At 40.3% G+C, this 60,948-nt stretch overlaps 2 protein-coding genes across 2 annotated transcripts; one reads left to right on the forward strand and one right to left on the reverse strand.

The window, feature by feature from the left end:
• Positions 1-31,583: 31,583 nt before the first annotated feature.
• On the reverse strand, positions 31,584-33,620 carry LOC148873596 (uncharacterized). The gene is made up of 2 exons (XM_088966415.1): positions 33,464-33,620; positions 31,584-33,270 (listed from the first exon to the last, which is right to left on the reverse strand). Exon 2 carries the CDS (start codon positions 33,201-33,203, stop codon positions 31,722-31,724), a length of 1,482 nt encoding a protein of 493 aa, XP_088822541.1. The 5' UTR covers positions 33,204-33,270; positions 33,464-33,620; the 3' UTR covers positions 31,584-31,721.
• Positions 33,621-43,902: 10,282 nt separating this feature from the next.
• On the forward strand, positions 43,903-59,303 carry LOC148873597 (uncharacterized). The gene is made up of 5 exons (XM_088964464.1): positions 43,903-44,531; positions 44,627-44,704; positions 56,686-56,767; positions 58,354-58,496; positions 59,068-59,303. The coding sequence occupies exons 1-5, from the start codon at positions 44,271-44,273 to the stop codon at positions 59,281-59,283; spliced, it is 780 nt and encodes a 259-aa protein (XP_088820590.1). The 5' UTR covers positions 43,903-44,270; the 3' UTR covers positions 59,284-59,303.
• The last annotated feature ends 1,645 nt before the right edge of the window (positions 59,304-60,948 follow it).

Below are 60,948 nucleotides of genomic sequence, written 5' to 3' on the forward strand. Positions count from 1 at the left end.
GCACCCACTTGACAGAACGAGATGGAATTATAAAATTGTTGAACACTTAAGACGGGCTTAGTCTTAGATGAAACACTACTATGCCAGAAGGCATAAGGAAGTGCAATTCCAAGTAGGCGACCTTGTTTATTTGAAACTCCAACCCTATCGCTAACTAACAGTGGTGAGGAGAGCAAACCAGAAACTATCTCCCCGTTACCATGGGCCATTCAAGTGACAGCTCGGATCAGAGAAGCAGCTTACTGGCTGGCCCTTCCCCCCACTTCTAAGTTGCATCCTATATTCCACGTATCCCTCCTAAAGAGGTGCCTCAACCCAAACACTCAAGCCTGCAATACTCTACTGAATTTCTTAGAAGATGGCACACCCAGTTGATTCCCATTCAGACACTGGATTATTGTTGGATCAAAAGGGGTAAGAAACGTGTGCAGGAGGTTCTAATTGCATGGGTCGGGCTCCCTTTAGATGGTGCAACTTGGGAATCCTGTTCGCATATCAAGCAATAGTATCCCGGTTTCAACCTTGAGGACAAGGTTGCTGTTAAGGGGGAGGCAATTGATGGGAGCCCACAAGGCCCACAACACCCTATACAGATCTAGGCCCATGAGGAGGCCCAGGCAAACAACAGACCAGCAGCAGGAGAAGTCACCCAGGTCCGCTGCCCAGTTAACTTCGTGTACACCAGGAGGCTGAAGGCCACGTCAGACTAAGCGGTTAGAATTTGCACATGGGATTCCAAAATCTATCAAGGTCTCAATAGTGAGTAATGATTGTAATAAGATATTATAAATAGTAATTCAAAGAATGAGAGAGGCATGCCGAGAGATATTTTGTCTATCTTCTTTCTCTTCTTTTGGAGGTGAACCCCCTCGAAGTGGTTCCTGTATTGGGCAATAACCCAACAAAAGAACTTGTTGACAAAGTATTTGTTCGAGAAAACACCAGCCCTTGACTCCTTATGTAGTTCCAGCACTATTAGTCCCAAAGAAAGATGATACTTGGTGCTTGTGTATTGATAGTAGAACCATTAATAAAATCACTATCAAATCGATTCCCAATTTCAGGGCTAGATGATATGTTGGATCCAGTGTTTTAAAACGCGGAGGCGTGACGTGAGGCGTTCCACTACCTAGAGGCGTGAGGCGTAATTCATAACGCAAGAGGCGTAAGCCTCCCGAACACAAGGAGGCATAAGCCCCCTTAAGAGGAGGGGGGTTATGAAGAGGATGAAAAGGAAGGAGGATCTCATTTTTTCTTTATTTTTAATAAAAATCTTTTATATTAAGAAGAATAAAGATGCATAACAGCAGTTCAAAGGAAGGGAGGGGGGGGATACTCTACCTATTATCTTGAGTTTTATGACATAGTGCAAGGCTTGCAGTTTTGGAAACACTATTTGCTAAGTAAGGAGTTTGTGCTATTTTCAGATCATGAAGTGAAATTACCTTGGTGGGCAAAATAAATTGCACCCTAGGCATGTTAAATGGGTTAATTTCCTCCAAGAATATACTTTTATGCTTAAGCACAAATCCAGGACTTTAAATAAGGTGGCTGATGCCTTGAACCGAAGACATTGTCTTCTAAACTCTAAGCCAGTTGATGTATTTGGGATGGAATTATTGAAGCAAAAAATGGAGGATGAGTTCTTTAAGAAAAATAATGGCTGATATTGAAGGAGAAGATCAAGATTATTTTCTGGTTCAAGGTTTTCTTCTTAAAGGAAACTACTTAATGCATTCCTAACACCTCTCTACAACAGATCATTAATTATGAAGGAGGTTCATGAAGCTCGGCATTTAAGGATAAGGCCTATGCACTAATTCGGGAGCGTTTCTTTTGGCCGTTTCTTTTGGCCAAGCCTTGAGAGGGATGCCTATTACTATGTGCGAACTGCAAAGGTGTCTCATCTACCAAATAGCCTAAAGGAAAATGCTTCTAATGCTGGCTTGTACGCACCTTTACCTACTCCTTCTTGTTGGGTTGATATTGTTATGGACTTTGTTTTTGACCTACCTAAGACTACCAGCAGATGGGAAAGCAGTTTTGTAGCTGTGAACAGATTTTCAAAGATGCCTCACTCTTTTTCTTTTTTTTTTTTTTTTTGAAGAAGGTAAAGTATTGAATTGTATTGAAGTAAAGTGTAGCAGCCCATGTACAATGAAAGCATGTACAATGGGAATATACAGTGTGTCAACAAAAGAAAGGTCCAGCTTGCAAAAAAGAGTAAAGCTGGACACCCCTGAATGCCCCTTGTACACTTAACCAAGAACACAAAAAGCCTATAACCTTGTTTTTCACTGAAACTACATCAGAAAAAGAGGGGTCAAAAATTCGACTGTTCTTTTCCTTCCAGAGGGCCCAAATGATAGCTGAAAGAAAAGTTTATAGCTTTATGGAATTGGATCTTTGTTTTGTTTGGATGTAGGTGGAACCTGCCATCTGATGTAAGTATGTTGTTCAATCTGGCACTTTTGGGTGCCACAAGAGGAGAGGGAGAATTATATGAAATGTATTAGAGTAGCTCTTTTGTGGACTATTTGGGAAGAGTGGAATGCCAAAATTTTCCTAGGAAAGGAAAGAACTTTTTTCTTTAGTAAAGGAATGTATTTGGACAAGGACAAGAGTGACCCTAAATCTCGATGAGATGAAGTAGAGGAGAAACTTCATTCAAAAGGCTATTAGAGGCCCAAATCAACACCTCAAAGACAAATAGCAAACTGAACAGGGAAGAATCCTCCTCATTCAGACCCAAGAAAATAAGTGGGGAAGGTTCATCCGCTTGAGCAGTTCGGAAAAAAAAAAAAATACTATAAATGGAAAAACATTTGCTTACCTGAAGATCCTTCTAGCAGAGGTTGGAAGAGATTTGAGAGTGTTCTGAACTTCCTCTCCCCCCCCCCCCAAGAGAAAATCTCGCCCCTCCCGACCCCTCTGTAAGATTTTTCCCTCAGCTTGAGAAAAAAAGCAAAGTTGTAAAGGCAGGAGGGTCTGCTTTTATTTCAGTGATCTTTGGTTTGTGGAAGAAGGCTTCTGTTACCACCAAACATGAAGCTCTTTCCTAGAGGGAAGTGAAACTAGGACTCTCAGCCAACCTCCACTCTCAGGAGGTAGTAAGTCTCCACCCAATTGATGATGATAGAGCGGTGGGTTTTGCTCCATCTGAGGAGCTAGTGCTAAGGTGGGTTAGCCTAAAGATAATCCAGCTATATGGAAAACCAGTTTCTCTGGATCAATGGGTTCCTATGAGCAACGCCTCTCCAGATTCTCTAGTCTTTAACGGTTGGCGAAAAATCCATAGTCTGCCCTACCACCTCTGGACTGAGGAGCTCTTCACCCTAATCGGAAGCTTGTGCAGCGGCTTAGAGGAAATCGACAGAAAAACTAAAGACCTTTCAGCCTTGAGTTTTGCTCGTATAAAGGTTAGAAGCCATGGTGTTCATGTGATTCCCCGATCCATTCCTCTGTTAGAGCGCAGAGTCTGGTTCTACCTCTCTGTCGAATTGGAGAAGACGACCGAGTCTCCTCCCCAACCCGCCAAGTCAACTCACCTCCCCCTTCCCAAAATAGGAACTGAAGCCCCTACAGGAACAAAAGCTACTTCTGGACTCTTTTGTAATCATGAAGGAAGGAAACTAGTAGAAAAAGTCCTATTGGAGAAACCTAAAGAGTTACCTAAAAGTCTCTTCTAGGCCTTTTAAAAAGAGGAGCCGAAAAAGCAAGGCGGGCCAACCCCCTCTCGAAAATCATTTTCAAAATTCAAACCTTAGTCAGAAAATGGGCCGACCCCCAAAAAGTCCTCACAAATTAATGGACCCACTTCATATTCAAGTGTTGGGCCGAATCTCCCCTAAAGCCCATCTGATAGACTCGAAAGAAGTCCTTCCAGGCCCAAGCCCACCTGAGACCCCATCTTCTCTAAGTGAGTCGATGGCTAAAACTCCCCCAAGTTCGGGAAAACACAATAGGACGATTTTCAGGCCTCCTTCATCTCCAGAAGAAGAGCCAAGCTCAGCCTCTCCCTTCGAGTCAAACGACTCTGAAACAGAAGAAGAGGTAAGTTCCTTCGAAACAGAGACCGAACCAGATCCCAAGGAGGTTGCGTTCTCAAGGGCAAAAGACCTATTCTTTGGAAAGGAAGCATGGGGCAGTCTGGAAATAATCGAACAGACACTTCTCGTACACCCTGAGTATGGAACAGACTGTGAACCAGCAAGTCTAGAGAGAGACAGAAAACGAGAACCTAGCCTTCGAACCAGAGTTTCCCTTTCTCCCTCCTATACTTTGCCTGTATTTCGTTCTTTGCCTTATCCAAATCTTGGATCTCACCTCACTTCTCTCTGTCTTCCAGGTTTGAACGGAGATCTCTCTCAACCATGCATTAACCCAAGTATCCATAAAAAGTCAGAGGAAGGGCAGCTTAATTCCAATAAACACAGAAGGGACAATAATCCGAGAAGAGATGTTATTGAAATAGCTAGGAAATTGGGGATAAGTAAACGACCTACTCTCATTCAAGATTCAAAAAAGGGGGAAGAAGCAGTCCAGAAGGCTAAAATTGTGAAAATTGGTAAGAAGACCTCTAAAAGGGAGCTAAGGAGACTTCAATGGGGAATGTAAGATCGAAAAACAACAAGGTCTAGGGCGGTCAAGGGAAAATCAGCGATCGGAGTTCAATGAAATTATTAGGTTGGAATGTTAGAGGGTTGGGAGGCCAACTAAAAAAAGTTTGGTAAAAGAAACTCTGAGAAGAGAAAAACTAGATATAGTCATCCTCCAAGAAACAAAAAAAGAAGTGGACAAGAAGCTTCTAAGAGCAATTTGGGGAATTTGGGGAAAGAAATGGGTTTTTCTTCCTGCTTTAGGGGCCTCAGGGAGAATTATCCTAGCTTGGAGTGAAGAGGAGGTTTCGAGTACTGAAATAGATAGTGGAGAGTACTCAATCTCTGTCCTTTTTACCCGTAAGTCTGATGGCTTTAGTTGGATTTTGACTGGAGTATACAGACCTAATGCACCTTCAGACAGGCAAAGTTTTTGGGAAGAATTGGATGCTCTTCATGAGTTTGACGAAGTCCCTTGGATCCTAGGAGGTAACTTTAATGTAACAAGGTTTCCTCAAGAAAACTCCAACAGAAGAACAACAACCAGGAGCATGAGAGGATTCTCCAGTTTTATCTCGAGGCACAATCCTTGTGACCTTCCTCTCCATAACGGCCAGTTCACTTGGTCAAACCTTCAAGAGAATCCAATAAGCTACAAACTAGATAGGTTTCTGGTATCTTCAGATTGGGCAGAAAAGTTTCCAAATCTCCTCCAAGAAATCAGACCTCGCTGCACTTCAGACCACTGGCCTTTAGTTTTGATAACAGACCCGTTTTTGAAAGGCAAACACCCATTTATGGTGGAAGGAATGCAAAGTCGAAGGCTGGGCAGGGTACAAACCGATGCAAAAGCTGAAATTCCTAAAAAGAAAACTGAAGTCCTAAGGGAGAGAAGAGTTTAAATCATTCACAGAGGAAAGAAATGCCATCCTCATGGAGCTGGAAGAGTTAGACAAAAAAGAGCAATTAGGAGATCTGGACGAAGAAGGAAGAAGTAGGAGAGATGTCCTAAGGAGTTGGCAAAAAGACTCAGAGAAGTCCTAAAAGAGTTGGTTTCTTAAAGCCAGTTTGCTTTTGTGAAAGGAAGACAGGTTGTAGATAGCATCCTAATTGCGAATGAAGTTGTTGAAGATAGAAGGAAGAGTGGAAGGAAGGGCCTTCTTGTGAAACTAGACCTTGAAAAAGCTTATGATAAAGTTGATTCGGACTGCCTACTCCAGATTCTAAATTTGAGGGGTTTCAGTACAAAATGGCTGCAGTGGATGAAAGGTTGTATTAGTTCTACCTGGTTCTCGATCATGATCAATGGAGAGCCCAAAGGTTATTTTAAAGCTAGTAGGGGTCTAAGGCAAGGATGCCCCCTCTCCCCCCTCCTCTTCACAATGGTAATGGATGTTTTCAGCCAGCTTATGGAGACCAGAAACCTTAATTTAATCAAAGGTTTTGAGGTAGGAAGGGATGCCATAAATGTCCCCCACCTCCTCTTTGCTTATGATGTCATCTTGTTCCTGGAAGCCAATTCGGAGAACATATCAAATGTGAAAAGAGTGCTTCAGTGTTTTGAATTAGTATCGAGGCTGAAGGTAAATTACTCAAAGAGTAGCCTAGCAGCAATAAACCAGATTGAAGGGTCCCTGATGGACATTTTCAAGGAAACTCTGAATTGTAGAGTGGAAAATCTCCCCCTTTCTTATTTGGGCATGCCACTAGGAGGGAACCCAAAAAATCCAAGTTTTTGGGAGCCTGTGATGGAAAAGTGTGAAAAGAAGTTAGATACTTGGAAAAGCTACTACCTATCAAAAGGGGTAGAATTACACTCATTAAGGCTTCCCTTGCAAACATGCTTGTCTTCCTACCAATGTTTCAGATCCCTACAAGAGTCAGTGAAAGAATGGTAGGATCCATCTAATGGACGCCATGAAGGGTGCAGAATGGGTGGGCAAATTTCAAAAAATATTTCCTACCTTCTTCCTACTAGGAATCATATTCCCTAAATTTAGAATACATTATTCAAGGATTCTACTTAAACCATAATCAAACCAGATCTAAACAAAAGGAAACAGGAAAGATTATATATGATCCGGAGAAACAATATCTCCCAAAATTGGTGTTCACGCCCAAAGAAGAAACCAAGATCCGCTCCTGCTGAAGATGACACAGCTGTGGATGGAACGGAACCAGTAGGGTGCGTCCTACACATTGGATTCTTCACAAGAATCCTCTAGAAACCTTGAACACCGAATCTTTTTGTCTTTCTTGCAAGACAATTGTCAAGAACTGATTTCTTGACTTTCTATTGCTGCAAAGATCCAATCTTCCAACAGGAAATGGCAGCTACTGGAGGAGGAGAAATCCAGAAACGAAGAGGGCAAAACTGTCTCTTCTCTCTGGAGTCTGTGAGAGATCAAATCTCAATTCGCAGGAGGTGTCTCTTGCATCCACAAAACCCTAGTTCGAAATCTGATATTTCTGTTAGGGTTTTCTCCTCTTTCTTCTTGATTAAGAAACCTCCCAATATTTTGGGAGTTATCCCAATCCAAATCAGTATTTGGATAGGGGATAATCTTAATCCTATCTGCAGATTAAGTTAGTTAACTCCTGATCTTATCAGGAGGTTACCAGATTCAAATCTAATTTGAATTTGGTCTCTTAGAGTGGATAAGGTTAAAGACCCAATCATTTTACTAACACTAATCTCAGATTCGCCCCATGAACAGGTGATCATATCAGCCCAGTTCGAAATGGGCTTTTGGCCCATTAAGTGTTTAGTGTTTAACCAGTTTCCAATCTGCTGCCCAGTTGGGCTTCTTTGTATGGCTGGGACCCAAGCATTGATCTACACACCAGCCACATGGGTTCGGCCCAGCCTTTATTACAAGGCCCAGCCGAATTCACTGAAAAACTCGGTGACCCCCTTGAGCCCATCACATGGACCCTATGGGCCCAACACTTACATTAAGTGGTCCCTGGGCCAAGCCATCTTATAAAAACCCAGGGACTGTGGGCAGGTGCAAGATTAGTCCATCAGGTATTATCCTAAATAGTCTTACACTTAACCTCTCAGCCCTTAATGATCAAGCACTGCCAGACAAGAGAAGACCTCTCTCTCGGTTGCAAGGAACAATGCCGCACTCTCTACTCACATGGATCCCGGGAATTAAAGCCTTTTGCAAATCTTTTGAAACCGTACATATACATATTATATTAATTTTGCAAAACAAAATTCCAACGATTGAAATCAACTGCTGGTAGTTTGGTTTCCATCAGAGAGAGTGCATTCCCGATCATTACCATTGTCCGACAAAGGGGTTGATCCTGTCACTATGACCACTCACTCAGATGAATTCTCAGACTGCCCCAACATGTCCAGGTTTTGACCCCCACTAAGGATCTCACTGATTGACACATCAAAGACAGCTCGATCCGACACCTAGTGATGTGTCATAATCGAGTCTAGGGGTCAGGTGTAACTTTCCAGTTTTACCCATCTGTCTCCAAGGTCTAGGGCAACATTGGAAATCTGGTCCGGTTCAAGGGTTCAAGCAATCACATACTGCATGTGCCTTGGGTCTTACCCTAATGGCCGAAACAAGCCATCCCAACACTTGGTGGCACATCAATATCAGCCTTGGCAGGATAAATCTCCCCAGACTTATCCAATGGCTGCGAACATTTAAAAATAACACAAGTTTCTATAAGTGTCCAGTTTTAGGGTCTTACGCAGAATTATACCAAACAACATGAATCAAACATGCACTTTAATTTATTTCCACTAAATAACAAAAGTACATCAAATCCGATTGAAGCTAAGGGCATACAAGATTGTCTAATAGTCAGATCATAGATCGAAAAAATCCAAAGAGATTTCCTTTGGGAAGGCGGAGGTGTCAGAAAAGGGCATCTAGTAAATTGGAATCAGGTCTATAAACCAAAAGAGGCTGGAGGATTGAGAATCGGGCATCTAAAAGAGAAAAACAATGCCCTACTTGGAAAATGGCTATGGAGATTCCCCAGTGAATCGAATTATCTATGGGCAGCTATCATCACCAGCAAGTACGGGTTAAATGTAAACAGTTGGGACTGCAATCTCCGCTCAAACCGATCAGCTTTCCCAAATCCCTGGAAAGGGATCTCTGCCATTCACAACCTCTTTATTTCTTTCACTAGATATAAGGTGGGTAACAGTACAAGAATAAAGCTCTGGACGGATCTGTGGTGGAGCAACTCCACATTAGCAGAATTGTATCCTAGGCTTTACAACCTTACTCTAAATAAAGGTGCAACCATCTCCTAGTGCCTTCCCTTTCCACCAATGAAAGAACTTAAACTTGAACCACCTCAGAAGACCCTTAAGGGATCCAGAGATCAGTGAGCTTACTGACCTCCTTCTTTCTCTTAGTGAAGCCTACATCTCCCCAAATTCCCAAGACTCCCGAGTTTGGAAACCCAACCCTAGAGGTGAGTTCTCGTCCAAGTCCTTCTAAGCTCTGGTTGTAGGTAATCGAAACAGTGACTTCCCTTACAAGAAGATCTGGTGCAAGTTTATACCCTTAAGAGTGTGTTTCTTTGTTTGGGAGGCTTGCCTGCAGTGAGTGAACACTTGTGAGGTATTGTAGAAGAAAAATCTCAGAAGGCTTTATATCTCCCCTCACGCCTGTACCCTATTCTTACGTGAGGGAGAGACAACAAACCATCTCTTCATACATTGCCAGGTAGCCAGCAGTATCTAGAACTTCTTTCCACATTTAGTTGACTTTAGTTGGGTAGCTCCTAATCACCTTCAGGAACTGATTTTTCAGTGGCAAGGAAGAGGTCTGAGCCAAAGACGTAAGACCTATTGGCTGATAATACTGCACACCGTTCTTTGGGGAATTTGGGAAGAAAGAAACAATCGGCTATTTGAAAACAGGTCAAGATCTAAGGGTGAGCTGATCAACCACATCACTTACTACTGCAATTTGTGGGCCTCCAGTTCAGAGGAGTTCACAGGAGTCAGTATTAATGATCTCAGCAGAAACGTGTATAACTTCTTGGTTTCCTCCCCTCCAACCCCACCCCCTCCCAGATCTCTCTTAGTAAGAAAGGAAGGAACCTAGTCTCTTAGCTTTGATGGAAGTGCTTTTGGTAACCCTGGAGCCGCCGACATAGGGGAAACTCTAAGAGATGAGAATGGCCACACCTGCTGGGTTTACAGTGGTTCAGTTGGGATAGCTGACTCCACAAAGGCAGAAGTGTTAGCAGCTCTCACAGGGATTCACCTAGTCAGCAAACTGGGCATTCAAAACTTCTCAATTGAAGGTGATTCAGCAAATACCATAAGATGGTTGGAACAACAAGAAGCTGGACCTTGGAGACTTAGTCACTTCCTATCAGAGGCAAGGGACCTCCTGGCTCACATGAATGTTTCTCTAACCTGGATCCCAAGGGAACTAAATGCAATTGCAGATGGCCTAGCAAAATTAGGAGTCATTCTACAGACATTGTATTGTGATTCTTGTCCTCCTGTGTAATTCTCAGGGGTCTGGCCCCTCTTTTGTACTTGTACACCCTCTTGTGTGCCTCTCCTTTATCTAATAAAATTAGTTAACGTTTTTCAAAAAAAAAATGTATTTGGACAAGGGCAGTCCATTGGCTAAAAAACTTAAACCTCTTTGATGACTATTCCTTTTATTATTTTTCGAGAAGTTGGCTAGTAGTAGCTAATACCTTTACTAGGAAGAATAGAAGTTCGGTAGACTGGACACATCCTCCAAAGGGTGTTATTAAGCTGAACTTTGACGGGAGTAGCAAGGGTAATCCAGGACCTTCGGGTATAGGAGGTGTTCTAAGAAATAAGGACAGCAGCATTATTTCCTTATTTTCAGGCCCAGTGGGAAAGAAAGACTCAACAAGAGCAGAGATACTAGCTGTTGTACAAGGGATCTAGATTGTGAAATAGCTTGGAGTGGAGAATTTATTAATTGAAGGTGATTGTCAAGTGGTGGTGGGGTGGCTCTTAAACCCGGATTCTGTAGTTTGGGACTATAGAGACCTCAAAAGAGTGAAATGGCTAACAAGCAATATGATAGTGTTCAATGGGTGAGCAGATCAGCAAATGCCATGGCTGATTCTTTAGCCAAACAAAGGGGCTTCTCAGGACTGTCTTTATTGGGCTTTTCTGTAACTTGTTTTAGTTGAGTTTGAGAAGATATACTTAGTTTTATAGGAGAGGTCACATCTCATGCCTCCACTTCTAGTTTTGGGTGGAACCTAGGCCTGAGAAGGGCAATTAGGGATACAGACTTGGGCTGCATTTTGTTTCTGTTAGCCATCCTTGAAAATGTTTTCTTGGACCCTAATAAGGAGGACACCAAAATAGAGAGGACTGAGGACTGCAGTATGCTGGTTTACAGCATACCGGTAAAGCAGGGGAAAAGCTTCTGCAAGAGGGATATCTAGGTTTACAGCAATGAGATGGAGCCACCACTCAGATCATAGGATTCAACAACTGAGATTTCTAGGTTTACAGCACACCGGTAAAGCAGGGGAAAAGCTTCTGCAAGAGGGATACCCATGCGCCATGGGTCCTTCTAGAACTTCAGTCCGTTTCCTCTTCCAATTTTAAAACCTAACCCAGTTGAGAACACCTGGAGGGATTTAATGATTCCTTTCCATAGAGGGCAACCCTAATTCTGCAGAGGGCCCAAAGACCTCCAATCTCCCCAATCCACCCCAAATTTAGCTACAATTAGACTCCGCCACCAAGCATTCCTCTTAGTTCCAAATCTCCACAACCATTTACTTAGGAGGGCAGTGCTAAAAGTTTTTAATTTTCTTAAACCCAAACCTCCTTCCTCTAGAGACAAGCACACCTGGTCCCGCTTAACAAGATGAATTTTCTTTTCGTCCTCCCCCTCCCCTCCAAAGGAAATTCCTCTGAAGAGCTTCCAATTTTTTAGCCACCTTGGCAGGGATAGGAATGAGAGAGAAAATAAGTGGGGAGATTTGAGAGAGTACTCTTCAAAAGTGTCACTCTTCCTCCAGCCGAGAGGTATTTGGCCTTCCAAGAAGCCAACTTCCTTTCCATCCTTTCAATTACAGATTCCTAGATCAAAACAGAATTACTTTTAACTCCAAGGGGGATCCCCAAGTATTTTCTTGGGAGATAATTAACCTGACAAGCCAACACTTCAGTCAAGGTTTCTATGTTATCAACCTGGCCGACAGGGAAGACAACACTCTTCCCCAGATTAGCGTTCAGCCCAGTCACAACTTCAAACCAGCAAAGAATTCCAAGCATCACTTCCAACTGATCAGGAGCAGCATCAATAAAACAAAGAGTGTCATCAGCAAACTGGAGCATGTGAACTCCCCCCCCCCCCCGGGACAGATTTCAATACTGTTGAAGATTAATTAGTTTTATGATGTTTTTCTGAGTAGATGTTTATGTTAGTTGTTAGATGGGAGGTGGGGACCACAGTAATTATGTGAGTCCAAATTTTATTATGTTTTTTGAGTGTTATATATGCTGTTTTATGTTGTGCCGCCCTATTAGGGCATAGTTGTCTTTGTACTGTTCTATTATTTTAGTATAAATAATAAGTGAAGGGGGCGGCCAGAATTATTGCTCTCTTTTCTTTCAACTTCTCTTCTCTTCTTCTCCTCCTCTCTTCCTTCTCTCTTCAAGAAACTACTTTCTTTCATATTTTTTAATTCAGAAGATTTCTACTAAAACCATCCCAAAAACATTCAGAGGCAGCTAGCTTACTGAATTGAGTGAGCACTTCCATCAGACAAATGAAAAGTAAAGGGGAGAGAGGGTCCCCCTGTCTAATTCCTCTAGAACTTTCAAAGAAACCCGCCACTTGTTCATCAATGAGGACAGAAAATTTTGGAGAGGTGACATACCTTTACCCAGTTCCTCCACCTCAGACCAAAATTCATCTTTGCCAAGACAAAATCCAAACATCTCCAGTTGATATGATCATATGCCTTCTCTCTACATCCAATTTGCAGATCAGACCAAGTTTTCAATCCCTCCTTTTAGAGTCAATCAGCTCATTTGCATCAAGACAATATCCAACATTTGTCTACCAAGGACAAATGCACACTGATTGTCAGAAATTACATTTGATAGAACTTTCTTCATCCTCTCAGCCAACACCTTTAAAATAATCTTATAGAAGCTATTTAGGAGACTAATGGGCCTGAAGTCTTTAAGTTTGTAGCTCCAACAATCTTAGGAATGAGAGAAATAAAAGTATTATTCAGGCTTCTCTATACGGATGATGAACTATGGAAGTTCTGAAATACAGTCAGAAGGTCTTGCTTGATAAAGTCCCATTTTAAATAGAATAGATTAGTCAAACCATCTGGTCTAGGGCACTTCTCAGACTCCAGATTTCTGATGCATCCTTAATCTCCTCCTCAGTGAAAGGCCTTTCTAAGAGGGAACTCTGCTCATCTGACAATCTCTTAAAAGGAGTATTCAAAGGAAGAGGTCTAAAAGTCCATGGCTGTTTACATAAATTTTTATAAAAAGTTGTAGCAATGGCCTTGATTTCCGCATCCATTTCTCCTACTCTTCCTTCACAACACAGTTTGCTGATTGCCTTGAATCTTGTTTGGGCATTTGCCATTTTATGAAAAAAACTTGTGTTCCGGCCCCCTACCTTCAACTAGGAGATGGCCCTCTGCCTCCAACTTATCTCAACCTTGTGGGTAATCTCATCATAAACTGCCTTAGCGAGATCTCTCTTCAACCTTTGATCTTGAGAAATAGGGCCCACCTCTTCTGCTCTATCACTTTCCTCAATTAAGCTCAAGCAAGCCTTTTTTCTCTGTTTCCAGAGACAACTTGTTTTCCAACTTCAATACTTCAGCCTTCTCTTTAATCACCCCCAATTTTTTTGCCAGTCTATGGAAGCTTGACCCAATCACTTGACACTCATTCCAAGACCCGTTTAACAAGTGGATGAAAGTCTCTTATTCAAACCAGGCTTTTTCAAATTTAAAGGGAACCTTTTTCCTTTCTCGAGGGCCACAGATCAGTTGTATAGGACAATAGTCTGAAACAGGCCTTGCAAGAGCAACTTGTCTGAATTTTGGAAAAATGTCATCCCACCCTGATGACACAAGAAACCTGTCAAGTCTGACCAGAACAGGATCTCCTGATTATTAGTCCAAGTAAACTAGGCACCAACCAAAGGTAAGTCCATCGGATCAAAACTGCTAATGAACTCAGGGAACATATTCATCGATTTGGATCTTCTTCCCCTTGTGTTCTTTTCTTCAGCTGAAAGTGTCACGTTGAAATCACCCCCTATCGCCACGGACAATCAAGCACTCCTCTAGCTCTAGCTAAGTCCTCCCAAAGCTCACACTCCTCTAACTGTTGTCAGTTGGGCCATACACAATTGTGGTTTGGCATTACTCTCCACCTTCCAAGTCCACCACTATTGAAATTGAGAAAATTCCAATCTTCCGAGAGGTAACATTGCACTTCGTCGGATCCCACCATCAGGCCCCCAGCACCACCCACTGCCGGCTTCTAGAGCCATTTCACCTGACCATCCCCCCATAAACTTCTGATTATGGTGGCATCTATCAACTCCAACTTAGTTTCTTGTAAGAGAATTATTTGAGATCTTGACCTTTCCAGAACATCACACAACACCACCCTACTTCCTGAAACTATGCCCCAAACATTCCAAGAGTGTAAATTCAACTCCATTTAAAACAAAACTAAGGTAAACCACAACACACACACCCCTACTTGTGCACTTTTTACCCCCTCTTGAAGATCCTTCCCCACTTCTTGCCTTATCATTCAGCCCACACGTTAGTCGTAGGATTTCCCGGCTCTTTTTTAAAGTGGTTCCCCCTTCTTAGCTGCAAGCTTTCCACTCTCCAATAAAACTCTTTGTTCAATTCCCTCTAGATATTTTGTTGTCTCTTCTTCCAGACCTTCCATCGAAACCCACAAGATTTTTCCCAGCCCCAAGAGTTTGGAGTTTACCTAAGAAGACGAAGAGGAAGCACAGTTTTTTGTGGCCTTACCTCTTCTAGTTACATCTACAACTATCTTTCCATTCCCTTTCTCCACTATAACAGCATCCCCCGCCGTTGATAAGTCCCCTACCTCTATCATTTTGTCTCCGTCTTCGAACTCCCCTTGAAGAGTCTTAAACTGATTCTCAATGCTTGCCTAACTAGCTACCACCGCAAGCAGCACAGCATTCATAACAATTTCCACTAGCTCTAGGTTGATAGAGGGAGTCGAAACATCCAATGGGTGACCGACAACCAGAGACTGCACTTGGAAAGGGGCACGGGAGGCTTCCCACTCTCCTCCCTACAATACTCCTTGATTCACTTGGAATGAGAGAACGCTGGAATTCAATCCAACGCTTTTCTTCTGAGGTCGAGGACCAGGTTGGCTGAGCCAGTTAGGTCCAGCAAGAATCGGGGTAGAGGAGCTTTTTTTTATCAGTAACAAAATGCTTTATTGAATAATAAAATTGTGAAATTATCAAAAAATATAATAATAATAATAATAAAAATTTGTGAAACTTTAAGTACAAGATCGGGGTGGAGGAGCTTGAAAAGTGGGTCTGTGGTCTAGGTACGGTACTCGCCTTTTTAGTTTGGTCTGAGCAGAGCTCATGTTTTGGAGTCAGGTTTGGAGTCTTTAAGGTTAAGGGCGACCTTATACATGTCTAAGTGGTCCATCCCAAAATATTCGGGTCTTTGGGAGAACCAGATAAGTAACCCAAACTATGGTCCACCCTTGTACATGCCTCCCTCTCTACATTTTACACCACGTGGAACTCTAACATGCACTCTTTGATTAACTCTTTCAAATTTTCAATACTAAGAGGATTAGTATCTTGATTTAAAATTGGAGTTCAAGATCCCACCGTCGACTTCCCCTTAAGTCCCACATCTTGACCGTCCAAAAACAAAGAGATCGAACGGTCTCCCCTTTCCCTCCCTTTTTCTCCACCCTCACCTCTTCTGGTAACCCTAGCCACCATCTCCCCCACCACCCTCCCCTGGGAAACCTGTCAAACCAACAATGGACTACCCTCATTGTTTCTCGAGCAATTACTCTCCCCTTCCTCCTCTAGGATTAAAATTGTTTTCGACAAAGTTGAATACTGCTCTTGCTCTATTTGGCTTTTTTTCACTCATCTTTTCTCGTGTCCCTTCTTTCGACTGATGGAATTTTTTCAGGCCACACCCACACCATGAAGATGGATTCACCAACAACGATTTCTACCTTCTCAAGGAAGCTATCTGCACATCTCACTTTCATTCATACCCACTCACAAGTCGCTAGTTCCTAAGGAGAATCATTAGTTTCGATGAACCCCCCACACACATCTCCGATCACCTTCATTACACTTGGACACCAGAGCACTAGCGGAAGCCCAAAGATACGAATCCAAGACGTTTCACCAGGTTCCTGATCACCTTCCGCTTCAGATAAAAGCACCCCAAACTCGCACCCCACCAGTCCAGTAGCACACTAGACCTCCCAAATGTCCACGGACCATTTCTGAGGGGACCCACGCCACTTCAGCTCTAGAGGGAAAGATGAAGAGAAAGAGTTCATCCACCAACTTTTTCACCCTTACCCCTCCCACTTCTCTCCAAATTTTATTAACCCACAGATCTACTTGCAGTAAATCCATCCCCTCTGAACCTTCTAACCAAACAGTTTTGCAGGAAGCGTCTACTTGCCTCTACTCCCGCCACCTCAATATTAGCAACCCATTTACCTTCGACTTTCATCAGATCTGAATACCCAAACTCTAGCCACGCTTCCGCTGTTGCTGCTTTGCTGTAGGGAACTCCTTTCTTACTCGTGCATCAACCCCTCCCCTCTTATACCAATTTTCAGTTTCCCACCTTTTCGAGGATTTCTGGAAAAATCTCCTCTATGCATCACAATAAACTTCGAAGGAAAAACTACCTAGCTCGTCATCGCAAGAGCCTTCTAAGGGTGAACAGAATAAGTCAAGCTACTATAAAGAACAGAAACTAACCTGTCCACATGTGTGTAGATAATCGTGCCACTAACAAGATTACTGTTAAGTATCAATACCTGATAACACAGTTAGATGACATGCTTGACGTGGTGGCTGGCTTACAATCATTTCCAAGATCGATTTAAGGAATGAATATCATCAAAATTGAATCAGATCAAGCGACAAGGGGAAAACTGCCTTCAAAACAAAGGATGGAATTTATGAGTGGTTAGTTATGCCCTTTCAAGACAAAGGACAGACTATTGCACCAGTACCTTTATGTGTGCTATTAAGCAAGCTTCACATCCTTTCATTTGTCATTCTGTAGTGGTCTACTTTGATGATATTTTTGTGTATAGCCAAGATGCAGCTGAACATATGAATCACTTTAGACAAGTGATGAGAGTCTTATGCCAAGAGAAGCTCTACATCAACCAGAAGAAGGGCACTTTTATGAGTTCCAACGTAATCTTCTTTGGGCTTTCTAATTTCCTCAAGAGAAGTGGAGGCTGATCCAAGCAAAGCCAAAGCTATTCTTGATTGGCCTATCCCTTCTAATTTACATGAAGTGCATAGCCTGCTTCCATGACTAGGAATGGCAATGGGGTGGGTTCAGGAGGGGCACCCCCCCCCATTCCACCCTGTAGCCAAATTCCCCTACCTCGTCCCCAATGGCGGGACAGGTTCTGTGTAGGGCTGTAGAGGGAAGGGATAATTTTGTCATTATACTTTTCTTTTGTACCATATTATTAGTATAGTGTGTATACTAGACAATAGGCATCTCTATACCTTATTGTACTTTATTCTCTTATGTAAGGGCAGTATTGTACTTCTGCCCCTTTTAAATATAAAGTGATGTTTCCTGGTTGGGTTGAGCCATCAGAACCAACCAAACAGAATTGGTGTTCTCTGCTCTTTCTCCCTTCTCTCTCTCAGTTTCTAGATTAACATTGTACCAGAGTAGGTTGCGCTCTGATTCTCAATGGGTATTTTAGAATCTTCTTGCTTCCCTTGGCTTTTGAGACAGACTAATGCACCAGTACCTTTATGTGTGTCATTATGCAAGCTTCACATCCTTTCATTTGTCATTTTGTTGTGGTCTACTTTGATGATAATTTTGTGTATAGCCAAGATGCAGCTGAACATATGAATCACTTTAGACAATTGATGAGAGTCTTATGCCAAGAGAAGCTCTACATCAACCAGAAGAAGGGCACTTTTATGAGTTCCAATGTAATCTTCTTGGGCTTTCTAGTTTCCTCAAGAGAAGTGGAGGCTGATCCAAACAAAGCCAAAGCTATTCTTGATTGGCCTATCCCTTCTACTTTACATGAAGTGCATAGCTTCCTGCTTTCATGGCTAGGAATGGCAATGGGGTGGGCTCAGGAGGGGCACCCCCTCCCCATTCCACCCTGTAGCCAAAATCCCCTACCTCATCCCCAATGGCGGGACAGGTTCAGGGTAGGGCTGTAGAGGGAAGGGGTAATTTTGTCATTATACTTTTCTTTTGTACCATATTATTAGTATAGTGTGTATACTAGACAATAGGCATCTCTGTACCTTATTGTATTTTATTCTCTTATGTAAGAGCAGTATTGTACTTTTGCCCCTTTTAAATATAAAGTGATGTTTCCTGGTTGGGTTGAGACATCAGAACTAAGCAAACAGACTTGGTGTTCTCTGCTCTTTCTTCATTCTCACTCTCAGTTTCTAGATTAACATGGTGCCAGAGTAAGTTGCGCTCTGATTCTCAATGGGTATTTTAGAATCCTCTTGCTTCCCTTGGCTTTTGAGATTGGTTTAGGGTTGCTTTGATCAACCCTAGAACCAGTATACTCTATTCTGCGCAAGCAGCAAGCTCTTGGGAGATATCAGTTCATGACAAAACTTCAAGGGGTGTGTCGCCTGACCATTTACATCATATTCTGAAAGTTTCATTGGACTTGAAGTGTAGGTGTTCTATTCAATTCATCTGGGCGGCAGCAGGTTTTCTTTCCATTTTTTGATTGTGTCTGCAATTTCTGGATTGTTTTCAGTGGTTTGGACACTTTTCTTTGACTGCAAGGGACTCTATTTCTTCCCTCTTAATATCAGCCTGCTCAAAGTGACTATATTACATTGTACTCATGTTTTTTATTTGTTCTCTCTACTCCTAGCTCAATATGGGACTCGAGAATGGTGAGATCATTTCAGTAAAATTCGATGGCAGCAACTATGCACTTTGGAAGTTTCACTTCCAATATTTTGTTGAAGGGAAGTGGGGGCTATATTGATGGCTCTACAGCTATGCCCAATGCTAGTGATGCCAAGGGGCTGAAACAATGGAAAAAAGAAAATGCACAAGTACTATCCTCGATTCTTGGATTTGTTATTGTGGATGTTGCTATTTCGATGAGAGGATTCAAGATTGCCCATGACATGTTTTTTTTTTTTTGATAAATGAGAGTAGTTTTATTAATTCAAATAACTGAAATACAATCAGCCTAAGAGGAGGCACGAGACGTTACCTCCCCCGAGGACTGAACCATATACACTAAACATGCCCAAGCCTGAAACACAATTACAAAGTAGCCCAAAACAGATCTCCCCTTAACACCCCTTGCTTGGCCAGAGAATCAGCCATTGCATTTGTTGATCTGCTGACCCACTGAAACCTGACAGTCATATTTGCTGTCATCCAATTAACTTTCTTTAACAGATCCCTGTAGCCCCAACAAGCTGTTTCTAGGCTTATCAGCCAGCCCACTACTACCTTGGAATCCCCTTCTACTAACAAATTGTTCACTCCAATTTGACTTTCCATCTGTATACCTTGTACCGCTGCTAGTAACTCTGCCCTTACAGAATCGCCTTCACCCACTGGTCCTGAAAATAGAGACAACAAATTGCTGTCTTTGTCTCTCAGAATCCCACCAATTTCGGATGGCCCTGGGTTACCTTGGCAGCTGCCATCAAAATTCAATTTTACCACTCCATCCGGTGGGGGTTTCCATTCAACTTGTGATTTGTTCTTGGTGGAGACCGTAGAAGCCACTGCTGCCCAGTTTCTCCTTAAGTCATCAAAAGATTAATCTGCCAACAAATGTAAAGATTTTAACCATGAGATTGTCCTTGTCAATATGCATTCCTTGATTTCAACAAGACTTCTTTCCTTTTCTAGAAATATTCTAGCATTTCCCTCCTCCCATAATATCCACAAGGTAGCAGCTCCGATACATTTCCACATTAGCTTCCCTCTTTTTGTCAATCTCCCAAAAGTAGCCGGAGTGAAAAGCATGTTTACTTCAGAGGGATAGTTCCACCTGCACCCAAATAAGGAAACAACCCAGTTCCAAATATTGGCAGCAAAGGAGCACGATATCAACAAATGGTTACAGTCGTCACCCTTCATTTTACACAGAAAGAACCAATTTGGGGACAAACACATAAAAGGTTTCTTCTTTTGCAAGTTTTGTACAGTATTGATCTTACCATAATAGGCTTCCCAACAGAACGTTGCTATTTTGGAGGGTATTGGCCTTGACCAAACCTCTTTAACAAGGAAGTCCTGAGAGGAGGGGTTGGAGCAAAGGGCTTTAAAGAAAGATGCACAAGTGAAGGAGCCAACCGGGGTTAGGGACCAAACTGTTTTATTCGGGTTAGGGGGTCCAAACACACCAAGTCTAGAAGCAACAATAGCAATGAAACACAGAAATTCTTCATCCCTTAACCCTCTCCGAAACCCAAAATCCCAGTTTAAAGTCAAAGGGCAAACCGGGGGGGGAAGTAACCATGAAATGGGTTTCTTTTTAAAGAGGGAGATGGAATAGAGAGAAGGAAAACGGTCTTTTAGGGGTTGAGTGCTCACCTCTAAAAGAATGAAGTTTCCAGAACAAGCATCGTACCTTACAAAACTGAGGAATTTAGGGAGAATGTCAGAGATAGCCTAGTCTTAGGGAATGTGGTGAGTAAGAATGAGGCTGTTTTAGGTAAGTACCCTTCGGGATACCCCCGCATCCCAACCTAATTCAGAACAGCCATGAATACTTTTCACTACTTCATGCCACAACCTCTCCCTCTCCAGGGGCCACCTCCAAAGCTACTTACCTAAAATTCCCTAAGCCTAGGCCCCCTTTTTTGCTCTGACTCACCACATTCCCTAAGCCTAGGCCCCCTTTTTTGCTCTGACTCACCACCTCCCACCTAATCAAGCGATCTTTTTTCTCTTCTCCAAGTTCCCATAAGAAGTCCCTCATCAGTTTCTCTAACCTCTTTGCCTCCCTTTTGGGAATTCTAAAGACTGACAAGAAGTATAAAGGCAAGTTGGCCTAAGTTGCTTTAATCAAACTAACTCTACCCCCCACGGAAATATAGTTTCTCTTCCAAGCTACTAATCTTTTTTCGAATTTTTCCACCACTGGGTTCCAAAATCTACTCTCCTTTGGATTTGCACCTAATGGAAGTCCTAGGTAGGATAGAGGCCACTGAGAGCAAGTGCATTCTGACGAGGCTGCTATAGACTCCATCTCCTCTCTGTTCACATGAACTTCCACAACATAGCTCTTCTCAAAATTTACCTTCAAATTTGAGGAGCTCTCAAAGTGAATTAATAAATCCTTCAGATTCCTTACCTCCATCAAATCACAACCTTCACAAAAGATTATTATGTCATCTGCAAATTGAAGATGGGCTACTGAAACTCTATCTCTACCTATTCTCCACCGTCTTAGAGATCTGGCTCTATCCGCTTCTAAGAGGAATCTACTAAAAGCATCGACGACTAAAGTGAAAAGGAAAGGTGACATGGGATCACCTTGTCTCAGACCCCTACCAACTGGAAAAAAATCATTAACTATCCCGTTGACTAGGACGGAATAATGGCAATTGGAAAGGCAACCGTTTATCCATTTGCACCATTTATCCCCAAACCCACACTTCCTTAGCACGAGTAATAAGAATCCCCAATCCACTAGGTCATAGGCCTTTTCAAGATCAAGTTTACAAGCATAACCTTGATGCCCAGATCTCCTCAGCTCCTCCACACATTCATTTGCTATTAGAATCAGATCTACAATTTGTCTTCCCTAAACAAAAGCTCCTTGCACTTGGTTGATAAGACAAGGAAGCACCTTTTCCATCCTCAAAAACAAAACCTTAGCCACAATCTTGTATATGCTAGTCACCAAACTAATAGGTCTAAAATCCTTTGGACGCTTGGCCTCATTCTTCTTGGGAATTAAGGCTAAAAAACTAGCATTAATTCCACGACTCATCACTGGATTATCCTCAAATTCCTTGAATACCTTAATTAAATCTTCTTTGACTATGTCCTAACAATCTTGAAAGAAAGCCATTCTAAACCCATCTGGCCCTGGTGCTTTAGATTTGTCCATGGAAAAAACGGCTTTTATAATTTCTTCCTCCTCAAAATTCCTTTCAAACCAGCTTTTACTCTCTTCTGGAAGCCTCTGCCAGGTTACACCTTCCAACTCCACACTAGGTCTTAAGGGTCTCCTCAAAATGGATTTGAAATGGTCAATAAAACAATTGGCTATCCTCTCTTGGGTATCAAAGACTATTCCATCCACTTCCAGTTTGGACACTAGGTTTTTCCTCCTCCTTCCATTGGCTAGGCCATGAAAGAATTTAGTGTTCCCATCTCCTTCCTTAATCCACTTACATCTAGACTTCGGCCTCCAAGAAATTTCTTCTCTCAAAATGACTTTGTCTAGCTCTCTTTTCAGTTTCCATCTCCGATCTCTATCCTGAGTGCTTATGGCTCTTTGGGAGAGGATTTAGGTCAACAGAGAGGATTTCATTTCTTCTATCTTTTCAGTTTCCATCTAGCTCCTCTATTTGGGCCAACAGAGAGGATTTCATTTCTTCTATTTCCTCTATTTGGGTCAATAGAGAGGAGTTCATTTCTTCTATTCTCCCAAAATGCTCCCTATTCCAATCTTTTACATGTGCTCTCAATCTTTTTAGTTTTTTGTGAAATCTTACCCCTTTCCACTTCACCCCCCTTAGGTCTTCTCTCCACCATTCCTCAACCTTCTTCACGAAGTCCAGGTGAATCAACCACATGTTCTCAAACCTAAAGGGTCAGGGTCCTTGCCTAAAAGACTCTTGTCTTAGGCCAATGGGGCAATGGTCAAATGTGACACTAGGTAGAGCCCTTGTTATCAAGTCCACCCACTTATTTTCCCAACTTTCATTGAAAAGGAACCTATCTAATTTGGAGAAGGTTGGTGTCTCCTGAAAGTTGTACCAAGTATAGAGAGCTTGTAGCAATGGGAGTTCCTTTAACTCATAGTTATTAATAAAATCATTGAATCTCCATATGCTGGTTGTAATGACCTGCTGGGGATTATTTGATTCATTCGTAAATCGAATTACATTGAAATCTCCCCCTAAGCACCAAGGACCATCCCAAAGCCCTTGTATCCCATAAAGTTCTTCCCAAAATTCATTCCTTTCTTTGTAATTGCTTGGTCCATACACATTAGTTAGTGCCCAAGTAAATCCATCCTCTACCATCCTGAATTTTAAGGACACTGAAAATTTACCTACTAGCTCCTCCAAAACCTCCACCATATCCTCTCTCCAAAAAGTAGCAATTCCCCCCGGAGCCCCCCAAGAAGGTGCTAAAACCCAACTTATTCCTCTAGATTTCCAGATGCATCTTGCCCATCTTCTTTCAATATCAGCTAATTTGGTCTCCTATAGCATCACTATATCCAGCCTTTCCCTTCTAAGGAGGTCCTTAATTAGCCTTCTTTTCCTAGCACTCCCTAGCCCCCTCACATTCCAACTGATGAGTTTCATGGAGATAAGAGATATGGCATCCCCTTCTGAGATCAGGCCCCTACTTGGAGGCTTTCCTTCTCTCCCCTCTTCCGATGAATTCCAAATTTTCTTCTATATCTGATATCAACCTTTCCACCTTTGATCTTTTTTTCTTCCTTCGGTTGTTAATTATTCCATATCCGCTTAAGACTGCTTTTGTTTTGTTTTGCCTTTCCGAAATTCCTTGGTTCTCCTCCAAAGATTCCTCTATTTGCCTATACTCCTCAAGGACAGCAAAATCTGTCCCCAAATCCTGTCTGATTCCTCCTTTTGCATCTTTCCCATAATTGATTCATCCCCAACTTTTTTGCTACTTTGAGCCCCTGTTTTTACTAAATCTTCTTGAGCCTCATACTTCCCTACCTCTTCCTCTTTTCTCTTGTACTTCTCCAAAAACATACAGATCTGATCCCAGATCTTCTCTAACTCCTCTTCTTGTAATTTTCTTCCCCTTACCACTTCCTCTTGTTCTTTGCCCTCCTTGTCCTCAAATAAGTACTTACCATCCATGGCTGCTACATCAAGTTGAGCTACAAAAGTACCTATTCCAGGCAAACTTCCCCTTACCACTTCCTCTTGTTCTTTGCCCTCCTTGTCCCCAAATAAATACTTACCATCCATGGCTGCTACATCAAGTTGAGCTACAAAAGTACCTGTTCCAGGCAGAAAACCCACATCAGTACCAGAAAACAAATTGACAATATTACCTGAAAGGTTGTGGGAAGAGGGCAATGACTCTTGAGAAGCAACACAAAAGGGGCAAGGTCACGGCTAATCCTTCCAAAAGAGATGACTGCAGGTTCCCATTGTGTTCAACCAATGTTGTTTTAGTCCTTGCATCAGAATCTACCTTTAGATGTTGTCCCCTGATTGATGACTCTATGATCGGTGACCAAGGTATTTCATGTTCCTCTAGCCTTCTATCAATTTCGTGCTGCTCTAGTGAACTGGGAGCATATTTAAGAACTAGTATCCCCTGCCTCTCCTCTACAATAGCTACGATAAACTCCAATTCCTTAGGTAAAGGGAGAATTTGAGAGTGCTCCTTCTAGGATGAGTTTGTTAAGCCTGAATCATCATTTTCCAAAAAAAGCAACTCGGTGTGTAGGCTCTCATCAGCACTGAGAGGTTTGGCTTTTTTCAGTTCCATGCTTCCAATACTTGAAGAGCCTTCAGACTCTAATTCTGGGCTACTTTCTTCGTCCATTGCATAGTCCTCAAACGTGTTCGTAATATTATGATTTATTGTCATCGGAATGAGGGAACACCCTGTCTCCATTCTCGTCGGATGCTTCTTGAACCTCGAATTGCACCATTCTGGAGAATTGACTTTTTTTTCTTCTTGCTTAGAGCCCATGCCCAATTCTGTCTTTTCCACCTTCTTCTAAGCTTGCATCTGTTCCTTTTCATATTATTCACAGTGATGTTTGGTCATCTCTTGTTATTTCTCGCTTGGGATATAGATATTTTGTGTTGTTCAATGATGATTGCACTTTGCACACGATATACATGGGTGTATTTTCTTTCAAAGAAACCTTAAGTGTTTCCTACATTCAAGAATTTTCTTGTTATGGTATTGAATCAATTTAATAGTACCATAAATATCCTATTATCTAATTCAGGGGGAGAACATTTTATTGGAGAGTATGGTGAATTTCACAATTATCTTAGTCAGCATGGCATTTTATCCCATAGATCTTGCCATGAACTCCACAACAAAACGGGGTGGCTGAGCGCAAGAACCGTGATATTGCTAGTATAGTGAGAGCTCTTTTACATGATTCCCATGTCCCTATTACCTTATGGATGGAGGCGACCAGCACAATTGTATATCTTATTAATTTACCTCCTTCTGTTCTTGAAAATTCTTCATTTCAAGCCTTTTTTCATCATCCACCTAACTAATCCATGCTTCATTTTTTGGTTGTGTATGCTTTGTTCATCTTCTCCCTCATGAACGCACCAAACTAACTACTCAATCAGCTATGTGAGCATTCATGAGCTATAGTCTAGAACATAAGGGATTCCTTTGATATGATCCCAAAGTTCATCATCTTCGCATTTCCCATAATGTCATTTTTCATGAAAATATTTCGTTCTTTGAGCATGTTGTTAAGTTGCTTGCACCATCCTCCTTTATTTTGCATCAACTTCACTCTACAAATGATTCTCATGTTTATTATAGGAAGCATCTAGTTCCTTCCACACCTGTGCTCCCTCCATCTTCAACACCAGATCTTATGCATCTTCCTTCCATTACTTCCATTGTAAGTTCTCCTCCCTTTGTTGACTCACCCACCCCTATTCCTTACATTGCTCCACCCATATTTTTCATCCTCCTGACAATTATGGTTTTCTTCCAAACTATAATTCTTTGTCTATCATTCTGTACTCTACAAATATTCGGTCTTATTAACAAGCCACAGTTGTTAAGCATTGGAAAGATGCTATGGATGCAGAGATTTAGGCCTTAATGGAAAATGATACTTGGGACATTGTCCCTCCTCCTCCAAATGCTTAAATCATTGATAATAGATGGGTTTATTCAATGAAAACTCAAATCTGATGGCATCTTGGATAGATGCAAAGCTCGTCTAGTTGCACAAGGTTACAAGCAAGAGTATGACATTGATTATGATGAAGCATTTGCTCCCATGGCCAAGATGACTAAAGTTTGTCTCCTTTTGGCCATTACTACTATTAAATAATGGACTATGCATCAGATGGATGTTAAGAATGCTTTTCTTCATGGACTCTTATAGGAGATTGCGTATATGAAACCTCCCCTGGTTATCGTGATGATTCTCACCTAATATGCAAACTCAATAAATCACTTTATGGGCTCAAGCAAGCTCCCAAAGCTTGGTTTGAACGTTTCCGTTCAATTGTTCTAGAGGCTGGTTTTCAACAAAGTTACTTTTGATTATTCTCTTTTCACCCTCAAGAGGTCCCAAGGACTAACCCTCCTTTTGGTATGTGGATGACATACTAATCACTAGGATTATATGGGTGGGATTGACAAATAGAAGCTCCTTCTCAACAACACCTTCAAAATGAAGGATCTAGAGCCATCACTTCTTTTTTTTTTGCCTTAGAAATTAAAAGTTCATCCTAAGGGTATTTTGTCAACCAACAAAAGTATGCTTCCGATCTTGTGCATGTGGCCCACCTTATAGACTCTATGCAGGTTGACACTCCCTTGGAACTCAATTTGAAGTTAAGCAAGGATGTTGGGGGCAGCCTCATCTACCTTACTATGACTAGACCGGATATCTCTTATGTTGTTTAAATTGTCAATCATTTTATTTTTGCTCCTCGCAGCAGTTCTTCACATCATTCGTTATGTACAGGGGACAATATCTCATAATCTATTTTTCCCATCCTCATCTAATTCTCGACTTAGAGCCTATGCTAATGCTGATTGGGCTGGCTGCCTTGACACATGCCACTCCACTATTGCTTGGTGTATCTTTCTTGGAGATTCTCTAATCTCCTAGAAATGCAAGAAGCAACAAATTGTGTCCAAGTCATCCACTGAAGCAAAGTGTCGTGCTATGTCCTCTGTCTATAGTGAGATTGTGTGGCTCCATTCCTCTATTTGTTAACAACATGAGTGCCATCAAGATAGCATCCAATCCTATCTTACATAAGTATGCCAAGCATATTGAAGTGGATTGCCATTTTATTAGAGATCTTCTTGTGGCCATATTTCTCTTCCCCATGTTTTTTCTGGCCTACAACTTGCAGATCTATTCACCAAATCTATGTCTCGGGCTAGGCATAAATTCCTTGTTGACAAATCGATATTGTGCCCCAGCATCAGTTTGAGGGGATGTAGAGGGAAGGGGTAATTTTTTCATTATACTTCTCTTTTGTACCATATTATTAGTATAGTGTGTATACTAGACATCTTTGTACCTTATTGTACTTTATTCTCTTATGTAAGGGCAGTATTGTACTTTTGCACCTTTTAATATAAAGATATGTTTCCTGGTTGGGTCGAGACATCATAACCAACCGAACATTCTCGGTGTTCTCTACTCTTCCTCCCTTCTCTCTCTCAGTTTCTAGGTTAACAAGGGCACCCTCTCCCCATCAAGGACAGGGAGAATCCCTGAATTTTTACAGCCGCAAGGCAACCACCTAAGAATATACATTAAATTTGGATGTATTTTAGAAATAGGATTATAGGAATTTGGGGTATATTAGAAATTGGATTATGGGAATTTGGGGGTATTTTAGAAATGGGATTATGGGATCCTAGAGGTTTTAAGAATTTGGGAGAAACTTAGGAATATTTTAGAAATTAATATTAAACATAGGGGAATTTTAGTAATTTTACCACCAGGTCCAGGGCAGGTTTGGGGAATTAACCATTGCTATGGTAGAAGATCAATTCTATTGGCCTGGCCTAAGAAAGAATGTGGCAAGACTTGTCAATTGGCTAAAGGTAGGAAGCAGAACATAAGACTATATATTGGCTATACTGCAAGAGTCATGGCAAGACCTTAGCATGGACTTTGTTTTAGGATTACCTGAGTCCCTTCAAGGCTTTGATTCAATTTATGTTGTTGTTGACAGGCTTTCCAAGATGTCACATTTCATCCCATGCTCAAAAAACTTCAGATGCCTTGTTCATAGCTTAGTTGTTCTTTAAGGAAGTTGCTCATTGCACAAGCATGCCAAAGACCATTGTATCAGATCATGATGTGGCATTTATGAGTTACTTTTAGCAAACTCTTCCAGAGATTATGAATACTAAGCTCAAGTTTTCTGCTACATATCACCCTCAAATTGATGAACAAGCTGAGGTAGCAAATAGGAGCATAGGGAATTTGTTACGTTGTCAAGTAGGGAACCATGTGACTACTTGGAACCAAGTTCTACAAATGACTGAGTTTGCTCACAATAGTTTGGTGAATCATATAATACAATTATCACCAATTTGAACTGGTTTTGGGCATCAAACCTTGCCAACCAATTGATTTGGTCCTTTGCCCATTGAAGCACGACCAAGTGAAGAAGCAAATTCCTGTGCTCAACACATTCATGGTATTCATAAGGAAGTTAAATACAAGATTGCAACTAACAATGTTAAGTATAAAGCACAAGCTGGTTCCCATCGGTGTTTTGTAGAATTTGATGTTGGTGATAAGGTCATGGTGCAATTTTGACCAGAGAGATTTCCTAAAGGGACCAACCAAAAGTTTCACTCTAGAAATGTTAATCCATACAAGATTGTAAAGAAAAACAGTTGCAATGCTTATGTTTTGGAATTCCTTGATGGTTTAAATACAAGTCCCACATTTAATGTTGAATATTTGACTCTATCATGGGCACCATGAAGATGAAAGACATGAAAAATAAAACTTTAAAATTCCAACTGTCCCCAAGTTAAACGAGAGACTGAATATGCACGTGATGACTAATTGGTGTTAACATGCAATGGAGGTTAATCAGAAGTTTCTTCTTAAGTATAAGGGCAGACCTATTTTTATTGTACTTGGATTACTGCAACAAACTTCTAAGCCATCAATTTGGATTTGTACAAGCAAGACCAATCCTTAAACTCACCAAAGTTGAGTTCATTCAAGCCAAGGAGAGTTGAAAAAGAAAAGAAATGGGGCTAAAAGAAAGACCCAATCCAAAGACCATGGGCTTGTAACCATATTTGCAGTCTACATGCAAGACAGACCATTCCAGCAGAGATGGTAAGCTCATGTGGGGCCCATAAAGATTCTCTCAATCAAAGATTTGAGGCTCATACAAACTCTCTCAATCAAAAGATTTGATTTAGCAACATGTCAATCAAAGATTGAAAAAATATTTTAGATTTGTTTCTTTCCATGTTTACTACTGATAAGAGATTGAGAGAACATTTTAGATAAGATATATTTCTTTCCTTGTTTAGTTACATTTGATTAGGAAGATAATTATATTGTAAATCTCAGAAAGGATTGAATGCTCGTCTAATATATATATAGATATATAGATTCAGATATCATTGTAAAGACTGTCTAGAGATGACGAATGAAAGAGTTTTGAACTGCTCCTGTAAGTTTTATAGTTTGGTGCTGACTCAAAGCTTATGAAGGTGCCAACTCCTTCATCTCTAGCTGCTGACTCCTAGAGGAACCTAATGGTGCTGACTCCATTAGGACATATCTTGAATTTACTGTAATTAGCTTAGTTCGTCATTGAATGTGATATACTAAATCACAACCTTAATTTTTTTTTTTTTTTTATAAATGAATCACTATCTTAATATTCCAAGTTTGTTTTTCTTTAGTCTATGTTCCTCTTGTATTTTAGGATATTTCTTTAACTTCTACATGCCTCTTACCTCCCTACCAATCTTTCCTTTGCATTTTCATTGTTAATGAAGTTCTACAATCCCCTCTAAGTGGTACAGCAGCCATCCTACCATCTCTTTCAAACTTATTATTGTTTTTTTCAAACTTAATGCCATTTGAGCCCCTGTTCACCACATTTTCAATTTCTGCTTGCTTCCCTGCTTAGTGATTTTTCAATCACTTTAGGTTCTGTCCAATCTACTTAGCAGAGCAACGCTAATTTTCAACCAATAAACTGAGAGCTTTCTGAGCCTTTTTACGGCTTGGTTAGGGTGTATTTCAGCCACATAATTAGCTGCTGCTTAGGTAATTCCTGCATCACTTCTCCTCCTCCTTGAATGGTGAATCCTTCTATTTCAAAGAAATAAACTCCATGAACTTTGTCCATCATCATCATTGTCCAAACTCCAACATACCCACTTGCAATACCAGGTGAAAAGAGTCATTGCAGAATCACTCCTCCACGACCTCTTTAAAATAACGGAATCTGGAAAAATTTAAAAAAAAAAAAAAACCTTGGACTAAAATATGGTCATTACCCAATGTTCGTCCCAGCTGTATGAGGTCTTGGGAACTGGATACAGTCCTAACCTTTGGCATTTTCCTTGCACGTAGTGGTTGCTATCAGACTCATACAATGTTCTCACACTTGCCAGCATGAGATTTTACCGTTACACCTAGGACTAAATTCCCCAAAATAAAGGCTCCTTAAATGTTAAATACATACTTTAACAAAAGATAGATAATAAAGAGGAAATGTGAACCAAGAGATATGTTCTAATAGGTGGGAAAGGGAGATACTGACAAAATAGTTTTGCTTTCCTTTCCATCTCCATATGAAAACCAATCAACAGTATATTTGGTTTGTTTGAGTAAAATAACTGCAAAGCTTTTCTGGTTTTTCTAGATAATTTCAAAAATAACTGGTTTTCTATGGATATAGGGGGGAAAGACCCACTTCTTTATTTTTCCTTGCAGAAATATCATCCTTTCAACAAAGAAATATAAGTGGAAAATCTGACATTGGAAAATTACGTTATAATGCCATAGTTTTGACATACAAAAGGATCAGGAATACATTCAAATTCCAGGCTTACTACTGAAGAAATGATGCACATTAAATCCTACTACTATGTACTTCGAATATAAACCTGAAGAGGATGATGGCAATAAGGACCAAAAGTAACACGAAAAAGTAAGTTCATCTACTCAAGAAGAGTGACGATAGATGAATTAAGGGAATCAAAAGCTTGATCTGAAAACTAACAACTTTATTTAGAAAGAAAATAATGTCTACCAAGATCAAGTAAAAATGTGAGCAACAAGCCCTATAAGTCTGTGAGATGGAAACAACCAAAACGACAATTAGGGGAGAGTGAACAATGACGAAGGGGCATAAGCAACAAATGAGAATATGAAACTTGTAAATCTATCTGGATCTTGTACACAATGAACTACCTCTGTTATGTACGGGTATTGCACATAACCAGGTGACATGGAGAAATTGCACATAGAGGAATCTCCATAAGAAAGCACCAGAAAGATGTTATGGGAAAAAAATACTATCCTGTGCTATCTCTTGTTCCCAATATCATTGTAAGATAGCATGGAAGCACTGAATGGTGAAGTAGGCATATACTCATTGTCGCATGAAATGATAGAAGCTCCACAAGACCTTGCAAATGCATCTCCATGGTGAGTGCTCTCCATGACAGTAGCACAAATCAGGGGGAGTAAACCATAATATTCAAAAAGCATTTTGGAATATAAAATCAGTATAAAATGGAAAAAACATAAAAGGCAACTGCAATTGAAATGAACTTCCATTATGTTCCGAAATTTTTAAAAAGTATAGTTACAAAAAGCAACTAGGGAATACATGCTGAATGGTGATTTCCATCTATAAACATATTGTATCTGTCATTCTAGCACTTCTAACTGGATTTCCACCTCCTCTCAATCCTGTCATAGATATCTCTTTCGCTTCCCCCCTCCTTGTAGAAAGCAGTTTTCAACTTTTCCATTGTTGATTCATATATATTAATTCTCATAGCAAGCATATCATCCACAAACCTTCTTATCTCCTTCAGCCTACCCAAATCACGAAACCCAATAAGCAACATATTTGAGCTCTCATCAAGAGGAGAAACACAACTGTCAACCATGTACATCCACACATCAATTGCAAGCTCAGGATCATCTCCATCAAAAAACAACTTGATGGCTGCTGCACAATTAGAGTGAGTTGGAGGGAATTCATTCTTCTTCATCTCTGAGAAAAATCTAGCTGCTTCATGAACCTTCCTGTTCTTAATCAGGCACTGAAAAATCATATTATAGGTGAGGGAATCCGGGAATGCACCATAGTAGACCATCTCATCAAGGAAACGGAAGGCATTGTCAACCTCGTTTCTGTTGCATAGCAAGCCAATCATTGCATTGTACATGACCAGATTAGGAACCAAGCCGCTATCCACCATAATGTCCCACAGGGACACAGCATGGGTTGAATTGCCCTGCCTAATAAGAATATCTAGAGCATTGGAGAAGAATTTCATGCCTGGAAGGCAGTTCTTCCCCTTCATAACCTTTAGAAACTTGATTGCTTCATCCGCCTGTGCTCCACGGACAAGAGTTGTAAGAAATGCATCATAAGCTGACATGTTCTGTGGGCTCCAACCTACCCGAATCACCATCTCTCCAAATGTGGTCTTCGCTTTGGTGGCATTCCCTTCTTTCTCCCACCCTTCCAACAAAATTGCAAAAGTGTCCGCATCTGGGGGGACTTGGGTCTTGATACGCTCAAAGAACTCAAGGGCTTTTGAGGTCTGGTTATCCTCACGGCAGATTGCACTGAGGAGAGAGTTCACAGCAACAACATCCTGCTGAATTCCATACCGGTCCATAACATCAAACGTCATGATGGCTTCATCAATCTTGCTGGCAGCGCAGTAGCTGCCAAAAACAGAAGCAAAAGTCGCCATTGAGAGCACACCCTCTTGCTTCATAGACCGGATAGCATCCCACATTGCTTCGAAGAGTTGATTTTTACCAAGCAAATCAATCATTAGATTCCACGAATAAGATGTGTGCTTTGTTGCCAACCCCGCCCATCTGAAGAACTTCACAGCAGCGGCCGGAGATCCATAGGTGTGCCTGAGCACCTCTTCGACATACTCCGATCTCGGTGGAATCCCAGTACGTTGTAGCTCAGCATCAATTTCAGGAACAGGGACTTTTGAGAGGATTTCACAGAATTTCTTGGCACCAGGGGAGATATTCGGGGTATCAAGATACGAAGGGAAGGTCTGTGACGACCTCTGAGGAAGTTGGGATTGCGAGGAAGAAGTTTTCTGCGAATGCTTAGAAGGAAGCACGTTGGCTCCCTTTCTAGGCTTTTCGGCCATGGCCGCCATTAGAAAGAGAGGGACAAAAGCAACCCTAGAACATAAACCGCAGAACAATACAGAATGCTTTCGAACCCTAAATTGGATAATCGAAACCCTAAAATTAATGACCAAAATAAAGAGTAGAGTAGATATATGGATCAAAATTAACTAAAAAAATGGCAATACGTGAAATCCAAGAAGAAACTATTAAAATAAAATTGTAATAGAGATAACATAAATAGAGACACAAAGAAAAGAGAGAGAGAGAGGGAGAGAGGGTTTGAAACCTTTATTAGATGCATGGCAATGGATATGCCGGAAGCGGAGAGATGAACTTTGAAAGATTCGGTGGCTTCTTCTCGCCGCCGTGAAATGACACCATTTAAGCTCTCTGTTTCTCTCCCTCAAATATTTATTCGACCGGTTAGCATAAGTGCATAACCCGCCCGCCAGAATGTTGTAATTCCATTTTCGCCCGTACGTTGATTATGGGCCGGGTTTCATGAAAACCTGGGGCCGGGCCGGCCCCATGCATTGGACAAACATCGGGTTTTGTATGTCTACCATTACTCGTCCCTTTTTTTTTTTTTTTTTGTATATGTGATACCCATCACACTAAAATACTTTTGTGATTTTCTGTTTTTTTTTTATCTTTGTAAGGATTTATTAATTATCTATGTTGTTGTTGGAGTTTGCAGATGTTATGACTTACTTTTGGAGTTCATTGATTATAGGAGAGGAGTGTTTCTTCGATCCAGGTTTAACTTTTTTTTTTTGTTTTTTATTTATATTTTGTGATTCAGGTCTAATAGTTTTATTTTTCTAGTTTTGTAGATGCTCCACAGTTGAAGGTTTTCATTTTCTCTCTCTTGGGCAGGGATTGACATTTCGGTCCTATTTCTCATTCGATCAGACGATAGTAAGGTTTTACAAAAGTGGGTTTTTACAAAAGTCTTCTTTCTTAAGACTTTCAATTTCAATCTCTTAGACTCAACAAAGATTTGGGGCTTTAAAGGAGACCATCAAGACTCAAGTCCCTATCTCCAATCTCCCTCTATCCTTGGTTCTTGTGTCGACAACCACCATTTGCAACGTAGGCTTGCAATGAAAGCGTAGCTTTTTTTTTATAACCCCAAAATTTACTCTATGTGGAGGGGCGGCCATCTTAAAATTTATTAACCATTATCAAAAATAAAAACAACTCTAACAAGGGAGGACTTGGCCCTCCTTGCCCCAAACCCTTGATACAAATCTCTCAACCTTAACCTCTCAGCCCAGCCAACAAGAAAAGCCATGAATAGATTATCTAACTCTTAAATTGGGTAAGCCTATAAAATCTTTAAAAACTAACTTTCTTACCTAATCTAGTATATGTGAAATAGTGTCGGTGCTAATGAATCCTTTCAACAACCCACCCATTTTAGCCAAATAGTATGTTGGACTATTTGCTTCACTATATACATGCTTTATTGAGTAATTACAGGAGTCAACAAGCCTTTTGATTTCAACTACACACTAATGAATACTCCATGAAATAAAGGTTGAGTTGAAGAGGCTTGCCACCGTAGAATTATCACATTCAACCTCTATATTAAGATAATCATGGTGAATACACATATTAATTTCATCCCAAAGAACTTTAATTTCTGATTGAAGAAATGTACAAATACCATAAGGACTTGAGAAAGCTTGAGAAACCTGCCCTTATCATCACAAATCGAACCTCCCCAGCTTCCTACACCTAGCTTTGCTCAACAAGCACCATCAGAAATTAGTTTTACCTTGCCACATTACCCATTTATATAGCTTTGATTTGGTGGGCTTAGGTGGAATTGGAAATTCAATCATCCACCAATCATTTGCATCCTCAATAGTGGGTAATGAAGTAACTTTATCAATTTCAACAATCCAATTTATGATGCATTTGATTACCTGGCTTGTAGGGATAGACTTTCCATCATAGATTCATCTACACCTTTCCACCCAAATTTCCCAAAGTAGCACCGAAGGCAACACCCTAAGAACTTGGTTACAATGGGAGTTATTGTTGCATGTGCTCCACTAATCTACAATGCGGTCTCTAATGTGTTGGGTGGAGTGAATTGGAATGCCAATTTTTTCTACAAAGAACTTCCAACATTTTGTATTTAAGATTCCATTAGAGAATAGGTAATCAAAAGATTCTTCATTAGCATATCTGCAACACCTACATTTAAAGGCTAAAAGTCCCTTTTTGTTTGATAGCCATGTCCACTGGGAATGCTTTATTAAGAAAACACCACATAAAAATCAAAATCTTGGTGGGGATACCAAAATTCCAACATACCTTGACCAACTTACTTAAGTGCCATGTGAGTAAACCTGTTCATGGACCAGGGCAGGTCGGGCTTTCACTCTGTATGAATAGATTTTTCTAAGGCCCGACCATCATGCCTATAACTTGGGCCCAAGCCTGGCCCTCATAAAAAGCCCGAAGCCCAAGACTGGGCCCAAGCTCGAAGTCTAGCTCATGCTGCAGCTATTACTGAAGCAACTGAATAGAGAGAGAGAGAAATTATAAAGAAAAAATAAAAAATGTATATATATTAACTTATTAATATATATTCTAATAAATACTATATATTTTATATTGTATAAAATACATATTATATATTTTATAAAATATATAATGTTGAGTTGAGTCGGGCTAAGCTTTTTTGACAAATCCCAAGCCAAGCCCGAAACACAGTCAGGCTTGCTATTTTGGGGCTGAAGTCAGGCCCGTGGACCTAATTACATGTCCAAGCCCAACCGGGGTGCGGGCCGGGCCAAGTCGTCAGGCTACCCGACCCATGAACAAGTCTACCTATGAGTGGATGAGATTCCAAACAAATCCAACTATGAAATTTCCATAATTAGTACAGGTCCAAACTAGCTTGTCATTTGCTTCCAAAACTACATCAGAGTTTATAGCAATTTCTTGGATGTTCTGACTAACATTTAAAGAATTTGGAAATGACTAGGACCCATTCTTGATGATGACTTCGTAGAGTTTAAAATCAATTAGATCCTCATGATTTTTTAAATCCAATAGGAGAGCCTTACTAGTCCAACTATGGTACAGAAAGAAACATTTCCTTGGCCCATAATCCATTTTCTATTCATTGTAGTCTGATCACTAACTCCACAGATTTCTTTCCAAAATTTTGAGGAAGACACATGATTTGATATGAGGTCAGACGGTCTATCATTCAGGTATATTGAATAAAAAAACTTTGCCCAAATAGAGTTATTTTGGATTAGCTTGAAGCATACTTTCACTCGAAACACTTTGATAATCTCAAACAATGACCTGATCCCCAAGCCACCTTCCTCCACAGGTTTGAAAACTCAACAGTGACATAGGGATTTGAAGGAGACCCTTAAGACATCAACTCCCTGTCTCCAATCTCTCTCTATCCTTTCCTTACAATGACGACCACTATTTGCAATGATGACCTAGTTTGGGGTTCCATTTTTCTATTGCAGCTCCACCATTTGTAGAGGTGATTCAAGGATTACAACGGTACTATTGAATCCCAACCTTCCACATCGATTTTGATTTTGTTTGAGAAGAAGGGAGAAAAGTTTCAATTTCTAGATTTGAATATTGACCTCCCACAGCTATTTTGATTTTGTTTGAAGAAGAAGGGAGAAATTTCAAGTTTCCATATTTGAATCTTGACCTCCTACACTGATTTTGTTGTTGTGCTAGTTGCAATGGTTTAATCCTGTTGGGCAACATCCACCGAATTGGATATATGGGTTGCAATGGTGATTCAAACATTTTTGTTTAATTTTATGGTAAATTTTATTATTTATAAATATTGTATAAGTTCACTATCATATTTATGATGTCACAGATTGAAGTGTTCAACCCAAACGGTTTAACTGTTGACCCAGAAAGTAGTGGTAAGAACAATTTCATTGTCGGGTCAGTTTTTAAAACCTTGCAAATTTGAACTTCAAAGTACCTTGGTCCCTCTTAAGTTTTTTAATCAATGTACAATGATTATTTTTTTGTTTTTAGCCTTAAACCATTTACTTTATCATCGATTGCCTTAAAAGTTTCTTCTTTCTTCAAAGCCTTTATGAATCTCGGTTTATGTAAGTGTGTTATCACAGTACAATTTGAGGTGTTGTCAAAAGTTTTATGAATCTCATGCCCATTTGGTTCGTGGGAATAGGGGTTTGGAATTGCAATTGTTTGGTTGGATGGAGTCAGAATTACATTCCCATTCCTGCTGGAATGGCATTTCCCCATTTAAGGGGATGGCCATTCCCTACCCCTCCCTTGGAAATGAAATTCCATCCTTGCAGATTTCAATTCTCATTCTCATTCTTGTCTGAATCAATCAGACTATGGGAATGGACCATTATGATTCCAATTGTGAACCAAATGGACCCTCGGTTGATGTTCCACACTTATCAAGATCATAAAGAAAATAGTTAAATAAAGAAATTTATTGGCATACAAAGAATCTAAAAAAAATGTTAGAAAACAACATTATCAATTTATCTGATTGATCTAACAAATTAAAAGTTTCAATTTGTGTAATTCAAATTGATCAAAACTGATAAGGCCAAAATCGACCACGAGTTAGAAACCACCAAGTGGTAGCATGTTGGGGGTAAAGTTGTCAATTGATGAGCTAACCTAGTCCTGACAAGCTACAAGATGAACTGACACCAACTCATAACATGCACAAGCAAGACATGGCTGAGCTTATTAGAACATCAATGCCAGCGCACTCCATGCAGACCCACTACCTACCACGTGCACACAACATGTCAATTGAGGGTGTGACAATTGGACTGAGCTCTAACCATGTGTGAGAGACGTGTCGGCTCTTAGATGAAGCCCCTCTCCTATAAATAGGTGAGTCCCCCATTCATTCGGACAACTGAATATGATAGTACACTACTATGAACAAGGCACGTCGGGCACCTTGGCACATAGAGCTCTCAAGCTCCCCCTACAATCTCTTTACCTCATAACGTGGAGCTCACCAGCTCTCCCTACGAGCTCTCCAGCTCCCCCTACGAGCTCATCATGTGGAACTCACCAGCTCTCCCTATGAGTTCTCCAGATCATCACATGGAGCTCACTAGCTTTCCCTACGAGCTCTCCAGTCTCCCTACGAGCTCTTTAGCTCGTCGTGTGGAACTCACCAAGCTCTCCAGCTCACTTTATTTTCCCTTGGCAATTATTGACTTAACCATCAGAGTTCACACGCCTGGGATCGCCCAGGGCCTCTAACATCTCCTATGGTTGTAGGTCTCTCTCAGTAGCCGAGGTGACACTCTGAGACAAGGTGACAACCTACTCTAACAACTTTCCATCCTTGCCCTTGTGGTCAAGTTTGATCCTCACCAAAAACTAATGTCAACTCACAAATATGTTAGAATTGGTTTTTACCTTTTGTCGGTTGGCTTCAAAGTCAACCAAAAAATTCTGATTTGGTTGATAGTACTAATTGAAATCGAACTAGTCCGACTCATAAACAACCCCAGGTACCACAAATCCTTTCTCTAAACTATGGAAAAATTGGGTTTCAAATTTAGCTCAAAAAATTAAAATGTTTTTGATTGAGATGTTACGATAGTGCATTAGCTCGGGGTGATAATTTGAAAGCTAGGGGCAGCTCGTAGGGTGTGGGTTGTAAAATCTATGGGATGGAAGAGGAATCAATCCTATGTACACTAGTTCAGTGTGACCTAGCTCAGGCTATATGGTATAGTAATTTTGGAGGTAGATTTATTAATCTCCATGCAAATTGGAATTTCATCGATTGGATGTTATATGTTAATGATAATTTATTTTGGCTATGTTTCAAAATAAGTGCTTATTTTGGCCATTAAGAACTTATTGGTATTTGGGAAGTAACTCGAAATAAGTGTTTGTTTTAAAAATAATTTATTTTTTAAGCCGAAATTTCCAACTTTTTAAAGTGCTTATACAATAAGCACTTATTCAATTTTTTTCTTTCAAAATTATCCCGAGTTGAATTTTAAAATACCACTTATAAAATTATCCATAGTTGAATTTTATAAAAGAACTTTTACGAAAGCACTTTTATGAAAGCATTTTTGTAAAAGCACTTTTAAGAAAGTACTTTTATGAAAGTATTTTTACAAAAGCACTTTTATAAAAGTACTTTTATGAAAACCTTTTAAGAAAGTACCCTTACAAAAGCACTTTTATGAAAACATTTTTACAAAAGTACTTTTATAAAAGCACTTTTATAAAGGTACTTAGTGCTTTTTATAAAAGTGTTTTCATAAAGAGCTTTTATACAAGTACTTTAATAAAAGTATTTTTATGAAAATAATTTATTAAAAGTGCTTTCAAAATGTATATTTTGAAACTTTGAAAGAAAATGAAGAACAAAATAGTCATAAATGCTTATTAAGTGCTTATTAGAGAAAAGACTACCAAACACCCAATATAAAATAAGTGCTTGTTTTAAAAAATAAGCACTTGAAAAAGTTGGGTGCCAAATGTAAATAAGTGCTTATTTGAATAAGCACTTATTTTTAACTTAACCACTCCCAAAGATGACCTCAGTGTACATCAAAGACCCAAAAGTTGGTTTCATGTGCTTTATAATAACTTTATAACTGTGTGATATATTTGGTTTGTTAGAAATGATGTGTTTTTAAGGACTTGTTTGTTTTTTATGAATTTATTTACCAAGTAAGTGCACTTACCCCTTAGGAAACATTTATTTTGATAATTGCACTTGGGTAAATACAATTACCCATATTCTTTTTTTGTTTAATATTTTTGGGTAAATGTGTCTTGTACATGGAGATATTTTTTTACCATTAATTTTTTTTTATTTACCTTCTACTTAGGAAACTCAACTTATCCAAGTTTGAGAAGGTGATATCTAGGAAAATCAATTTTGCCCTAAGTTCACATGTTTTTAAAATAAAAACTTGGGTAAATTGGTCAATAAGAAACACAATCTCATTGACTAACTTTTTCCCTTCAAAATCCTAAGAAAAGACGTGGCCTAAATGAAACTATCCCAAATTTGAGAACTGTTTTGTCTTGATAGGTAAATTCGAGTTGAAATCAGCCCCCCACAAGATAGTTTCCCACAACGTCCAATAGCACATCCCCACTGTGTATTGGGAACATCTCCCGATAATGCTTCATCATTTCTGGCACTATCATTGAAAGATGTTCCCAATACACGGTAGGGATATGCTGTGGGATATTGTGGAAAACTATCTTGTGGGGGGCTGATTTGAAGTCGGTAAATTCAGTTTCATTTGATAGTTTCATAGCAAAAGTCAATCATTTTGAGGAAAGACTGTTTGGCAGCCTTAAAACTGAAAACATCTACATCCAATGATGTAGAAAAGCTATGGAGGGCCCAAATGCTGGTTGGTACAAGGTTAGAGGGGGGTTTCGGTTTGTGGGATGCTCATCTTTTGGTGCCATTACTAGAGACGCTGATGGTCATTTTATTGCTGCTAATAGGAACTTGGCAATCTCGGCATTAGGGATGCAGTTGGCTAAATCAAGAGGGCTCAATAAACTTATCATTGAATAGAAGTAAGGACCGTTCTCAGTTAATTAATGGGTTCTCTAAGAACTTGAATGATTGTCCGAAGGACTACTATTTTGTATGTGTTTGGTTCATTTGGCGTTTATTGAGTAAACAATTTGTACTTGATGTGGCTGTAAAACTGAGAAAAACAATTAATGAGGGCGTTTATGACATATAGATGCCATTAGGCACCACATGAGCAAAAGTGCCAATAAACGTCAATCCGTTGGTGTTAGTTCCAAAATGAAACTTCTTGAAATGGGAGAGGCGTACAGAAATTGATGTTTACTTCAATATGTACAAATGCGCATAATGAGACCTTTGCTGATGGGGCACCTATGTGGCAACGCTTACTCAATAAACGCCAATGGAACCAAACACATACTTTATTATAAATGATATATTTTTGTAGTTGTAATGCTCTGTATGAACTTCTCTTCTATTAGTCGCTCAGCAAATGAGGTTGCTCATGCTTTAGCTTATCATGTTTTTATTCAAACTAGTGGAGGAACCCTGCTTCGCAGGAGCTGGAATGGAACTGTCGACCCATTGACCCGGTCTCTGGCCAAAAACCGTTGAATTGGTCAACAACTCATTGACTCGAGCGGTTGAACAGTCGACCGGTTCAATGATTTTTGGCCGTTTTTTTTTAATTTCTTTTCATTGGGAACCATCCAAACAACCGGTTCTGTTTTATCCTAATCTTGGTCCCTAGCCAAAAATCATTGAATTGGTGAACGACCCATTGACTTAGGTGGTCGAACCGTTGACCCGTTCAATGGTTTTTGGTCATTTTTTTATTTTTTTTAATTTTTGTTGTCAGAAAAGGCCATCCGTTCGAGTCGAACAGTTGAACCGTCGACCCAAAAACCGGTGGAATGGTTCCGTCTTTAGGTCATATGAGTCAGAGTCACATGCTCGAATGACATAACACGTATGGTACTGCTTAATGGACCTCCGACATGATGTATCGAGTCACCCATTTTTTTTTTTTTTAATTAGGTACCGTCTAGGGAACCAATTCCATTTTACCTCAATCCCAATCCCTGGCAAAAAACCGTTGAATCAGCCAATGACCCATTGACCTGAGTCGTTGAACCATTAACCCGTTGACCCATTCAATGGTTTTTGGCCTTTTGTAATTTTGTAATTTTTGTTGTCAGAACGGGTTGTCCATTCGAACCTAAAAGTCGAACTGTCAACCTAAAAACCGATGGCCAGAACAGTTCCATTTTCGGGTTGTATGAGTCACATGCTCGAATGACATAACACGTATGATACTGCTTAATGGACCTCACACACTCAAATATTTGCTTGTAATTTTTGTTGTCAAAATGGGTCTTTCGTTCGAACCGGACGATCGAACCGTCGACCCGAAAACTGGTGACCAAAATGGTTCCATAATTTTTTGCTTGTAATTTTTTATTGTCAGAACGGGTTGTCCATTTGATTCATCGACCCAAAAACCAGTGGCCAGAACGGTTCTTTTTTCGGGTCGTATGAGTCACACGCTCGAATGACAAAACACGTATGATAATACTATTTAATGGACCTTACAAACTCAATTTTTTGCCTATAATTTTGTTGTCTGAATGGATCGTCCATTCGAATTGGATGATTGAATCGTCAACCCAAAAATCGGTGGCCAGAATGGTTTCATAATTTTTTGCTTGTAATTTTTCTTATCAGAACGGGCCATCCGTTCGAACTGGATGGTCGAACCGTTGGTTGCCAGAATGTTATTAACAACATTTATCAATAATGGTAAGTAATTATACCATTTAATTAAATAATCATTCATGATAGTTTTAATAATAATATTTAGTTATTTTTAATATAATAGTAAATATTAAATTTATAAATAGGATTTATTAACAATATTCATTAAATTAATAATTACCAAAAAAATTAAATTAACAATATTTATCAGTAATAATAATTATAATATTTTATTAAATAATCAATAATAATACTTTTAATAACATTTTTAATGATTTTTAATATAACAATAATTACTAAATTTATTAGCAATATTTATAATTACAATAATTATTAATTATAATCACTAATTATATATTTATTAAATTACTATAATAATCATTAATTATTAAGTTATAGTAATTAATTACTGTAATAAATAACAGTACTATTATTTATTACAGTAATTAATAACTATTATAATAATAATATTAATTTAAATAATAGTAATTAAAACAGTAATTAATAACTAATAACTAATAACAATAATTACTGGGTGCTCTCACGTGGGAATCTACTTATATATATATATATATATATATATATATAGAGAGAGAGAGAGAGAGAGAGAGAGAGAGAGAGAGAGAGAGAGGAGTGCTGGTGGAATTCTCCATCAGATTTGGTTATTGAACCATTTAAGTGTTGATAATGATGATCCTTTGCTAGATTGCTGTAGCAGTAGTTACTAGTTTATTCAGTTTTAGGTTGAAGGTCATGTTTTATAGGTTGTCTGTTTGTGTCAAGAATTCTAGTGTATGATATTTCTTTTTTCCTTTGAATGAATTGCTTTATCACCAGAAAAGAATTAATGAAAAATAACCGGTTTGATTTTGGTATGGGAAACCACTTGGGGTGCAAATGGTCAGCATCATGGCCCAAAATTCGAATCCTTTCCTATATATTTTGTCAGATTCAGATATCACCTGTTGAATTTTTAGATTGAATCAGATAATAGGACCTGATTAAAAATGGGGTTGAATTCAGATCACCCCTATCCGATCCAAATGAATCAGATATGTATTATATATTTATTTATAATTATATTGATCTTTTTTATAAAAAAAACATGTATATATGATGAAAATAATTGAAAAAATGTTTGTATTGTTTTGTTTTTTTTTGTATAAACTGTTATATTTTTTCCTTTAATAATTTATTAAATTTTATAGAAATTAAATCGGATACCAAACATTCTTAACGGGTTCAGATTCAAATTGGCTTTGGTGAGATCCGAACCATTTACATCCTTAAAATCACAAATTCAAAATTAATTTACATGAACTAGAAAGAAAGAGACCAGGGTCAATGAACCCATCATCATTGATGACTAGATGACAAAATGTCTTTTGGTGGTCCTCTCTTTTGCTGCCATCTATGTATTGTTCAATGATCCCCTTTTTCACTCCCATAGACCAAATTCATGAATGAAGTGCTGAAAGCCTGAATTATATGTTTCCACAATGTTCTCCTTCAAATACCAGTTGAACACTTGAGCCCAACTAGCCCTATCTTCACGATTGATGAATGATGACAAAAGAAAAAAAAAGCAAAGGGAGGTCCCACGTTGTTAAGTAAATATATGTGGTTGCCATTTCTCCTAAACAATTTCATATATCCGTTCGTTGAGCTTCCTACCTTTGGTTTGATTCATTCCTCCTACTAGTCAGCAGTGGAATGAACCCATAGCATCCCAAGCTCCACTTACTGTTAAGAAGGTTCAGCAGGGAAATTTGTTCTTTACATACAACCAAGAAGCATGAAACTTCCTCGAGTACTGGTCACGAGTTCGAGCAGATTGGTCTTTACCAGAAACTGGAGGCCTGTTCCATGCGGGAGAAGGGATTTTGGTTTCCGGCCACCGGGAGTCACATTTCCGATCTCCATGACTGCAGGCTCCAAAGCTAATGCTCCCTCCACTCGATCTCGTGTTCCAATAATTGCACCAGATGTTAGGTCGGATGTGTATCAGGAAAAAGCGATGAAGTCGGAAGCAGCTTTGGAAGAGAGCCTAGAGAAGGTGAGAATTCTCTGCAGAAACACTAGCCATTTTTAGTGTATATTTGAGAGATCATTTGACAGAATTCCTAGTTTCTTTGTATGTCTGTTTTGCAGGCAATTTATCGGTGCCGTTTCTTAGCATTTTTCGGAGTGTGTGGCTCTTTGGTGGGATCTTTTCTGTGTTTTATAAAGGTAAGTAGGATCTCAAATCTGACCACTTGATTTTTTTTCTCTATTGGGGGATGGAGCGAGCTAACCAAGGTGTCACTTTGGCTATGTTTGGTTTCACACAACTTTAGGGGTGGTAGGGAACAAGTTGGGCAGCCTCAGCCAGGTTAAGGAGTTGATCCAAGCCCAGTTCAGTGTTATTAGAGGTTGTTTGGGGCCTCAATTTAAGCGCAAATCCATGTTTGATGCCAATTTTCAACCCAAGCCCAAACCAAAGATGATGAGTTTCCTAAAATTTAGTCCCAACTCCCAACCTAACCTGAATAGAGGGTTAGGTTAGCCACCATTGAGCTAGGTCGGCATAAAAGTCATAACTCATAAATGGGGGTGGGCTTGGCGTCTGATCTTCTATTAAGGATGAATTATAAGCCTGCATATGGGTCAGTTTAGGAGTGGCGAACAGATGGGTTGGGTTGGGCTGGGTGTAGGTTGAAGGCCAACCCACCCACGTACATTTGTAAATTGTAACCACATTTCTAACATGTACATGGGTTGCAACCCACCCTAAACCTCTCCTAGATCTTTTATGGGTTTTGAGAAGGGTTCAAGTCTTCATTGTCATAATGTCATTGTCCTGTTCCATGATGGGCCAGGCCGGGCTTGGGCTAGACATTTCACATTTACATCCCAGGATGGACTTGGGTAATAGTAGACTGCTCAAGCCTGGTTTATGTCCATCCCTATCACAAGCCAGAATGGAAAAAGAGGAATCAAATTAAACCAAATAATACACTTTTTGAATCTTCTGATAAGTAATGGAAATAAGCCCATGGCTATTAATACAATATCTAACCCAATTTGGAATAAATGATAAATGATCCTAATATATGTGTTTCTTGCAAACACGGAAAATAGGTTTAATTGCAGTTTTTGAAATTTACAGTTTGAGACATAATATACTAGATAGCCTCCATAGGAAGTCCCCATTATCTAGAAGGAAAAATTAAAGCCAAACTAGTTTGGTAGTTCTGTAGGCAAGAGATTGTTAATCATTTTTCCTTTCAAAGCCAAAATGGGTTAACAGCTTTCTGCTTCATGAGAAAAGGTTTCAGAGTCATTAATGAGCCGTGAGTATTAGAAAACCAGCTTAGCCTTTGTTTGAGCAGGTATGTGTGTCCCAAGGAGTGAGGTGTTTATGTAATGAAGGAGCTTCACTTGGTTGGCATTAAATAAACCGTTAGAAGAGTATAACTTTATTCAATATACTATATTAACAACCAAGGCTTTGATACTATGATGGGTCATGGATCAGTGGATTTGGACCAAAGTTTAGAAAAGGTCTTTGCCAAATGTCCCTCCCTCCTATCTGGGGTCTTAGGAAGGGTAGACTGGATATAGATCTAACATTTGACATTGTTTTGCACAGAGTGGCTGGCATTTTCAGGCATGTTTTAGACTTAGGTTTTATCATTATACCAAGCAATGGGTCAATGGCCTCTGATTTTGGTCTTGGATGTTCCTAAATATTGGAAGGAAACAGAAGTAGGAAAAGTTAGAGACAAATAGGAATAACTTTAGTGGACTTCAGGGGGAAAAGAGTTGCAACTCTTTATTGGATTCAACAAAAACATTAGTTAAACTTTGTAGAAATTCTGGTCTAAATTTTGATTTTGATTTCTGTCCTTGGTAAAATCCTAATTCAGAACTGGAATTTCAAAACCTGGTTCATAATGCCAATGTTGGTTATAATTAATTGACAGCTAATAACAAGAAAGGAAATGGGATAATGAACTCCCCTATGAAGATCATCACAGATTAAAATATCTTCACCTATATTTTGAGCAACTATTGATCAATTTTGATATGGCCGAAAGAAAGAAAAAAATAGAAGATTGAACATTTTAACCAAACAGAATTTCTTGAATATTTCACTGCATCATGACAGCAATATATCTTCACCAGTAGACAAAAGGACGGCATGCAATTTTTGTAAAGATAATCATTCAAAAACCTATGTTTAACTTCTAGTTGATTGCTTGTACAATAATGGAAGGCAATGGCAATAGTGACAAGAACAATTATTTACTAATGATCTTTTGTATTAGACTAGTTTGTTGATCCAGACCTCACTTTTGACTTGATCCTTTGATTAAACGTTGATGATAAGCTTTGTTGTAACGGAATCCAAGAACAAAATGGAAGGTCTTGCACATTGAAACCAAGCAGGAAGGATTTCTTGAATAATTTATTGCCTAATGTAACTATGATAAATCATTAAAAAATGACAGAAGGGGCTGAGAGATGTCGCATTATTTGATGATCTTGGAATGGATGCGTGTCTTTTGGTAAGATAATAATTTAAAAATGTGTTTTTGATGTATAGTCTAGTTGGGAAACAACAGAAACAGAAGCAACACTAATCCTTTAATAATTTTCACCAAAAGACTGACATGATATTTTTACTATATCCTTTGGCAATCTTTTAGATCTTTGATCAATATAACCATCAACTTAGTACATTCTTTTCTATTAGTCAATAGTGTTAAACCATTTGTTGGAAGGGTTTAGAATCCATCATATGGATGGTCGAACCATACTACATGGCTGAATGAATTTTCAATTTTTTTAACCTTTGCAGGAATCGATTTCCCAGTGAATTTGAAAATTGAATTTTCCGGATCGATCTTGCACTGAACCGGACCAGATTTAAAACCAAATCAAAAGAGAAAATTATACCTGATACAGATACCACAAGCACATATCCCAATGTGAAAGTTCATGCCTAAATCAGTCCTAGAACTAGCCTCTATTGAAGATGGTGCAATGTATAGGTGAGGCCAATTCAACAGCACTATTTTCTCCAAAACTGTTATCCAACTTGCTTGAATCGAATGGGATGAGTGAGCCTGATCTTCCCCAACCTTTTTCTTGCAAAACTAAAAGAAAGGCTGATAAAAATCAATTCTTGAAAGCCAAGGTTGAATTAGGGTTTCTTAGGAAACAAGGAGAATAGGAGAGAATGAGAGAGAGAGGCGTTCTTGTTTGGCTCACCCTCTTCTACTTTTATATCCTTATAGAGCACTCTCCTAATTAAATTAGGAGATTATCCATATTTGATTTAGATATGAGCTCTATTAAGAGATAGGTATTACTAAACCTAGATTCGACCCAGAGCACATGACAACTTATGTGACAACTAACTTAATCTTATTAACTATGAGCTTAGACCCATCAACTTCAAAGACTCACGACTCAAGGTGTTGCATGGCCATTTTAGGCTTGATATTGTATAGCGTGGGACCCCACAATGATCTCACATAAGCCCATATGGGTTCAACCCAACCTCTGAAAGTGGTTAGGCCGAATTCATCGCTCATGGCAGTGAATCCCTGACCCAATCAATATTGGTCTAGTTTGGGACCAACATTTACACCTAAATGATCATTGGATTCAGCCACCCTATGAAGACCCAAGGATAATGGACTCATATAAGACAAGGCCCATCAGGTAATTAGCCCTGTAATGATCTTTTACACTTAACCTCTCGGCCCATAATGATCAAAACACTGCTTGATAGGGAAGGACTTCTCCCCTAACTGCAAGGTGCAGTGCCACACTCTTTACTCGGATGGATCTCGGGATTAAAACCTTTTGCAAACTTTTTTCCTAAAATAGTAATATATATATATATATATATATATATATACTTTTGCAAAGCTAAATTTCAAATACAGGTGAAATACATTGTTGGCAATTTAGGTTTCCATCTGAGAGAGTGTAAACCCTAATATTCATTTTGTTCGATAACGGGGCCGATCCTATCACTATGATCACCCACTCAGGTGAATTCTTAGAATATCCCAACATACCAAGGTACTTGACCCTTTATGAATCTCACTAGTTGGCATATCAAAGACAACCCAATCCAACCCCTAATACAATTCCGTAATCAAGTCTGGATTATGTGTAATTTTTCAGTTTTACCCATCTATCTCCAAGGTTCAGAGCCTAATTGGAAATTGGTCTAGGCTTAGTGCTTCTAATAAACACCTACTGGCAGTGCTTGGGGTCTAACCCTAGCAGCTGAGACAAGATGCTCCAACTCCTTGGCAACACACCAGTGTTAGCCTTGTTAGGATAAACTCCCCAAGTCTATCTAATGGCTAAGAACATTCTAAACTAGCACAAGTCTCTTAAGTGTCCAGTTTAAGGGGTAATGCATAGAAACATACTAATATTAACATGAAACAACAATTTGCTTTATTCATTAACAAATAAATGTTCATGTACATCAAGCTGATTGGAGCTAAGGGCATTCACTGTCTAACACCATTGTCAAAGATGGAATTAGAAACCTCTTCTCAAATAATATGATTATAATTTCACTCAACCCATGAATCATAACAGAAAGAAATAAACAAAGAAAGAAACTACAAAGAGAAAGAAGAATATGAAAAAAAGCACCCAACAACTTTACAAATAATATTAGAAGATTAAAGGTGGAATGTAGAATAGAGGATGCCTCTTATATACCATAAGTGAAAGACCTCTTAGATTAGGTGGTGGAGTTGTACCAAAAGGTTGAACTATCAAAGACAGAAGAAGATCATGAATAAGCAATATATAAAGATACAACAAAAGAGATTACTTGTAATCCCGTGTTTGCAACAAGACTAGGATTTTGTATACATTTTGTCATAAAGAAAGTCTATGGTGGCTTATTAACATTTATACACAATATAGACAATGTGAACTGGTGAAATTCCATAAATGGTAACAATGATGGTGGAATGTAGAGTAGAGGTGATTTTTGTATGCCACAACTGAAAGACCTATAAGATTGGATGATGGAGTTGTATTAAGATATATTTAACTATCATGGACAAGAGAGGTAATGAATGGGAATACACAAAGGAATGACATAAGACATCCATTTTATTGATGAAAAGAATAGAAGACATGACAAATGTGAATAGCTACTAAAACTCAACTAGGAGCAAGGTCAAGAACAATTTGAGCCATAGGAATAGTTACCTAGGTGGGAAAGTGGATGAAACACACAATACTAGATGAGACTAGCCTGTGAATGAAAGAAAAAACTGTCCTATACTATGTGAAGAGAAATTTTGTCCCGTATTTTGGTGCAGTTGCAGATAATATTAATAGTTGCCATTATATTCCATGAAACGTGACTTAATATGTTTCATATTCAGTCTCAATCTATAGATATGGTTTTGGACATGGAAGCACATTCAAAGTGGAAAAGATTCACTAGTCCATACTATTGTAAGGTGATGCTTGCAATAGTATGGACTAGTGAATCTTTTCCACTTTGGAAAACTGTAATGGAAAATCATAGTATTGCTTGATTCTATTGCAAGGTGATGCTTGCATTTTGTTATTGTCAACCTGAATTTGTTCTAGGATTTTTCAGAAGATGGTCTTCACAGCAAACCAAAAGAAAAGAACACTTATAAATGAACCATAAAACCTACCATAATCATCATACTAAAAATAATTAATACAACAGTAAAGAAATACTTTAGCCTAACTGATGGTGGCAAAGTTGGTGGGATCTCTGGCTGTTTGTAGCAGATGCTCAAGGATCAAATCCCACTACCATCAGGGTTGGGGGGGTCCTAGAGGAACTACAATGGTCTTTGCAGTGTATCCTTCACTTGTACTTGGTACCTACGGCAAAGAACTAGAATGTGGGATACTCTGTAAATTGAGGAGAGTAGAGATTATAATCTGAAGACCCACCAAAGTAGGCTAAAATCAAATAGTTTGTATGTTACTTGCCAGTCTTAGCCATTTGGGATCCAAAATAATCTTCCTGTCCTGTTCTGAACAAATGATGATTATTCAAATCCATAAATGAAATAATAGGGGAAGAATTACATACATCTGGTGTTATGGGCCCAAGTGTAGGATCGCATCACGGGTCACTCCACCGCAGGAACCTCAGATTTTTCCTTGCCCTTGGCCTTGCATATAGGCCCTATTTTGACTATCTCGTGGGTGATTTGTCCAAGAGATCACCGAACTCTCCTTTACTTTCTTTCTTGACCGAATATTCGATATCCTCATTCAATAATGTCATCTCCTTAAATAGGAGATTACAAGAGGAGGGTTCCTTGTTGGATTCGGCTAGGTTAGTCCTAAACGGACTCAACTTCTACTGCTAATTAGACTACTTACTTTTAATGGTATTACAATTCTTTGTAAGAATAGGGGATAAGATAAGGGAGAATGGGATAAGGGATAAGGCGCGTTCTCTTGATGTGTCCAGATAAGGGTGGGCCCACCCTATGAGCTGTCGTGTGGACCCCGCTCTGCTGCTGCTGCCGGTGTGCGTGCGCGCGGCTCATGGTGCCGCCGCCGCGCGACGCGCGTGGTGCTGCTGCCGCGTGGTGTGTGCGCGCAGTGCGTGCATGCAGTGCCGCTGCCGCGTAGTGCGTGCGTGCGATTGATGGTGCCACTGACGTGTAGTGCCAATCGTGTGCGCACTGCTGCCTCAACTGCTACCGTGTGGTGCGGGTGCTCATAACATCACTCCCCTCCTAGACTACGAGCTTGTCCTCAAGCTCAAGGTTTGGATAGGCATTGTGGAGATCGGTCCAGGGGATCCAGGTCGCCTTTGCTAGAGGTAGTCCCTCCCATTCTACTAAAACCTTGAAGGTGCCTTGATGGATGCGGGACTGGATGAGGACGTGGGGCAGGAGGATAGGTCTTCCATCCTGCAAAGGGGGTAGGGGAGGCACATGGTCGGGAGGAGTGCCAACATAAAGTTTTAAGAGGGACACATGAAAGATGTCATGGATCTTGTTGTGCTCCGGGAGCTCGAGTTGATAAGCTACCTTTCCTATCTTCCTTAGAATCTTGAAGGGCCCGTAGAATTTGGGGGCCAGCTTAGGGGGTCCCCGGCGCCTGAGAGACAGCTGCCCGTATGGTCAGAGTTTCAGCCAAACGTACTGCCTGGTTCAAAGGTGACTTCGCGGTGCCGCTGATCGTAGGCGTGTTTCATACGTGCCTGCGCCTGCTGTAAGCACAAGGAGACTTCGGCCAGGAGGGCATTGCAAGCTTGGAGGTTGCGGTCCACTTCTTCCAACCGCGTTGAGCCCGACTCGTAGGACAGAAGGTGTGGAGGATCTCGATCGTACACAACTCTAAAGGGAGTCATTCCAAGGGAGGAGTGATAGGATGTATTGTAGCAGTATTCAGCCCATGGGAGGTACTCCACCCAGCGCTGTGGCTGGTCACCCAAGAAGCAGCAAAGGTACATCTCAATTGTCCGGTTCACCACCTCTATTTGGCCATCTGACTGTGGATGGTAGGCTGAGGAGAAGGCGAGGGTCGTGCCTTGTAATCTAAAGAGTTCTTTCCAGAATGTGCTTGTGAAGATCGGGTCCCGATCACTGACGATGACTCGGGGAGTCTATGTAAGTGAAAAATGTGGGTGAAGAAGGTATGGGCGATCGAGACTGTGGTATAAGGATGGGATAAAGGGAGGAAGTGAGCATATTTGGACAACCGGTCCACTACCACGAACAGGATTGACTTCCCCCCGACTTTGGGCAGCCCTTCGATGAAATCCATGGCAATATCGGCCCAAATCTGCATTGGGAGGGAGAGGGGTTGGAGCAGGCCTGCGGGATGTAGATTGTCCCATTTTTGCTGTTGGCAAACGACACAGTTCTGGATAAAGTCCCTCATAGCTTGCCAGTGGAAGTCAGCGTGAATACGATGCAACATTTTTTGAATGCCCTCGTGTGTTGAGTGGTGTATGCTGGTGAAGATGGGGGGGATTAGGGGGCAATCGGCGGGTAGGTAGATTTTCTTTTTGTAGAATACCAGCCCATCGTGAAGAGACCGGTTCGGGTTAGCAGACCCAAATTGTATTTGTTGGACCAGGTTGTTCCATTCTAATGACTGTGGCAGTGTGTTCCAAATGTCTTCTAGTAGGGTGGCTCGTGGTTGGGAGATCGCATGGAGGAGCATACTATCTTCTTCTCATCGGGACAGGGCATCTGCTACACAGTTCAGGGATCCTGCCTTGTAGTCCACCCGAAAATCAAAAACCAGAAGCTTGTTGACCCAATGTTGCTATGGGGAGGTGGTCAGTCATTGTTCCAGCAAGTATTTGAGGTTGTAGTGGTCTGTTTTGACGACGAAGGGTCTGCCCCACAAGTATGGCCTCCAGTGTTGTACTGCCTTGGTTAGGCCAATGAGCTCGCGTTCATAGGCGGGTAATTTGAGATGGCGGTCAGCTAGCTTGCGGCTGAAGAAGGCTATCGGTGCCCTTACTGCTGAAGGATGGCTCCTATGCTTGTGCCAGAAGCATCACACTCAACTATGAACTCAAGATCAAAGTTCGGTAGCTGGAGGACTGGTGTGAAAGAGAGTGCTTCCCTTAGGCTAACGAAGGCTGCATCGGCTGTGCTATCCCAGTGGAAGGCATTTTTCTTTAGCAGGTTGGTAAGCAGGGCTGCTAACAGGCCGTAATTCTGTACGAACTTTCGGTAGTACCCTGTTAGCCCTAGGAACCCATGGAGGGCCTTGGCGGACTGTGGCCAGGGCTAGTCCTTGATGGCCTAAATTTTGGAGTTGTCCACAGTTACACCTTGCCCGCTGATTACATGTCCAAGGTAAAGGACTTGGTGTTCCCCAAAGGAACACTTGGATCTTTTAAGGAAGAGTTGGTGCTGCTTTAGGAGCTCGAGCACGACCCGCAGGTGCTGAATGTGTTCCACCCACGTCTTGCTATAGACCAAGATATCGTCAAAGAAGACCAGTACATATTTTCGGAGGTGGGAGTGGAAGACTTCATTCATCAGGGCCTGGAATGTGGAAGGGGTGTTGCAGAGGCCGAATGGCATAACTAGGAACTTGAAATGGCTATGATGCATTCTGAAGGTTGTCTTTTCTACATCTGCGGAAGACATCCTGACCTGAGGTCTAATTTGGAGAAGAATTGTGTGCCATGGAGTTCGTCCAATAATTCGTCTACGATGGGGATCGGGAATTTATCTTTGATGGTTCGGCTATTGAGTTCCCTATAGTCCACACAAAATCTCCAAGTCCCATCCTGTTTGGGTACCAACAGAACTGGGGAGGAAAAAGGGGAGTGGCTAGGCCGAATGATCCCCTGTTGTAGCATATCTGCGCATTGCTTCTCTAACTCATCTTTCTGATGGTGGGGGTACGATAGGGCCGAACCACGACCGGGTCTGACCCTACATTAGAGGGATCCGGTGGTCGTAGGCTCTTGGAGGTGGGAGGCCCTTGGGTTCTTGGAAAACAACTGAGTAATTGGTGAGAAGTCTCTCCACATCAGTTGTGCGTGAATTCTCCCCCTAGAGTGCATGTAGTTGTGTCTTGGTCCTTGTCCGGGTTCCCTGCCAAGTAACTGGTTTGCCATCTAAGTGGAAGGTCATGGTCAGGGCAGCGAAGTCCCACAGGATTGGGACTAGCGTGATTAGCAATTTGACACCTAGGATGATGTCAAATTTGTCCAAGGATAGTACAAATAAATCTGCTCGGAAGGACTCTTTTTCAACCTGAATTCTGGTGTTCTTGCAGATACTGGGGTTGTGAACTCTTTCCCCATTCGCCACGGCTACCTGTAGCTGTGGCCTGACTTCCATGGGCAACTCTAACTTGCGGGCCGCCTGATTGCCGATGAAATTGTGGGTGCTTCTGGAGTCTACCAGAATGCGCACGGGTTTCCCCGTCACTAGCGCCCTTAGTTGCATTGTCTGGGAGGTTCTGATCCCTGTGATTGCGTGAAGTGAGATCTCGGGTTCAGTTGGTGATGGCTCTTCCTCATCCTCTTCAGTCTCAATACTAGAAGGCAGAATAGTTTCTTGCATCTATGCCCTGCGGAGTATAGATCATCGCAATTGAAGCACTGCCCCTTCGTGCGCTGTTCTGCCATCTTGGCTCGGGACAGACGCCGGATGGGGGGTGACACCCTGCTGCTCCCTATCTGTGATACTGATCTGGAGGGGTTACCGGTGTGGGTCCTCTGCTCCCTGTTGGGCGCAGGGGTAGAAACTCCCGCTGGCCTTGACGGTGCTAAGTCGTGGCTGGCCATCCAATGCTGTAGGGTCCGTGACTAAGCTGCATCTTCCGCTCAAAGGCGCGAGCGAGGTTCATTGTCGTAACCAGTTTTGGGCGGTGCTGCATCTCTACGTCTACCCTTAAGGGTTCTATCATCCCTGCTGTGAACATGTCCACTTGCTGATCTGGTCTAACCGTGGCCGCTCTGGCAAGCAAGGTTTGGAACTGGCGTTGATATTTAGCCACGGTTCCCATTTTCTTGAGATTGATTAGCTCACCCAGCAGGTTGCTCGTCATCGGGGGTCCAAACCTAAGGAGGCAATAGGACCTGAACAGCTCCCAACTGAGCCCGGGTTCTTCTTGTTCCATGCGATAGAACTAGAGTTGTGCCTCTTCTGTAAGGTGGAAGGCTACCAGGCTGACCTTGTCTCTGTCATCCATGCACTGGTTGCGAAAAAACTACTCGTAGTGGTACAACCAACCTAATGGGTCTCCGGTGCCGTCGTAAGATGGAAATTCAAGCCGGCTGTACTTGGGGACAACTGTAGTCGTCGGTGCGGTGGCTTGATGTTCGTTGGCTGATTCTGTCCCGTCCGTGCGGTGATTGCTGGTAGAGGCTAGTCCCTCCGAATTCTTTTCTTTGTTGGAGAGGAATGCTTCTAACAAGCAATGCAACTCCCGAACGTCATCTTTGACCTCTCGGACCTCCATACTGGTCTCTGCGAGCCTATGCTCCAGTTCATGGACTCTGAAAGACAGCGCCTCCTGTTCCCCCATGACGGTAGGCTCTAATACCAAGATGTTATGGGCCCAAGCGTAGGATCGCGTCACGGGTCGCTCCACTACAAGAACTTCAGATCTTTCCTTGCCCTTGGCCTTGCGTACAGGCCCTATTTTGACTATCTCGTGGGTGATTTGTCCAAGAGATCACCGAACTCTCCTTTACTCTCTTTCTTGACTGAATATTCGATATCCTTAAATAGGAGATTACAAGAGGAGGGTTCCTTGTTGGATTTGGCTAGGTTAGTCCTAAACGGACTCAACTCCTACTTCTAATTAGACTACTTACTTTTAATGGGACTACAATTCTTTCTAAGAATAGGGGATAAGATAAGGGAGAATGGGATAAGGGATAAGGCACGTTCTCTTGACGTGTCCAGATAAGGGTGGACCCACCCTATGAGCTATCGTGTGGGCCCTGCTCTGTTGCTGCTGCCGGTGTGCGTGCGCGTGGCTCATGGTGCCACCGCTGCGTGGCGTGCGTGGTGCTGCCCGCGGTGCTTCTACCGCGCGGTGCCGCTGCCGTGCAGTGCCGCTGCCGCGTAATGCGTGCGCATGACTCATGGTGCCGCTACCGTGCGGTGCCGGTCGTGTGCGCGCTACTGCCTCAACTGCTGTCGTGTGGTGTGGGTGCTCATAACATCTGGAGGTAACGAATGAAGAGAAAAGAACAATCAATATTGAAGATCTCGAGACAGAAAAGTTAATTGTCCAAACAAGGGGCTGTAAGACAGAAAATGTTTTGGGCAAATCTGTAATCTTTTGTTGTTTTGGGGTGGAATTTACATTCAATCTATTGTAACTCTTTTACATCAATAAAATTATTTTCCTGTTGATAAAAAAAGTTATTTGCCCTTCTACTTAAGGGCTGTTGTAATGGCCGAAGTGGATGAACTGAATGACTCATTGCTTTGTTTTTTATTGGATTAGTCATTAATTAGATTATAAGTTACTTAAGGGTTGAATGGAATGTTGTGTTACTGTAACCATAAATGTTTTATTACATGGCTATTTTATCCACTAAAACCGTTTAGTTCAGCCACTTCAGCCATTATCACATGCCCCCAACCTTTAATCTAACTCAGACTTCGATTCTTTCTGTAATGTTGTCTATGCGTTTCTTCATTACTATGATTTATACTTACTGTTGACTTTAATTGCAGGGCTGCACATATGTTGTGGCTTCATTTATGGAATACTTTGTGAGCCATACAATAGTGATCTCATTGTTGATTGAAGCCATTGGTGAGTATAATGTTGCATGTTCTTTATCTAAATCTTGTATATAATGTTGCACATATGTGTGCGTATTTTATTTTTTGTTTCTTTTTGATATGTTATCCTAGAACGTTTTCATGCTTATTAATATAAAAAATGAGTACCGACTCTAAGGATTCTTTAAATAACCAGAGATGAGTAACTTTTCTATTGATACCAACCGACCATCAGTAGAAAAGTAAAAAGTATGTTTAGTTTGACATCTATACAACAACTTTGATTACTAAGCTTGAGTAAGTTATTCTAAGTAAATGAATCCACTTATAGTTGAACAAGGTTAAACCAGTCACACATGGTGGCTGATGTTTTTAATTATTATTTAAGATGAAAATATGAAAAGTTCCAACAACATCCAGGTACTTATAATAGGGCTCCAAGTAATTGTTTGTTGTTGGTGTTAAATGAAAGGAAAGACTTAAGTATGCAGTAAGAATATGGAAGCAGTAACAATAGTGAAAATAAACATCAAAAACAAAAAGGGGGGGGGGGGGGGAGGTCAGAATCATCAAAATTTATGTCCGGAAAGCCCTTCAATATGAATTACAAAAGCTAATAGATAAACTCTGAACCATTTAGTACAACAATAGACCATCATAGTCATCAAAAAGTGAGACTCTTGAATAGCAATCTTACCTTGCCTATGGTACAGAGTCTACAGACCATTTTCTAGACTTAGATTGTTAGAAAGGGAAATGGGAAATCAATCTTCTTTGTCACTTCTTTTCTCCTCCATTCCATATTCCATTGTAAAGAAAATATAAAGATCAAGATGATTGTGAAAGGGGGAACCATCTTATGAGGAGGAAACCCATAAGTTCTCTATCCCAGCTGATAATGGGGTCTCCACCTTGATAGGAAAACATTTAAGCCTGTCATGATTCAAAGTTCCTTTTTTAGAATTTTGTTTCATTCATCATGTTGAAGGGTCTTCCAAGTATATGGTATGCCTCTTTTTCAGCATCTTTAATTTTCTTGTTTATCTCATTCAATTCTACATTAGTTCTTATGTATACTTTCTCTTTTCTTGATTCCCTGTTAGACTTATGCAAAGGAGAGAGGGGGAGGGAGGGAGGGAGGGAGAGAGAGAGCTTGTTTCCAAGAATTGCTTAGCTAGAAATCTGGTCAAACCTTGTAGAGGAACTTAGCATGCTGTAGTTAACGAATGTGGTTAAAGCAAATCTAGCCTTCTTTTTTCTTACCTTTTCTATGTCTTTATTATTTTGGCAAGTCAAAATCTTAAGCATCAAATAAATTAAAAGAACATATCCTATCTACCACTACCAATAGGCAATGGTACAATGTGCAACACATGATCCTTCAAGCAGACCCTATTGTACATAAACATGCTCACACATTTTACATGTAGAAGGAAGTTAATGAACATTTAAGCTTCTCTTATTAGGCCTTTTTCTTTTGTCAGAACATAATTCATTAAAAAGATGGCATTTCTAATGCATAATTGGAATTATGAATACACACATGAAGCATCGCATTATTACTATTTCCAAAATCATGAAGGCTTGCCCCTAACCACAAATTTATTATTCTTTTAGACATTTATTTGGTGGGAACAGTGATGCTAGTCTTTGGAATGGGTCTTTATGAGCTATTCATCAGCAACCTTGACATTGCAAAGTCATTTTCTTCAAAGGAAACAGCATACCGATCAAATCTCTTTGGCCTGTTCGCTCTTAAGGTAAGTTGGCTCACACTTTTAATTCAAATTGGCATTGTCAAGACATATTATAAAATAATATGAAAGTGTCTTCTCACTTTTCATCCCCATGGACTTCTTTATTTCCAATAACCAATAAACAAATCAAGAAAAGTAAGAAAAGGAAAAGAAAGAATAAATAATAATAAGAAGAAATGATACTTATATTCATAGCACAGAAATGGAAATAACCCCTGTTCCTAGTGTTCTTGCTTTTGTTATCAGAAAAATCATTTGATCTATGATCCATTGGAACAAAATAATGGTACTGAAAAAACCAGGCCAGGGGTGTAAAAAGAGTAGTATTTACATTCGGAAAAACCCATGAGAGATTTCAGATGATGATCATAGAAGAGACAATTTACCAAAATATATATGATTTCAGGCCTTATGGTCTCCTAACTGGCTTACATTAATTATTGAATAGTCATTTCCCTTGTGTAAGGAAAGTAACAATTATTAGTCATTTGATATTATAAAATGCTATCTCATATGCATTACAAGTTGAAGTTATTCTCCTTGTTTAATACTAACCAAGTTCTTTGCTTTGTAGGAACGACCCAAGTGGCTTGAAATAAAATCAGTAAATGAGCTAAAGACGAAGCTTGGCCATGTAATAGTAATGGTTCTTCTAGTTGGGTTGTTTGAGAAGAGCAAGAAGGTAGTGATAAGCTCTTCTCTGGATTTGCTTTGCTTCTCTACCTCTATTCTCTTATCATCAAGTTGCCTTTATCTCTTGTCAAGGCTCAACAGCTCAAAGCAAAAATAAATATACATCTTTCAGCTAAAGGTTGTGTAAAAATTGACATTTTAGCTAAGGAATATCAAAGTGTGTAAATAGATAAATTAAATAAACTATAAACGTGTACCAGCTATATTCAGTTGTGCCTTCACCTTCTACTACTTGACAGTAGTGAGGTTTCGGTTCAGTTAAAGAGATGCTCAACTTAAGGCTGTGTTTGGAAGAGGTGCTCACCTTCCTTTCCCTACCTTTTCTTTCAAACCAAACACGGCCTAAGGGGGGCCCTTTTTTAGCGCTGTACTGGAATTGGCTGAAAACTCCACAGCCCAACTTGCATTGGAAGGAATACTCTGATAAAAGGCTCCATCCTACGCCCAGGACCTCCATTCATGTTGCAAGAAATCCATATTTTCCACATTAAAAGGAAATGATGAGATCGGTGGAGTTTCATGTCTTATTTCCATAAGACTGACAAAATTGAAAACCTGCCATATATAGTTGAAAAAATACAGACACCTAAAGCAAAGCATGGGAACGTAAGGTTATTCCTTTACTTTCTCCTCACAGCTGACAATAATTCAGGTTTGCTTTGAGTGCAAAAGTATGGGAATGCAAATGATTTTTTTATTTTATTTTACTTTTCTTTTGTTTGTATGCCATGTGATGAAGTGAAGTAAAGCTAAAGCAAAACATTTGTACTAGTGCAAATGAATTGCAATGCAAACAAAGAGGGCTTAAAAAAAGAGAATGAACACCAAAGGATGCCTATGCAAAATGGATGCAAAAGTTAATCCAACCAGCAGGGTCAGAACACACTAGAGAGCCATTCCCAGACAAGTGACAGATTGTTTAAAGACCACGGATTTAGCAGCCATATTGGGGATATTCACGTTTCATAGACTCTGTGGTAAGGAGAGGATGGTAGCTAGCTAGCAACAAATGAACTAAGATTCCAAAGTTAACTAGTTAAGTGGTGGAAACGTGCATCTACTTAATTAGCAGTCATTTGAAGGGATGGTTGAGCTTTGGGTTGGTCCTCTATGGATTGTTGGACTAGGAAAGGTTTTCCTTGTTCCCTTCGCAGTCCCTCTTGGAGACTGATACTATAAATCATTGAATTGGAATAAAGCTATAAAGGCATTGTCATGCTTACTATGCAATGTACTCTTATACATGACAAAGAAGGTTCTGATGTCCTTTATTTTAAACCAACTTGGAGGATTTGATGACTACTTGAAAGGATTAGAGAGAGAGAGAGAGAGAGAGAGAGAGTACATGGTCTTGATTGGCCCTATGTTCATTTGTCTGTGGGAAATAAAGATGAGAAGCCACTTGAAGGCATAATCTAGCCACTTGGAGGCATACTTAGCTTGGCCAGAAAAGAGACCTGACTGATTGGCCATATCCCATATGATAACTTTCCTGGTCTGTGGGAGAAATAGAGCCAATTGTAACTTATTGAGGAAAAAAATAATCAAAGCATTTAATACAATACTGGTTACGTGTCCATTAATGGGGTGTTTTGAAGGATGCTTATTGTATCCAAAATTCCAGGAGCCAAAAATTTTCCCATCTGAATAGGCCACTTGGAGGGATGATTCAATATTAAAATCACACTAGCCACTTCAACAGCTACTTATGTAGCCTGAGCCTGGACAGAAAGAAAAGGTTCCTCTAGATTGGTTTCTTGTT

The sequence above is a fragment of the Nelumbo lutea genome, chromosome 1 (genome assembly GCF_056320005.1).
Source record: "Nelumbo lutea isolate HS-2025 chromosome 1, American lotus-T2T, whole genome shotgun sequence".
NCBI lineage: Eukaryota > Viridiplantae > Streptophyta > Magnoliopsida > Proteales > Nelumbonaceae > Nelumbo > Nelumbo lutea.

What these genes read in the sequence shown, in the direction of transcription:
- LOC148873596 (XM_088966415.1), bottom strand. Translation starts at nt 33,203, where the DNA reads ATGGCGGCCATGGCCGAAAAGCCTAGAAAGGGAGCCAACGTGCTTCCT.
- LOC148873597 (XM_088964464.1), top strand. Translation starts at nt 44,271, where the DNA reads ATGAAACTTCCTCGAGTACTGGTCACGAGTTCGAGCAGATTGGTCTTT. An exon ending in TGGAAGAGAGCCTAGAGAAG is followed by an intron (nt 44,532 to 44,626) that starts GTGAGAATTCTC and finishes TCTGTTTTGCAG; the next exon opens with GCAATTTATCGGTGCCGTTT. An exon ending in CTTTTCTGTGTTTTATAAAG is followed by an intron (nt 44,705 to 56,685) that starts GTAAGTAGGATC and finishes CTTTAATTGCAG; the next exon opens with GGCTGCACATATGTTGTGGC.